The sequence below is a fragment of the Coregonus clupeaformis genome, chromosome 39 (assembly GCF_020615455.1).
Source record: "Coregonus clupeaformis isolate EN_2021a chromosome 39, ASM2061545v1, whole genome shotgun sequence".
In the NCBI taxonomy this organism is placed as follows: domain Eukaryota; kingdom Metazoa; phylum Chordata; class Actinopteri; order Salmoniformes; family Salmonidae; genus Coregonus; species Coregonus clupeaformis.
Genome location: NC_059230.1, coordinates 9,562,509 through 9,634,597, shown reverse-complemented (window position 1 = coordinate 9,634,597; position 72,089 = coordinate 9,562,509). Strand labels below are relative to the sequence as shown.

At 47.1% G+C, this 72,089-nt stretch overlaps 1 protein-coding gene across 1 annotated transcript; it reads right to left on the bottom strand.

The window, feature by feature from the left end:
• Positions 1-14,831: 14,831 nt before the first annotated feature.
• Positions 14,832-60,258, bottom strand: LOC123482856 (low affinity immunoglobulin gamma Fc region receptor II-b-like). Its single transcript, XM_045211806.1, has 4 exons — positions 60,147-60,258; positions 23,157-23,432; positions 14,913-15,155; positions 14,832-14,854 (listed from the first exon to the last, which is right to left on the bottom strand). The coding sequence occupies exons 1-4, from the start codon at positions 60,256-60,258 to the stop codon at positions 14,832-14,834; spliced, it is 654 nt and encodes a 217-aa protein (XP_045067741.1).
• Between the last annotated feature and the right edge of the window lie 11,831 nt (positions 60,259-72,089).

The window sequence follows — 72,089 nt, the reverse complement described above, 5'->3', positions numbered from 1 at the left end:
GAGAGGCTGTGTCCTGGAGGGACGTTACATCCCCCTGAGGTGGCTGCAAACCCAGACAGCTATGGCTCCATCTGCTGGTATGGTCGGGAACTCCAACCCTCTATGGCCAATCTTCCCACGCAGCTGAAACCAATCAGGAGCTGATGAGCTGAAGGTTTGTTGAAGGGAAGAGACACGGTCTCCAAGCTGGGCTCTCTGGAGGACAAGAGTGCTGCACGTCCACTTCCATGAGGAATATAAGGATTTGGAGATACTTACCTTTGGGAATACTCACCTTTGGATATATGCACCTGTGGAAATACGTGGGGGACATTTGGAAGGACGTTTTGCTGGGTTGGCCACTAGCTGCAACGTGGAAGACAGTAAGACTGGGGAAAAGTTATTTGAGCGAGGGAGAGTTATGATTTTGGATGTGGAAGAGACATCCCTGAACTGTTAACCCTTAAGAGCCACCAGAGAACAGTATTGTGTTATACTTTCGTTAGTTTCCCAAGCCCTTTAATAAAATCCTTGTTTTGGTTGAACCTGGTCTCCTTGCACTACTTGAGCAATCCCGCTGAAAGCTGTGTAGCCTCTCGTGACGTCACAGGTGGTGGAGAATACGGGCACGCTCAAGCGTTAATAGTGCATGTCAGAGGAGGATACCGAAGGTTTGATCACCCAGTTTTCCAAGTTGGCCGTAGGCCAACATATTGAGGACATATTGAAAGCCCTTGTTGCTGGCCAGCAAGCCCAGATGCAAGCAAACGTGGCTCTCTTGGAGGAGCAAAAGAAAGCCAACCTTCTGAAGGCAGAGGAATTGCAGTTGCAGAGACAGAGGGTGGTCCAAAATACCCGCCCAATAAAGGCAAGTGACTTTATATCTAAGATGGGAGCTACCGATGACATTGAGGCATACCTGCATGCATTTGAGGCCACGGCCACTAGGGGAAGCCTGGCCCAAGCAACAGTGGGTTGGTCTGTTAGCCCCCTTTCTAACCGGGGAATCGCTGAATGCTGTCCGGGACCTGGGCCCTGACCAGGTTACTGACTATGATGCCCTGAAGTCTGAGATCCTCAGCAGATATGGACTCACAAAGTTTGGTATGGCCCAGCGCTTTCACAGCTGGACCTTCCAACCAGACCAACCTCCTCGGGCGCAGATGCATGAACTTGTCCGAATTGCAAGGAAATGGCTGGATCCGCAGAGGAATACAGCAGCGGCGGTGGTGGAGGCCGTTGTGGTGGATCGTTACCTACGCGCCCTGCCTTATGAGGCAAAACGGTTCATCAGTCAACAGGCCTTGACCACGGCTGATCTGACCGTGGAAGCTGTGGAAAAGTACCAGGCCACAGCGGAGATGCTGAATGCTTCCCGAAAAGACCCCAGGAGGGCGGCCCCACCACAAATGGGAAGAACCCGTCCAAAGGACCCCAAGGTCTCGAACCCAGCCACGTCAGGACTTATCCCGGCTCCAGGGGGAGCCAGAAACCAGGCGGGTCCAAGAAGAGTACACCAGGAGGGGGAAACTCGACAGTGTTACCGGTGTGGGGAGATGGGACATATCTCCTGGCAGTGTGGGAAACCAGCCGATGAACCTATGCCCACTGCGGAGTCCTCCAGCTCAGCACCCACACACCGTTTTGCCTCGCTCTTGGGAGTCGTAGATGGCGGCCCAGATCGACCCCCCACCTGCCCGGTAACTGTGAATCACCATGATGGGGAGGCCTTACTGGATTCTGGTAGCCGGGCCACCCTGGTGCGTAGGGATTTGGTGGGCCCAACGTGTCTGACCCCGGGAAAGTCCTCCCAGTTTCCTGTGTCCATGGGGACACCAGAGAATACCCCATTACTGAACTTACAATGACCAGCACACGGGGAACCATACACACGACGGCGGGGGTGGTTGATTCCCTCCCCGTCCCTGTCCTCATTGGACGAGACTGCCCAGCCTTTTACCCACTCTGGAGAGAGTCTCAGGAGAGGATAACCCGAGTACCTCGGAAACGGAGAGGCAAGACTCATCCTGGGAAGGCTCCGGTGCAATCCTCCGAGTTACTCACTCCCGCCCGGGCTCTGATAGGGATGGCAGGTGCCCAGACCGACACCGAGACTGGTCCGGATACGGGAGAAGAGAACGCAGCCCAGGAAAGTGCTCCGTTCTCCAGTGAAGAAGACGTCCCAGGCACCCAAGAGCTTCCCCCTCTCACAGGCCAGTATGGTACGGCTCAATTACAAGATCCTACTCTTGCAAATGCCTTAAGAAATGTGCAGGTATTAGAAGGTGTAGTGTTAGGTGATAAGACAACCCCTACTTACCCCCATTTCGCAGTAAACCGGGGTTAGTATATCAGATAGTCAAGAAAAATGAGGAAGTGCATGAACAGCTCCTCGTGCCACAGCCCTATCGGGCCACAGTACTCAACCTAGCCCACACACACCCGCTAGGGGCCCACTTGGGGGTAGAGAAGACTAAGGAAAGAATCATGCAACGTTTCTTTTGGCCAGGAGTACACAAAGAGATAGAGAACTACTGCCGTAGTTGCCCTGAGTGTCAGCAGGTTGCGCCAAAGCCCACATATAGAAACCCGCTCATTCCCTTGCCCATTATCGAAACTCCTTTTGAGAGGATTGGATTAGACATAGTCGGGCCCTTACCGAAAAGTGCCAGGGGACATCAATACATTCTGGTCATTCTGGACTATGCGTCCCGGTACCCGGAGGCCATTCCGCTGAGGAAGGCTACATCCAGACAAATCGCCAAGGAGCTGTTCCGTCTCTCAACTAGTCTGGGAATCCCAAAAGAGATATTGACGGACCAAGGGACTCCATTCATGTCCAGGGTGATGAAAGAACTCTGTGCTTTACTGAAAATCAAACAGCTGAGAACCTCGGTCTACCACCCCCAGACAGATGGCCTAGTCGAACGTTTTAACAAAACACTAAAATCCATGCTGCGGAAAGCGGTAGGGGAAGATGGGCGCAACTGGGACCAGCTGTTACCATACATATTATTTGCGGTGAGAGAGGTACCTCAGTCTTCTACTGGTTTTTCACCCTTTGAGCTCTTGCTTTCCTACAGACCCAGAGGACTGCTCGACATCGCCAAGGAGGCCTGGGAGGAGCAGCCATGCCAACAGCGGACACTGATCGACCATGTAGGGGGCTATGAGGGAGAGAATGAAGGCCATCTATCCCATGATGCGGGAACACCTGGAGGCCAGTCAGCGGCAACAGCAAGCCTCCTACAACAGATCTGCTCAACCCAGGGAGTTTAAGCCGGGGGACAGAGTGCTGGTCCTGGTGCCAACCGTTGAGTGCAAATTCCTGGCAACCTGGCAAGGACCATATGAGGTCATTGAACGCATGGGAGAAGTAAACTACAAGGTGAGGCAACCAGATAAAAGGAAAACTGAGCAGATTTATCATGTTAACCTTTTAAAGAAGTGGCACGCCAGAGAGGCGCTGTTCAGCTCTCTACCCCCCACAGAGACCCAGGAACCGGCGCGAGAAGAGGTTCAGCTGGGTCCAAATCTGTCCCCACATCAACGACAGATGGCCCTGGAACTCGTGGAGCAGAACCAGGATGTCTTCTCCTCCCTTCCCGGTCACACAGAGGTGGTCCAACATGAGATCCGCACCATGCCTGGCCGAACGGTAAACCAGCGCCCGTACCGCGTGCCAGAGGCTCGTAAAGTGGTTATACAGAAGGAGGTAAGGAAGATGCGGGAGTTGGGAGTAATCGAAGAGTCCCACAGTGCCTGGGCAAGTCCCATCGTACTAGTTCCCAAGCCAGACGGTTCAGTACGATTTTGTAATGACTATCGAAAGTTGAATGAAGTGTCTGAATTTGATGCATACCCAATGCCTCGTGTCGATGATTTAATAGACTCCTTGGGGCATGCTCGTTTCCTAACCACTCTTGATCTCACAAAAGGCTACTGGCAGGTGCCCCTTGACCCCGGCGTCTAAGGAGAAGACAGCCTTTGCCACCCCGGGAGGGGCTCTACCAGTATACCCGACTTCCGTTTGGTCTCCACGGGGCACCTGCCACGTTCCAACGCCTGATGGATCGAGTCCTTGCGCCCCACAAGAGGTACGCAGCGGCTTATTTGGATGATGTTGTTATACAAAGTCAGGATTGGGCCAGCCACCTACCCCGGGTACAAGCGGTGCTGGATTCGCTCAGGGAAGCAGGGCTCACGGCAAACCCGAAGAAGTGCAAGGTGGCCTTCAGTGAGACAAACTACCTGGGGTACACCATTGGGCGGGGGTTGGTCAAACCACAGGAAGCCAAACTGCGGGCCATACAGGACTGGCCGCAGCCCATCAACAAGAAGCAAGTAAGGTCATTTTTGGGCCTCGCTGGCTACTATAGACGCTTTATTGCAGATTTTGCTACCATAGCTGCACCGTTGACGGAGCTGACGACCAAACGCCACTCACGAATGGTGAAGTGGAACCCTGCGGCGGAGGCGGCTTTCCTCAACCTGAAGCGAGCACTCTGCTCCAGTCCGATCCTGGTGGCACCAGACTTCAAGAAGGAATTCATTGTCCAAGCGGATGCTTCGGAGGTGGGTCTGGGTGCTGTCCTCACCCAGGCACATGACGGTGAAGAACATCCCATTCTCTACCTAAGCAGAAAGTTACTTCCAAGAGAGAAGAACTATTCAACGGTGGAGAAAGAATGTCTGGCTGTAGTCTGGGCCCTGGAGTCCCTTCGGTTCTATCTCCTGGGCCGACGTTTCATGGTGGTATCTGATCACGCCCCTCTGCAGTGGATGGCCAAGAACAAGGAATCAAACAGTAGAGTAACCAGATGGTTTTTGAGCTTGCAACCGTTTAACTTTTCTGTTGTCCACAGGGCTGGCAAGCACCACGGCAATGCGGACGCCCTCTCCCGGCGTGATGCCTTCTTCGCTGCCTTTACCCCGACGAGGACGTCGGTCCCGAGGAGGGGGATGTGTGATGTCACGAGAGGCTGTGTCCTGGAGGGACGTTACATCCCCCTGAGGTGGCTGCAAACCCAGACAGCTATGGCTCCATCTGCTGGTATGGTCGGGAACTCCAACCCTCTATGGCCAATCTTCCCACGCAGCTGAAACCAATCAGGAGCTGATGAGCTGAAGGTTTGTTGAAGGGAAGAGACACGGTCTCCAAGCTGGGCTCTCTGGAGGACAAGAGTGCTGCACGTCCACTTCCATGAGGAATATAAGGATTTGGAGATACTTACCTTTGGGAATACTCACCTTTGGATATATGCACCTGTGGAAATACGTGGGGGACATTTGGAAGGACGTTTTGCTGGGTTGGCCACTAGCTGCAACGTGGAAGACAGTAAGACTGGGGAAAAGTTATTTGAGCGAGGGAGAGTTATGATTTTGGATGTGGAAGAGACATCCCTGAACTGTTAACCCTTAAGAGCCACCAGAGAACAGTATTGTGTTATACTTTCGTTAGTTTCCCAAGCCCTTTAATAAAATCCTTGTTTTGGTTGAACCTGGTCTCCTTGCACTACTTGAGCAATCCCGCTGAAAGCTGTGTAGCCTCTCGTGACGTCACAGCTTTCATAGCATGTAATGTGTCTTCTCAGTCATGTTGAGATTGGTCGACTACTATTGCTTTAATGTATTGTTATTCTCATTAATATTGTTGTTGTAGTTGCTGTTAATGGTAATCCCATTTACACTACTACTATTATTATTATTGCTGTTGGTCCCACCATTTTTGTTATATGTATACTTTGACAATGTTAGTAATTTAACTTGCCATGTCAATAAAGTCTATTGAATTGAATTGAATTGAGAGAGAGAGAGAGAGAGACTTTTGACTTTTTGTCTTTCTTTAATGGTACATCCTCATTTCATTAAAACCTCACCCCACCCCCCACCCCCTAAAATAAAATAAACAAATTACCAATATGCCCTGTACTCGCTCACCTTTTCCTCTACCCCACGACACAAAAACACCACCACACATCACAATGACCCAAACCTCACCACTTCTACAACCGTATATCCAGACCATCTTCCCCAGCTATACAGACAGCCCATATGTCTTGAAACATCTCCACACTTTTTATTATTTTATAAAACTCAAATTCCACCCTAAGGCGTGCAGAGACCCTCCCATTAAATAATAGTAAAGGGTCTGTTATCCCCCCACCTTTGACACTGTTCCTCCTTGTTATCCAAATAGCCAACTTTGACTGAGCAAACAGAAAATTCAACAACACACTTTTTTCCTTTTCCTTATTTGAATACCTGTACCCCATTATAAACATCCCCACAGTAAAACAGTAAAACCCACCCCTAACCTCTCACACAGACATTCCAACTGAGACATTAAAGGCATTAACCTGGCGCACACAGAAAACACATGAATCACAGTTTCACTCATGACACAGAACGGACACCCCTGTCTGACTCCCGGTTCAACCCGTGCCAACCAGGTGTTAGTGGCCAGGGCTCCATGTAGAACCCTCCACTGGAGGTCCCCTGACCTCTTTGGTACTGGGAGTTTGTAGAGCCCCCTCCATCTGAAACCCACCATACTCTCCGCCCCACATGCCCCCTGCCACTGATGTGCCTTCACTCCTGTTAGGATCCTAAAGTTCCTTACCTTAATGCAGAGGTTGTAGAGGGCTTTACCTCCCACCCCCTCAAACTCCCCCAGGCTCGGAGTGTTAAAATGTAACAAGTCCTCCAGACCCCCTTGCCAGTCCCCAGTCTCTGCCGTCACGTGCAGTGGCGGAAACATTGCTGGCCCCTCCCCCTTTGGCTGCTCAAACACCCCCCTTACCAGCTCAGACAGTGCCTCCTGGACTTCCCCCAAGAATCTCCCCAGCAGCCTAAGAGATGTTAGTCCTGTTTGTTTTGCTAGGACTTCTGGGGTTTTCCATCCATCCTCTCCCAGCAGTCACAGGTCACCCAGACTTAGTAATCCCGCTGCCATCAGTCGCCTCTTCAGGGTGGCTGACTGAACCGATCTCTGTGCCGCCTTTAGTCGGAATGCAGCCACCCTGCTCTCCAGTTCCACCAGGCCCTGTCCTCCTTCATTTACGGACATATACAACACTGCCGCCCTCAGCCAGTGATGGCCCGACCAGAAAAAATCCACCAGCTTGCGTTGCAGGTCTGCAAGCAGCCCGGCGGGGGGGTTGAGGACAGCCAGTTTATGCCACAGGGAAGATGCCACCAGGTTGTTGATTATCAGCACCCTTCCTCTATATGACACCTGGGACAGGATCCACCTCCACCTGGCCAGTCTTGACACCATTGCCTGTGACAAACCCTCACAGTTCTTCCTGACCCACCTCTCCGAGCCCAGGTACAACCTAATATTTTAAGCCCTTCACAACCCCACTGCAACCCCCTGGAAGCAGAGGAGGGGCCCTATCCCCCAATGCCCCACATAACAGAGCTTTGCTCTTTCCCCAGTTTACCTTAGCTGACGAAGCTCCCTCAGACACCTTCAGACTATTCTCTAGTGCCTGCATATCCTGACCATCACAGAAACGTCATCTGCATACGCTGACACTGCTATGCCTGTCCAGCACACTCCCTGCAGTCTCCTGCATAGCAGGCCCAAAAAAGGCTCAATGGCTAGTGTATATAACTGCCCTGATAGAGGGCATCCTTGTCTAATGCCCCGCCTCACCCAGACTGGCCTACTGAGCCCCCCTCCCACCTTGACCATACATGATGCCCCAGCATACAACATCTTCACATAGGCCAAAAACCTTTCCCCAAACCCAAACACAGACATCACATTAAACCGATACTCATGGTCCACTCTATCAAAAGCCTTCTCTTGATCTAAAGAGACCAGTCCAAAGTTCACATTAGAACTTCTCGACAAGTCCAACATGTCCATGATTAAGAACAAGTTGTCCATGATTAAGCGTCCTGGTACGCAATATGTCTGGTCCTTGTGTACTATAGAGTCCAGATGGGACTTTAGTCTGTTAGCGAGGACCTTGGCAAATATCTTGTAGTCCGCACAGAGCAATGCCACAGGCCTCCAGTTCCCTTTTTTGGGCAGGAGAGTCAGAGCCGACCGCCGGCAACTCATCGGCAACTCTCCTACCCCGACGCATTCACACAACACGCAAAAGAAGTCCAGTCCAATTATTTCCCAGAATTTTTTATAAAACTCCACTGGGAGTCCATCGACCCCCGGTGCACGGCCGGGGGACATCTGGGTTACGGCCTCTGCCAGTTCATGGGACAACAGGGCAATGTCCATTTCATCCCTTTGTACCAGAGAGAGCTTAGGGAGTTCGGCAAAAAAATAACTGAGCACACATAGGATCACACAGTTCTGCCTTATACAATTCAGTATAAAACTCCACATTCCGCTCCCGCATCTCCCCCACCACAGAGGTCACCTGCCCATCCGAAAGCCGAAGACAATGAATACCCTTGGCTTCACCGCTCTGTCTTTCCAAACCAGAGAAGAAGGAGCTGGGAGCATCCATCTCCTTGAGCATGGAGAACCTAGCTCTTACAAGTGCTCCCTTTGCTTTAACCTGTAAAAAACTGCCCTGGTCCCTACGTAGTTCAGCTAGATTAGCCTGGAGGCCTACATTGCCTTGCCCCACCAGCTCCACCTCCATCTCACTAATACTACGTTCGAGTTCCCTCAATACTCTCTTCGCTGCCCCCACCTTTCCCAAAAAGTCTGGAAACCTGAGCAAAAAGTGGCATCTTGTAAGAGCTTTACATTAAACTTCCAATAGGATGCCTGCCGAGGCCCTGGTGAAATAGACAGCCGAGCCATGGTTATGTGATGATCCGAAAAACCCACCGGGAGAATGGTAGCGCCCAACAGCCTATTGCTCTGATTCCTGGACATGTACAATCGATCAAGACGGGCTGCACTCACCCTAGCCCCAAAGACCTTCACCCATGTATACTGTCTTGTGTTGGGATGTCTAGTTCTCCAAACATCAACTAGGTCAAACTGATTAATAATGTCCCTTAACACCCCCACTGAGCCTGAATGAGGCTCCTCCCCATTTCTGTCTTTCTTAAAATCCATCGTACAGTTCCAGTCCCCGCCGACCACCAGCGTCTCCTCAGGCGCTACCTGTGAGAATTCCTGTCTAAGACACCCAAATAGATGACCCTCTCTCCCTGTGTTAGGCGCATACACATTTATAAAGACAAAACCCCTGTTGTTAATTTCTGCCTTTACTACAAGCAGTCTACCCGTACACAGCTCTTTTGAGGAGCAAATTTTTACAGACAGACCGGTACAAAAAGGACTGCCACCCCTGCACTAACATTTGTCCCATGGCTCAGCACACTTGCCCCTTTCCACCAGAGCCCCCAATCAACATCATTCACCACATCACTATGCGTCTCCTGCAGAAACAACACTTGTACTTTTTTTTGTTTTACATATTCACCCAACACACTCCTCTTTCCCGCATCTCTGGTGCCATTAATATTAAGCGAGCCTAACCAGAGAGTCTCCATAAGAAGTGGGAGAAAAGCCAGCAAAGAAAGAGACCAATAGCAAAGCTCAAAAAGCTCCAGTGCCAGAAAGAAACCTTTCATCTAAACAGAGCCTGAAGGTAGACACTTACGCACGGTAGTGACCCAGGTGGTAAGGGTAGGTAACAACACATCTGTCACACTGATCCTCAACACGGGGGCCTCTCAGGGGTGCGTGCTCAGTCCCCTCCTGTACTCTCTGATCACCCATGACTGCATGGCCAGGCACGACTCCAACACCATCATTAAGTTTGCCGACGACACAACAGTGGTAGGCCTGATCACCGACAACGATGAGACAGCCTATAGGGAGGAGGTCAGAGACCTGGCCGTGTGGTGCCAGGACAACAACCTCTCCCTCAACGTGACCAAGACAAAGGAGATGATTGTAGACTACAGGAAAAAAAAGAGGACTGAGCACGCCCCCATTCTTACTCGACGGGGCTGTAGTGGAACAGGTTGAGAGCTTCAAGTTCCTTGGTGTCCACATCACCAACGAACTATCATGGTCCAAACACACCAAGACAGTCGTGAAGAGGGCACGACAAAGCCTATTCCCCCCTCAGGAGACTGAAAAGATTTGGCATGGGTCCTCAGATCCTCAAAAAATTCTACAGCTGCACCATCGAGAGCATCTTGACTGGTTGCATCACCGCCTGGTATGGCAACTGCTTGGCCTCCGACCGCAAGGCACTACAGAGGGTAGTGCGTGCGGCCCAGTACATCACTGGGGCCAAGCTTCCTGCCATCCAGGAACTCTATACCAGGCGGTGTCAGAGGAAGGCCCTCAAAATTGTCAAAGACTCCAGCCACCCTAGTCATAGACTGTTCTCCCTGCTACCGCACGGCAAGCGGTACCGGATTGCCAAGTCTAGGTCCAAAAGACTTCTCAACAGCTTCTACCCCCAAGCCATAAGACTCCTGAACAGCTAATCATGGCTACCCGGACTATTTGCACTGCCCCCCCACCCCATCCTTTTACGCTGCTGCTACTCTGTTAATATTTATGCATAGTCACTTTAACTCTACCCACATGTACATATTACTTCAACTACCTCAACTAGCCGGTGCCCCCGCACATTGACTCTGCACCGGTACCCCCCTGTATATATAGCCTCCCTACTGTTATTATATTTTACTTCTGCTCTTTTTTTTCTCAACAATTTTTTTTGTTGTTGTTTTATTTTTACTTTTTTTGTTATAAATAAATGCACTGTTGGTTAAGGGCTGTAAGTAAGCATTTCACTGTAATGTCTGCACCTGTTGTATTCGGCGCATGTGGCCAATACAATTTGATTTGATTTGATTTGACCCACTTCCTCAACCTAAACCATTTCCTGGGTGAGACGACAGCATGCCCCTCATTTTTCATTGCATGTTGCACTGATCTTATAAACTTTCCCGGATCGCAAAGAAAAGCCTCAAAATTAACTTTTTTCCCCTTAGTCTCCTTCAGGAACCTTGACAGTTCCGTCACCGTGTACTTTGACCCCTCTGACTGACTGGCTGTCAGCTCTGGACCCATGGAGGAGGAGTCTGAAAAGAAATATTCATCGGCTTCTTCCTCAGACTCACCTTCCTCCTCCTCATCTCCATCTCCCAACCTGACCACCTGTCCTTCCTCTCTAGTCAGCCCCCCAACACCAGCCTCTGCCCTCCCACCTCCTTTCTTCTCCCCCTTTTTCCTCTTCCGCTTGACACCCTCCTCCACCCCTCCTAGTCGCTTACCCTTCCCCACTACTCTCCTCATCCACTAACATAACCTGACTAGACCCAGCCTCATCTACACCACCATCTATAGCATGACTAGACCCAGCCTCATCTACACCACCATCTATAGCATGACTAGACCCAGCCTCATCTACACCACCATCTATAGCATGACTAGACCCAGCCTCATCTACACCACCATCTATAGCATGACTAGACCCAGCCTCATCTACACCACCATCCATAACATGACTAGACCCAGCCTCATCTACACCACCATCTATAGCATGACTAGACCCAGCCTCTGCTGCCTGTGTCTCATGGCCTCCTGCACGTTGACCTCTATTTCCCCCACTGGTGCTTGTACCCTCACCTTGTCTACGGCCTTTATGTGGGCACTCAAAGCTCTTATGCCCCAAATCCCCACACTCAAAACACTGTAGACTATCTGTGCTGGCAAAACCTGCGTAGAGCCCCTCCCCATGCCTCACTTTAAAATACACATTTAACTGTTGCTCATTGTTATTCAGAAACATGAACACTTGCCTCCGGAATGAAAGAACGTGCTTGACGACATCTGCCTGAAAACATGCCAACAGTACACGAAAACCACCAGCAAACTTACCAAAACGACTCAACTCCTTCCTGAGGCAAATTTGCAACTACCACCCTGGTCAAAGGAGTAGAAAGAGGAGAAATTGGCACCAACACATCCCTTACAAATATTCCACTTGAAATGAGCCTACCCACCAAATTTGCTCTTTTCATGAACACAACCACAGCTTTGTTCATTCTGGACGCGGAATGTATATATTCAGCTCCTACCTGTTCGCCGACCGCGAGCAGAACCTCCTCCACCTTAATTCCATTATCGGGAACACACCTGAATCCACGCCGTAACGACAGCGTCTCCTCCGCGCTAGGCTGCGAAGCCATCGCTCACCTGAATCCACGCCGTAACGACAGCGTCTCCTCCGCGCTAGGCTGCTAGGCTGCTAGGCTGCTAGGCTGCTAGGCTGCTAGGCTGCTAGGCTGCTAGGCCGCTAGGCTGCTAGGCCGCTAGGCTGCTAGGCTGCTAGGCTGCTAGGCTGCTAGGCTGCTAGGCTGCTAGGCTGCTAGGCTGCTAGGCCGCTAGGCTGCTAGGCCGCTAGGCTGCTAGGCCGCTAGGCTGCTAGGCCGCTAGGCTGCTAGGCTGCTAGGCTGCTAGGCTGCTAGGCTGCTAGGCTGTGAAGCCATCGCTCACACCTCACCGTTCAAAACCCCAGGAAACTAAACCTCTGGCCTCTTCCTCTCTAACTTGGAAAATAAAAAACAGTACCTCAACTACCTCAACGAGCCGGTGCCCCCGCACATTGACTCTGCAACGGTACCCCCCTGTATATATAGCCTCCCTACTGTCACTTTATTTTACTGTATATATAGCCTCCCTACTGTCACTTTATTTTACTTCTGCTCTTTTTTTCTCAACACTTTTTTTGTTGTTGTTTTATTCTTACTTTTTTTATTTAAAATAAATGCACTGTTGGTTAAGGGCTGTAAGTAAGCATTTCACTGCAATGTCTGCACCTGTTGTATTCGGCGCATGTGACCAATAAAATTTGATTTGATTTGATTTGATTTGAAAATTGGCAAAAAACACAAACATTTCTTTCCACAGGGCCGTGGGGTGAGACAGGGATGCAGTTTAAGCCCCACCCTCTCCAACATATATATCAACGAATTGGCGAGGGCACTAGAACAGTCTGCAGCAACCGGCCTCACCCTACTAGAATCTGAAGTCAAATGTCTTCTGTTTGCTGATGATCTGGTGCTTCTGTCACCAACCAAGGAGGGCCTACAGCAGCACCTAGATCTTCTGCACGGATTCTGTCAGACCTGGGCCCTGACAGTAAATCTCAGTAAGACAAAAATAATAGTGTTCCAAAAAAGGTCCAGTTGCCAGAACCACAAATACAAATTCCATCTAGACACCGTTGCCCTAGAGCACACAAAAAACTATACATACCTCGGCCTAAACATCAGCGCCACAGGTAACTTCCACAAAGCTGTGAACGATCTGAGAGACAAGGCAAGAAGGGCCTTCTATGCCATCAAAAGGAACATAAAATTTGACATACCAATTAGGATCTGGCTAAAAATACTTGAATCAGTTATAGAACCCATTGCCCTTTATGGTTCTGAGGTCTGGGGTCCACTCATCAACCAAGAATTCACAAAATGGGACAAACACCAAATTGAGACTCTGCATGCAGAATTCTGCAAAAACATCCTCCGTGTACAACGTAAAACACCAAATAATGCATGCAGAGCAGAATTAGGCCAATACCCGCTAATTATCAAAATCCAGAAAAGAGCCGTTAAATTCTATAACCACTTAAAAGGAAGCGATTCCCAAACCTTCCATAACAAAGCCATCACCTACAGAGAGATGAACTTGGAGAAGAGTCCCCTAAGTAAGCTTGTCCTGGGCCTCTGTTCACAAACACAAACAGACCCCACACAGCCCCAGGACAACAACAACAACAACACAATTAGACCCAACCAAATCATGAGAAAACAACAAGAGAATTACTTGACACATTGGAAAGAACAAACAAAAAAACAGAGCAAACTAGAATGCTATTTGGCCCTAAACAGAGAGTACACAGTGGCAGAATACCTGACCACTGTGACTGACCCAAATTTAAGGAAAGCTTTGACTATGTACAGACTCAGTGAGCATAGCCTTGCTATTGAGAAAGGCCGCCGTAGGTAGACCTGGCTCCCAAGAGAAGACAGGCTATGTGCACACTGCCCACAAAATGAGGTGGAAACTGAGCTGCGCTTCCTAACCTCCTGCCAAATGTATGACCATATTAGAGACACACATTTCCCTCAGATTACAGCGATCCACAAAGAATTCGAAAACAAACCCAATTTTGATAAACTCCCTTATCTACTGGGTGAAAAACCACAGTGTGCCATCACAGCTGCAAGATTTGTGACCTGTTGCCACAAGAAAAGGGCAACCAGTGAAGAACAAACACCATTGTAAATACAACCCATATTTATGTTTATTTATTTTCCCATTTGTACTTTAACTATTTGCACATTGTTACAACACTTTATATATACATAATATGACATTTGAAATGTCTTTATTCTTTTGAAACTTCTGAGTGTAATGTTTACTGTTAATATTTATTGTTTATTTCACATTTGTTTACTATCTACTTCACTTGCTTTGGCAATGTTAACACACATTTCCCATGCCAATAAAGCCCTTAAATTGAAATTGAATTGAGAGAGAGAGAGAGAGAGAGAAAGAGAGAAAGAGAGACAGAGACAGAGAGAGACAGAGAGAGACAGAGAGAGACAGAGAGAGAGAGAGAGAGACAGAGAGAGAGAGAGAGACAGAGAGAGAGAGAGAGAGAGAGAGAGAGAGAGAGAGAGAGAGAGAGAGAGAGAGAGAGAGAGATAGATAGGGACAGAGAGGAGAGAGAGAATGTCTTGAGAAGAAGAGCTCCTGAATCTTTCAGCATAAAAATAAATGTTTTGTCACCAGAGAGAGAGAGAGAGAGAGAGAGAGGGAGAGAGAGTGGTAAGTTTCTCATATACCATGGCTGCCAGCCAATCAGCATTCAGGTCTCGAACCACCCAGTTTACAATGCAGGTTTTAGCACAACTTAACAGTGTTAAGAAGGACCAAATAATCTGAATGTCAAGGTTTGTCATATTCTCACCTGTCACAGTCATCCAGCTCTCTGGTGATTCTCCTTCAGAGTTGGTACACTTGTAGAGTCCTTCATCTGACTTGGATACTGCAGGGATGGTCATCTCTCCTGTAGTCTCAGTCCTGATGAGGGATCCATCTTTGTAGAAATCAGCTTTGAGGTTAGAGGGAGTTCTCTGATATCTGCAGCGCAGAGTCACAGAATCTCCCTCAGTCACAGGAAGGGCAGGGATCTCCAGGATCACAGCACCAGCTGTATATAATATATAAACATATATAAACAGGTCTCTCCAGGATCACAGCACCAGCTGTATATAATATATAAACATCATATATAAACAGGTCTCTCCAGGATCACAGCACCAGCTGTATATAATATATAAACATCATATATAAACAGGTCTCTCCAGGATCACAGCACCAGCTGTATATAATATATAAACATCATATATAAACAGGTCTCTCCAGGATCACAGCACCAGCTGTATATAATATATAAACATCATATATAAACAGGTCTCTCCAGGATCACAGCACCAGCTGTATATAATATATAAACATCATATATAAACAGGTCTCTCCAGGATCACAGCACCAGCTGTATATAATATATAAACATACATAAACAGGTCTCTCCAGGATCACAGCACCAGCTGTATATAATATATAAACATCATATATAAACAGGTCTCTCCAGGATCACAGCACCAGCTGTATATAATATATAAACAGGTCTCTCCATGTCACGATAGTCTAAGGAGGAGGACCAAGGCGCAGCGTTGAAGGTGAACATATTTTATTTAATAGAGTAATCACCCGAACAAAACAATAAACGATACATGCAGTCCTACGGTACAAACCAAAAGGAACAAGATCCCACAACCACTGTGGGAAAACTGCCTGTCTAAATGTGGTTCCCAATCAGAGACAACCAGCAACAGCTGACACTCGTTGCCTCTGATTGAGAACCACTCTGGCCAACATAGAAATTCAGCAACTAGAATACCCAAAGGAAACTCACACCCTGGCTCAACATACAAGTGTCCCCAGAGCCAGGGCGTGACAATACCCCCCCCCTAAAGGCGCGGACTCCGGCCGCGCCAACCAAACACCACAGGGGAGGGACCGGGTGGGCACTCCGCCTTGGCGGCGGATCCGGCTCCGGGCCTGATCCCCACTCCCTCTCCAACCCCCCAAAGGACCCCTGGTCCGGTCTGGCCCCGCTGGCCGGAGCTGGACTGCACACTGGTGGAGCGGATTGCTCTAGCTCCGGCGTGAAGCAGCTGACCGGTGCCGGACCAGGCACCGGTGGAACAGGCACGGGCCGTGCCGGACTGACGACGCACACCACTGGCTTGGTGTGGGGAGCAGGAGCGGACCGGGCTGGCGACGCGCACCATTGGCTTGGTGCGGGGAGCAGGAGCGGGCCGGACCGGGCTGGCGACGCGCACCATTGGCCTGGTGCGGGAGCAGGAACAGGCCGGGCCGGGCTGGCGACGCGCACAATAGGCTTGGTGCGGGAGCAGGAACAGGACGGGCCGGGCTGGCGACGCGCACCATTGGCTTGGTGCGGGGAGCAGGAGCAGGCCGGGCCGGGCTGGCGACGCGCACCATAGGCTTGGTGCGGGGAGCAGGAGCGGGCCGGACCGGGCTGGCGACGCGCACCATTGGCCTGGTGCGGGGAGCAGGAACAGGACGGGCCGGACTGGCGACGCGCACCATTGGCTTGGTGCGGGGAGCAGGAACAGACCGGACCGTACTGGGGACACACACCATTGGCTTGGTGCGGGGAGCAGTGTCACGGTTTCGGCCGAGGCTGCCTCTCTCCCTTGTTCGGGCAGGCTTTGGCGTTCGTTGTCTCCGGAATACTAGCTGCCACCGTTGTATGTTTCATGTTCGTTTGCTTTTGTCTGATTGTTGTCACACCTGTTTTCATTTAGTGTCATTAGTGTCCTATTTAGTTCTCGTTGTGTTTGTCAGGTGTTGTGTGTTATTGATTGTTGTCTGTCGTGTGTAGGGCTGATGTTCGCTATTTCGCTCGGTTGAGCTTCCCTCCACTGCGTGGAGTGTTTACGCACCTGTGTAGTGCGCATTTGTTTTGTTCGCCTTCGTGCGTTATTTCGCCTACGGGCAAGTGTTCTCGTATTTCCTTGTTGGAGAGTTACTAAAGTCTTTTGGACTATACTTCGGTGTCCTGCGTTTGATTCCACCACTACACCCACCTACAGCACGCGTGACAGAATAACACACCTTAAAATGGAATCAGCAGGAGCCGCAGCAGCCCAGACGACGCTGGAGGACCAGGTTCGGGAACAACGGGACCAGATCCTGCAGATGGGGACCGCACTGCAGGAGGTGATCACCACCATTCGAGGCTGGGGAACGCTTCCACCGCCACCCTCCCTGCCAGCACCATCGGCCAGTCCGCCCATTCCAGCACCGGAACCCCGAGGAGTCCGACTCTCGCTCCCGAGGTCCTACGATGGAACCGCGGCCGGGTGTCAGGGATTCCTTCTCCAGGTGGAGCTGTACCTGGCCACCGTGCACCCGGCGCCCTCGGACATGAGAGCGTTTCCGCCCTGATCTCCTGCCTTTCCGGGAAGGCATTGGAATGGGCCAACGCGGAGTGGAGGAGGATCGACGCGACACCATCACGTACGACGAGTTCTCCCGCCGCTTCAGGGCGGTGTTTGACCATCCCCCGAGGGGAAAGCGGCGGGGAGCATCTGGTCTTCCTCCGACAGGGGAGGAGGAGTGCGCAAGAGTTCGCCCTCGAATTCCGTACTCTAGCGGCAGATGCAGGGTGGAATGATCGGCTCTGTCGATCACTACAGGTGTAGTCTACGAGAGGACGTCCGTCGGGAGCTGGCTTGTAGGGACACCAGCCTCTCGTTCGACCAGTTGGTCGACATGTCCATCAGGCTGGATAACCTACTAGCTACCCGCGGGACGTTCCGAGGGGGTCCGTCCCATTTCACCCTCCAGCGCCTCCGAGCCGTGTCCCATGGAGCTCGGGGTGCTGGGCGCTAGAGAGAGGAGGGGTCGGCTTACTAGGGGGTCCATCCCCTGCACCAACTGTGGTCGGGGGAGGACACACCGCGGCTAGGTGCTGGGGATGGCCTCCTAGGGGAGAGGACGACAGGTCCCGCACTGGGGATTCCTTCCAGGTGAGTAGGCGCCCCACTCACCCAGAGCTCTCTATTGCACATTTCTGTTTGCCTGTGAGTTTTCCACAGGTAGCACCTCATTCCCAGCATAAGGCGCTGGTAGATTCAGGCGCGGCTGGGAATTTTATTGATAAGAAATTTTGTTTAGCTTTAGGGATTCCCCTTCTTCCTGTTGATGTCCCTTTCCCCGTTCATGCCCTAGATAGCCGTCCGTTGGGTGCGGGCTTGATCAGGGAGGTCACTGCGCCACTTAGGATGTGTGCGCAGGGGGGTCATCAGGAGATGATTCAGCTATTTCTGATTGACTCTCCTGCGTATCCGGTGGTGCTGGGCATGCCCTGGTTGAGTACCCATAACCCATCTATTTCGTGGCAGGAGAGGGCTCTGATGGAGTGGTCTGCCCAGTGTGTGGGTAGATGTTTAGGCGTTTCCGTGAGGGGCTACCTCGGTGGAGAGTCCAAACCAGGTGCCCGCATTGCACGTTCCCCCTGAGTATGGGGATTTGGCTATTGCGTTTAGTAAGTCGAGGGCAACGCAGTTGCCAGCCCCATAGGCAGGGAGATTGTGCGATAGACCTCCAGGCAGGAGCTGCGCTCCCACGGAGCCATGTGTATCCTCTGTCTCAGGAGGAGAAGAAAGCTATGGAGACTTACATAGACGAATCTCTGAGACAAGGATACATACGGCCTTCCACTTCCCCTGCATCCTCGAGTTTCTTTTTTTGTGAAGAAGAAGGATGGTGGTTTGCGCCATGCATCGATTACCGTGGTCTCAATCAGATCACGGTGAAGTACAGTTATCCACTCCCGCTGATTACGACCATGACTGAGTCCTTGCATGGGGCGCGTTTCTTCACTAAATTAGATCTCAGGAGCGCGTACAACTTGGTGCGCATCAGGGAGGGCGATGAATGGAAGACAGCCTTTAGTACCACCTCGGGCCATTACGAGTATCTTGTCATGCCATACGGGTTGATGAACGCTCCGTCAGTTTTCCAATCATTCGTGGATGAGATCTTCAGGGACATGCAGGGGCAGGGGGTCGTGGTGTACATAGATGACATTCTCGTGTACTCGCCTACCCGTGTCGAGCATGTGGCCCTGGTGCGCAGAGTGTTGCGGAGGCTGGTGGAGCACGACCTGTATGTTAAGGCAGAGAAGTGTCTGTTTTTCCAGGAGTCGGTCTCCTTTTTGGGGTATCAGTTGTCTGCGTCAGGGGTGAAGATGGAGGTAGACCGGGTGTCAGCCGTGCGTAATTGGCAAACACCAACCACTGTGAAGGAGGTGCAGCAGTTTTTGGGGTTTGCGAATTACTACCGGAGGTTTATCCGGGGTTTTGGACAGGTGGCAGCTCCCATCACATCTCTCTTGAAGGGGGCCCGGTGCGTCTGCAGTGGTCTGCCGAGGCGGACAGGGCATTTGGGAGGCTGAAGGACCTGTTTACCTCGGCTCCAGTGCTGGCGCATCCGGATCCCTCTTTACCATTTCAGGTAGAGGTGGACGCGTCTGAGGCCGGTATAGGAGCCGTGCTTTCACAAAGATCAGGCGCGCCACCTAAACTCCGCCCCTGTGCTTTTTTATTCCAAGAAGCTCAGTCCGGCGGAGCGAAACTATGACGTAGGGGACAGGGAGCTGTTAGCCGTGGTACAGGCCCTAAAGGTGTGGAGGCACTGGCTTGAGGGGGCTCAACACCCTTTCCTCATTTTGACGGACCACCGTAACCTGGAGTACATCCGGGCAGGGAGGAGGCTAAACCCTCGGCAGGCTAGATGGAATACGTTTTTGACCCGGTTTACGTTTAAGATCACGTACATCCCTGGGTCCCAGAACGGTAAGGCAGATGCGCTGTCTCGGCGGTATGACACGGAGGAGAGGTCCGTGGAGCCCACTCCCATACTGCCGGAGTCGTGTCTGGTGGCACCGGTAGTGTGGGAGGTCGATGCTGAGCTCGAGTGGGCGTTACGCACCGACCCTAGTCCACCACAGTGCCCGGAGGGTCGGAAGTACGTTCCGCTCGAGGTTCGGGATCGATTGATCTATTGGGCTCACACGTCACCCTCCTCTGGACATCCGGGTATCGGCCGGACAGTGCACTGTCTTAGTGCCAAGTACTGGTGGCCCACGTTGGCAAGGGATGTGAGGGTTTATGTTTCCTCCTGCTCGGTGTGCGCCCAGTGTAAGGCGCCTAGACATCTGCCTAGGGGTAAGTTACTACCCCTGCCCGTGCCACAACGACCATGGTCCCACCTCTCGGTGGATTTCCTTACTGACCTTCCTCCTTCACAGGGGAATACCGCTATACTGGTCGTTGTGGACCGGTTTTCTAAGGCCTGTCGTTTGCTCCCCATGCCGGGCCTTCCTACCGCCCTGCAAACTGCCGAAGCCCTATTCACCCATGTGTTCCGGCACTACGGGGTACCCGAGGATATTGTGTCTGATCGAGTTCCCCAATTTACCTCCAGAGTCTGGAGGGCCTTTATGGAGCGGTTGGGGGTCTCGGTGAGCCTCACCTCGGGTTACCACCCGGAGAGTAATGGGCAGGTGGAACGTGTAAACCAGGATGTGGGCAGGTTTCTTAGAACATACTGCCAGGACCGGCTGGAGGAGTGGGCAAGGTACGTTCCCTGGGCCGAAATGGCCCAGAGTTCCCTACGCCATTCCTCCACTAACCTAACCCCTTTCCAATGTGTGTTAGGTTACCAGCCGGTTCTGGCACCCTGGCAGCAGAGCCAGATCGAGGCTCCTGCGGTGGATGAGTGGGCGAGGCGCTCGGAGGAGACATGGAACGCTGCACACGTCCACCTGCAGCGGGCCCTCCGACGTCATAAGGCGAGCGCCGATCTCCACCGCAGTGAGGGACCGGTGTACGCACCTGGTGATCGAGTCTGGCTCTCTACCAGGAACCTGCCCCTCCGCCTGCCCTGTCGGAAACTGGGTCGGCGGTTTGTAGGGCCATTTAAAGTCCTGGGAAGGTTGAACGAGGTGTGTTATAAATTACAGCTACCTGTTGAATATAAAAGTATTAACCCCCTCGTTCCATGTGTCCCTTCTCAGGCCGGTGGTAGCTGGCCCACTCCAAGAAAGTGAGATCAGGGAGACTCCTCCGCCCCCATTGGACATCGAGGGGGCACCGGCGTACTCCGTGAGGTCCATCTTGGATTCGAGACGTCGGATGGGGGTCTCCAGTATCTAGTGGAGTGGGAGGGGTACGGTCCGGAGGAGCGGTGCTGGGTGCCGAGGAAAGACATTTTGGACCCGTCTCTCCTGACGGAATTCCATCGTGGGCACCCGACACACCCTGCTCCGCGTCCTCCGGGTCGTCCCCGAGGCCGAGTCGGTGCACGTCTGGGCCGCGTCAAGGGGGGGTACTGTCACGGTTTCGGCCGAGGCTGCCTCTCTCCCTTGTTCGGGCAGGCTTCGGCGTTCGTTGTCTCCGGAATACTAGCTGCCACCGTTGTATGTTTCATGTTCGTTTGCTTTTGTCTGATTGTTGTCACACCTGTTTTCATTTAGTGTCATTAGTGTCCTATTTAGTTCTCGTTGTGTTTGTCAGGTGTTGTGTGCTATTGATTGTTGTCTGTCGTGTGTAGGGCTGATGTTCGCTATTTCGCTCGGTTGAGCTTCCCTCGACTGCGTGGAGTGTTTACGCACCTGTGTAGTGCGCATTTGTTTTGTTCGCCTTCGTGCGTTATTTCGCCTACGGGCAAGTGTTCTCGTATTTCCTTGTTGGAGAGTTACTAAAGTCTGTTGGACTATACTTCGGTGTCCTGCGTTTGATTCCACCACTACACCCACCTACAGCACGCGTGACAAGCAGGAACAGACCGGACCGTACTGGGGACACACACCACTGGCCCTACGCAGGGATCTGGAACGGGCCGGACCGGACTGGTAACACACCCCAGTACCTCTCGCCGTGCCTCTACACCTTCCTTCCCCTCTTTCACCAGTGGTCCCCGTAACCTGGCGGCCTCCTCTGCCAACCCGCTGGGCCGCTCTGTCGCGGTCTCCTGCTGCCCCGTCGTCCACGGCGTTAGCCCCCCCCTAAAAAATGTATGGGCTTCACTCCTACCCGTGGACCAGGTCTCCATACTTTTCGCCAGCCTTTCGCCCTTCTGCTTCCACGTCAAGCCCCTCTCTTCCTCACAAGGCTTGACCCAGTCGAGGAGGCGAAGGAGATCCGCTAGAGATCTCCCTGGCGATGGCTCCTGGACTTGCTGCTTGGTCCAGTCTTGGTGGGATCTTCTGTCACGATCGTCGAAGGAGGAGGACCAAGGCGCAGCGTTGAAGGTGAACATATTTTATTTAATAGAGTAATCACCCGAACAAAACAACAAACGATACGTGCAGTCCTACGGTACAAACCAAAAGGAACAAGATCCCACAACCACTGTGGGAAAACAGCCTGTCTAAATGTGGTTCCCAATCAGAGACAACCAGCAACAGCTGACACTCGTTGCCTCTGATTGGGAACCACTCTGGCCAACATAGACATACAACTACTAGAAAAACAAATGGAAACTCACACCCTGGCTCAACATACAAGTTTCCCCAGAGCCAGGGCGTGACACTCCAGGATCACAGCACCAGCTGTATATAATATATAAACATCATATATAAACAGGTCTCTCCAGGATCACAGTACCAGCTGTATATAATATATAAACAGGTCTCTCCAGGATCACAGCACCAGCTGTATATAATATATAAACATCATATATAAACAGGTCTCTCCAGGATCACAGCACCAGCTGTATATAATATATAAACATCATATATAAACAGGTCTCTCCAGGATCACAGCACCAGCTGTATATAATATATAAACATCATATATAAACAGGTCTCTCCAGGATCACAGCACCAGCTGTATATAATATATAAACATCATATATAAACAGGTCTCTCCAGGATCACAGCTCCAGCTGTATATAATATATAAACATCATATATAAACAGGTCTCTCCAGGATCACAGCACCAGCTGTATATAATATATAAACATCATATATAAACATAACATCAGCTATCTGAAACCAGATGAAACATTAAACACTATAATGTTAGTAGATGGTGTTTGTGGACATACCATGTACTGTGATGTTGACAGCATTGCTGTGTTCTCCAGACCCAGACTCACACCAGTACACTCCACTGTCTGATGATATTAGTGACACGTTGCATGAAGACCCTTGTTGTTTTCCCCAGTCAGTATTACACTCTGAAAGGATTCCTTTGTCTGGGTTCCTCACCACTCTCCATCCAGAAGAGTTCCCCTGAACCTCACAGCTCAGAGAGACAGACTCATATTCAAAGAACTGAGATCTGTCAGGACTGACAACCAGAGAGGCTGGAAGAGAGAGATCTGAGAGTAAGAGAGAGAGAAAGAGAGAGAGAGAGATAAAGAGAGCGTTATTAACAGAGCGAGAAGGTCATGAGAAGATGAGCTCCTTAATCTTTCAGCATTTTTTTGTTTTTTTTTTGTTGTAAAAACAAAATACAAGGACATATACAACTATACATGTATTCATATATATGTATATTATGTATATTATATTCAACTCTACAGGATACTACCCTCCACAACATAACCTTCACTCCAAATCAAAACTTGAAACCAACTAACAAGATTTTGGACAAAATTACCTGGAAGGGTTAGAGACTAAGCAAATACGTTTGGTGTTCACCAAAAGGCATGTGGGAGACTCCCCAAACATATGGAAGAAGGTACTCTGGTCAGATGAGACTACAACTGAGCTTTTTGGCCATCGAGGAAAATGCTATGTCTGGCTCAAACCCAACACCTCTCATCACCCCGAGAACACCATCCCCACAGTGAAGCATGGTTGTGGCAGCATCATGCTGTGGGGATGTTTTTCATCGGCAGGGACTGGGAAACTGGTCAGAATTGAAGGAATGATGGATGGTGCTAAATACAGGGAAATTCAACATTCACAAGGCCACAGGGCCAGACAGATTACCAGGATGTATACTCAGAGCGTGAGTGGACCAACTGGTAAGTGTATTCAATAAAATTTTCAACCTCTCCCTGACCAAGTGTAATACCTACATGACTACCGCGTCGGTAGCCATGAATTGCTTTGAAAGGCTGGTCATGGCTCACATCAACACCATCATCCCGGAAAACCTAGACCCACTCCAATTCGCATACCGCCCCAACAGATCCAAAGATTACGCAATTTCAAATGCACTCCACACTGCCCTTTGCCGCCTGGACAAAAGGAACACCTATGTGAGAATGCTGTTAATTGACTACAGCTCAGCGTTCAACACCATAGTGCCCACAAAGCTCATCACTAAGCTAAAGACCCTGGGACTAAACACATCCCTCTGCAGCTGGATCCTGGACTTCCTGACAGGCCACCCCCAGGTGGTAAGGGTAGGCAACAACACAACTGCCACGCTGATCCTCAACATGGGGGCACCTCAAGGGTACGTGCTTAGTCCCCTCCTGTACTCCCTGTTCACCCATGACTGCTTGGCCAAGCATGACTCCAACACCATAATTAAGTTTGCTGACGACACAACAGTGTTAGGCCTGATCACCGACAATGATGAGACAGCCTATAGGGAGGAGGTCAGAGACCTGGCCGTGTGGTGCCAGGATAACAACCTCTCCCTCAACGTGACCAAGACAAAGGAGATGATTGGTGTCTGGAGAGAAACAACTAGCTTGTGTTTGTTACATGGTGTCTAGAGAGAAACAACTAGCTTGTGTCTGTTACATGGTGTCTGGAGAGAAACAACTAGCTTGTGTCTGTTACATGGTGTCTAGAGAGAAACAACTAGCTTGTGTCTGTTACATGTCTAGAGAGAAACAACTTGCTTGTGTCTGTTACATGGTATCTGGAGAGAAACAAATAGCTTGTGTCTGTTACATGGTGTCTAGAGAGAAACAACTAGCTTGTGTCTGTTACATGGTGTCTGGAGAGAAACAACTAGCTTGTGTCTGTTACTGTCATGAGCCCTCTCACTCCACTGGGTTACCACCTTAAGTTGTTTCCACTCTGCTCACCACTCTCTCTCTACTCAGCCTAACTAGCTCCACCTGTCCCTGCTCTGCTCGGCTCTAATTACTCTGCCAGCTGCGCTGCATTACCCACTAACCTCTCCCAGTATTTATAGCCCTGTCTTTCAGCTCTCCTTTGTCAGATCGTCTGCAAAGCTCACACCCGGAACCTGTTTGCTCGCGCTTCTGGCTCACCCTGGTTTTGTGACCCCCGGACCTGCCTGGTTTTGGATCCTCTTCTGCCTCAGGAGATCCAGACCTGCTTCTGCCATTACGACTCCTGACTACTCTTCAATCCCGGTAACTCTGACCAGCCTTCTGCCTTGCTACTACGTATTTTGGATTTCCCTTGAACTGTACTGCTGCCTGGTTTCATTCCGCCCCGTTGTGTCTGTGTTTCCTCCCCCCCCCAGGACTTCTGGACCACCAACCACCGGCGTCATCGGACGATCGCTGCCACTGGGGGAGGCACAGACCCAGCACATCGGACGGGATAACCCCTGGAGCCTTCACTCACTCCCTACATCCCTTTCCCCTTAAGTTTAAATAAACTTTCTGGTGTGACGCAATTGTGGTCCTCTTGTCGTCTGTCTGAACCGTGACAGTACGATCTGACCATTATGGACTCAGCGCACACTTCCCCCGACATGGAAACCGAAGAACCTGAGCAACCCACCGCCATGCTACGCCTGGAACACACTGAGAGAGAGCTAGGCCGCATGAGCGGCGACATCACCTCTCTGCTTCAGGCCGGCTACCAACAGCATCAGCAGTTCCAGCAGCACCAGCAGCAGTCCCAGCAGCAGCAACAACAACTCGCCATGATCATTCAACTCCTCACCAACCTGACCCCAGCCAGTCTGCCCACCAGCCCTGCCCCCCGAGTTACCTGCCCCGGTCATTGCAGCCGCTGCTCCGAACCCAAGATTGGAAACCCCGAGCGGTTCAACGGCGATTCTACCCAGGTCCGGCCATTCCTGACTAGCTGCCGACTTCAGTTCTCCTTGCAGCCAAGGACCTTCGCCACGGAGGGGGCTAAGGTTGGGTATGCCATCACTCACCTGACGGGCCGAGCTCGACTCTGGGGAACAGCAGAGTTCGAACGTCAAACCCCCGCATGTGCAACCTTCGACCGGTTTGCCGAGGAGATGCTGAAGGTGTTTGACCTGGATTCACCAACCGCAGAGGCGTCTCGTGAACTGTTCAGTATTCGACAAGGCAGACGTACAGTCGCAGACCATTCCATCGACTTCCGAACCCTGGCTAGACGAAGTTCTTGGAACACACCATCGTTGGTGGACGCGTTCTTCCATAGTTTGGCTGACTATATCAAGGACGAGTTGGTCTCCCATGAACTGCCTTCCACTCTTGATGAAGCCATCGCACTGACTGTCAGGATCGACAGAGGGATACAGACCCGTCGTCGTGAGAGGGGGCGCCAAGGTCCACCTACTACCGGCATTCGGAGAGATCCGACTGGGCTCCTGTCATCTACTGCCACTCACCCAGTTCAGCTTGATCAGTCTGAGCCTATGGAGATTGGGCGAGCCTCTCTCACTCCTGCAGAGCGCCAGCGACGCTTCACCTCAAACCTCTGCCTCTATTGTGGAGGTGATGGACATCGTGTGGTAACCTGCCCTTTAAAGGGCCGAAGCTCACCGGGCATAGGGGGAGTCCGGTTGAGTTCAATGACCATCCAGTCCTCCGACCGCAAACCCCTGCTGCAAGTTCACCTCCGCCTCCCTGACTCAACTCACACCCTGGCTGCTCTGGTGGATTCTGGCGCCGAAGCCAACATAATGGACATCAAGCTGGCACGCCAACTGGGACTGGAGAACCTCCGTTTGACACCTCCTATTCCTGCCCGGGCACTGGACGGACACTTACTCGGATCGGTCACTCATGTCACGGCCCCGGTCTCGATGGGTCTGTCCGGAAACCATCAAGAAACTATCCAGTTTCACCTGCTCCCCTCTCCAGGCCAACCCCTCATCCTGGGTTACCCATGGCTCCGCCGGCACAACCCTCAGCTCGACTGGGTGACCGGGGTGATCAGGGAGTGGGGAGAGGACTGCCACCGAACCTGCCTGCTTGCCGCCGCACTACCCCCTCGGCCAGTACCTACTAACTCCGCTCCTGACCCTCCAAGGACCCTGTGTCGATTCTGCCAAGTCCCTGCATCGTTGCAGCTCTGACCTGGGCTGTTGAGGAACAGGTGCTGGAGGCTCTCCGTAACCAGCCAGGTCCCAGCACTTGCCCAGCTGACCGCCTTTTTGTCCCCGAAGACCTGAGGTCCCAGGTCGTTCAGTGGGGACATGACTCCCGCCTAGCTTGTCACCCTGGCTCCACCCGCACTTACAACCTGCTCGCCCAGAGGTTCTGGTGGCCCTCTCTGAGGAAGGATGTACGGGAATTCGTCCAAGCCTGCCCCATCTGCAACCAACACAAGTCGTCCTGCCAGCCCCCCAGCCGGATTGCTGCAGCCCCTGCCTGTGCCCAGGAGTCCGCTGGTCCCTGCTGCGCCTTGTCCTCCTCCTCCACGGCTCGTCGATGGTGGTCTGGTTTACACCGTCCGCCGCCTGCTTCGGTCCAGACGGAGGGGTAGGGGTCTCCAGTACCTCATTGACTGGGAGGGCTATGGACCTGAGGAAAGGACCTGGGTGCCAGCTAGTCGGATTGTGGATAGGACTCTCATCACCGCTTTCCACCAACGGCATCCTGATCAACCTGCAATCCGTAGGGGCCGCCCCAGAGGGGTCTCTAACCGTCCTGCCCGCTCGGCTTCCTGTCCTGTGCCTGATCCGGTCTCGGGACCTGTCCCATCTCCCGACCACGGCCCTCCGGCTTCCTCCGAGGATGAGGACGTTCACTCGGACCATTCGGAGGAGTTCTAGCCCTCCTCCGGCTCCCCTCCTCCCGCCCGGCGTGGTGTTGCTCTTGGGACTTCTGGGGCCGTCCCTTGGGGGGGGGGTTCTGTCATGAGCCCTCTCACTCCACTGGGTTACCACCTTAAGTTGTTTCCACTCTGCTCACCACTCTCTCTCTACTCAGCCTAACTAGCTCCACCTGTCCCTGCTCTGCTCGGCTCTAATTACTCTGCCAGCTGCGCTGCATTACCCACTAACCTCTCCCAGTATTTATAGCCCTGTCTTTCAGCTCTCCTTTGTCAGATCGTCTGCAAAGCTCACACCCGGAACCTGTTTGCTCGCGCTTCTGGCTCACCCTGGTTTTGTGACCCCGGACCTGCCTGGTTTTTGGATCCTCTTCTGCCTCAGGAGATCCAGACCTGCTTCTGCCATTACGACTCCTGACTACTCTTCAATCCCGGTAACTCTGACCAGCCTTCTGCCTTGCTACTACGTATTTTGGATTTCCCTTGAACTGTACTGCTGCCTGGTTTCATTCCGCCCCGTTGTGTCTGTGTTTCCTCCCCCCCCCAGGACTTCTGGACCACCAACCACCGGCGTCATCGGACGCATCGCTGCCACTGGGGGGAGGCACAGACCCAGCACATCGGACGGGATAACCCCTGGAGCCTTCACTCACTCCCTACATCCCTTTCCCCTTAAGTTTAAATAAACTTTCTGGTGTGACGCAATTGTGGTCCTCTTGTCGTCTGTCTGAACCGTGACAGTTACATGGTGTCTGGGGAGAAACAACTAGCTTGTGTCTGTTTCATGGTGTCTAGAGAAACAACTAGCTTGTGTCTGTTACATGGTGTCTGGAGAGAAACAACTAGCTTGTGTCTGTTACATGGTGTCTAGAGAAACAACTAGCTTGTGTCTGTTACATGGTGTCTAGAGAGAAACAACTAGCTTGTGTCTGTTACATGGTGTCTGGAGAGAAACAACTAGCTTGTGTCTGTTACATGGTGTCTAGAGAGACACAACTAGCTTGTGCCTGTTACATGGTGTCTATAGAAACAACTAGCTTGTGTCTGTTACATGGTGTCTATAGAAACAACTAGCATGTGTCTGTTACATGGTGTCTAGAGAGAAACAACTAGCTTGTGTCTGTTACATGGTGTCTAGAGAAACAACTAGCTTGTGTCTGTTACATGGTGTCTAGAGAAACAACTAGCTTGTGTCTGTTACATGGTGTCTGGAGAGAAACAACTAGCTTGTGTCTGTTACATGGTGTCTAGAGAAACAACTAGCTTGTGTCTGTTACATGGTGTCTAGAGAAACAACTAGCTTGTGTCTGTTACATGGTGTCTAGAGAGAAACAACTAGCTATAAATGCTTCACAGAGTTCAAGTAACAGACACATCTCAACATCAACTGTTCAGAGGAGACTGTGTGAATCAGGCCTTCATGGTCGAATTGCTGCAAAGAAACCACTACTAAAGGACACCAATAAGAAGAAGAAACTTGCTTGGGCCAAGAAACATGAGCAATGGACAATAGACCAGTGGATATCTGTCCAAATTTGAGATTTCTTGTTCCAACCGCCGTGTCTTTGTGAGACGCAGAGTAGGTGAACGGATGATCTCCACATGTGTGGTTCCCACCGTGAAGCATGGAGGAGGAGGTGTTATGGTGTGGGGGTGCTTTGCTGGTGACACTGTAGGTGATTTATTTAGAATTCAAGGCACACTTAACCAGCATGGATAACACAGCATTCTGCAGTGATACGCCATCCCATCTGGTTTGCGTCTAGTTGGACTATTATTTGTTTTTCAACAGGACAATGACCCAACACACATACAGGCTGTGTAAGGGCTATTTGACCAAGAAGGATAATGATGGAGTGCTGCATCAGATGACCTGGCCTCCACAATCACTCAACCTCAACCCAATTGAGATGGTTTGGGATGAGTTGGAACGCAGAGTGAAGGAAAAGCAGCCAACAAGTGCTCAGCATATGTGGGAACTCCTTCAAGACTGTTGGAAAAGCATTCCAGGTGAAGCTGGTTGAGAGAATGCCAAGAGTGTGCAAAGCTGTCATCAAGGCAAAGGGTGGCGACTTTGAAGAATCTAAAATCTAAAGTATATTTTCATTTGTTTAACACTTTTTTGGTTACTACTTGATTCCATATGTGTTATTTTCATAGTTTTGATGTCTTCACTATTATTCTACAATGTAGAAAAACCCTTGAATGAATAGGTGTGTCCAAACTTTGCTACTGTTATTGAGCAGGTGATGAATAAAGAGAAATGTTACTATTATAGAGCAGGTGATGAATAAAGAGAAATTTACTCACCTCCTCCTTGTACGAGGCTAGAGTATACCAGTGTCCTCAACAGCACTGAAACACACAGAGAGAACTATCATTATGTTACTGATATTACGTATTTTATACAGGATTAGTTAATGTTTGATATTGTGAGCTGCATAAGATTTGGAGGATGAGGACATTCCATGTATTTATTTCTGTCAAGGTGGGTGTCAGAAGGTCTGCGTGCCAAGATAGCTGGGGGGCCACTGGTGCTAATCTTAGAAGGAGTATGTGATGGAATATTCTGGCTAGGGTGCAACATAATACCATATAGGGTGATGCTATTGTGGTGAGGAGTGACACTCAATAATGGTTGGCACCTGTTTGATAGAATTAGCTTGGAAATAAGTATATAAGCTAAGAGATTTCCTTTGTTCAGTTAGTTCAGATAGCAATGGGCCACCCACGTGCCATTTGCTATGTGAACCCGGTACCGCAATATTAAATACTTTGAATCAACTCTCCATGTAGGTGTTTAAGTATCTTCTTGCATACTGAATTACTTGATGCCAGAGAACTCATCATAACAGATTGGCGTCCAAACGAACAGGATGCAGTTTACAGCCGAACTAACAGGAAGCAGACTTTCATTTTATTGATTATGTCAAATTCTGCTCATCTGTGGTAAAGCTGAGCTGTAACGAACGTTTGAAATTCAATATTCTTTTGAGGGGAATAGATGAGTGGTATTCAAGTACGTAAGCAGATGTAAGGAGAAATATCAAATTAGACAATAGCATGGTGCTATGATTCTAAACAGGGTTTGTTCAGAATATTTAGTAAAAACATTAACAGAGGAGAAGGAGATTGGAGTCTTTTAATGTGTATGACATTATTAAGATAGAGGGTATTGAGGTTTGAGTCCTTTGGTGTTGAATCATCATTAAGTGTGATAAAGTTAGGTTTGAGTCCTGTGGTGTTGAATCATCATAAAGTGTAGCTTTGTAAAGGTTAGAGTCCTTTGGGAAGAGGTTCAAGTCCTCAACAAGATTTGGGAAGAGGTTCAAGTCCTCAACAAGATTTATTAAAGGTTAGAGTCCTTTGTAAAAGCCCTATGAGAGAATTTGTGCTTTGTGAATTACTCAAAATGGTCAGGAGAGAGAGAGAACAATACTCATACGGCATAAAGAATCGAGCAGATACAATTAAGCCTGTTGAATCATGGCACCAATGACAAAATAGGCAAACAAAATTTTATAAAGATCAAGTTGGGGATTTGATTCAAGTATTTGATTACTAATATTGCATGAACTAATAAAAATAATGGATAGCCAACTTAGTAGACCGATATCTGGCAAGACAGTCACCATTAAGAATAAATCAGAGTTTCATTTACCTCGAAGAGAGAGAAAGGAAATGACTAAATTATTACAGACAAATCCGCAACTAAAACAAGTCGCTTTTAAAAGTATTGAAAATCAGACAATGCACGAATGGATGTTAAGTACATTAGGGTTTTTCTATGTGGAACCATATATCAGTGATTTATCAGCATGGACAGATAATGAGTATCCTCAAGAAGGTATTTTTATAAATGATAAGTTACAGATAGCTCGAAAATATATAATTTACAATATCCCCGTAAGCAACACGAAATGGGATTTAAAGAGCGCACGATGGCCTGGAAATATAATTAATAAGGAGCAAAAGTCAGCTAACGAAGTTAAGTAATTTAATGGAACAACATGGGCTATATTATGAACAAAAAGCAGAAAGTAATTTGAATCTGAGGATGCATAATAAGTTATATAAATTGGTATAATAATGTGATATAAGTTTGGATAAGAAGTTTCGATATATAACAGAATTATGTCATAGAATATCAAGGAGTGGTATGGAGAATGTGAGATTATTTTAGAGAGTAGTGGAAAAGTCTATATTTCTGGGAGGCTTGACTTTGACAGGGTTTCCGGAAGGTTAGAGAACCGTTGAGGATCCCATGACAGGAAGGTCAGTGTCCGGGAAAATAAAGTTGTTGTTTCTTGGTTCCGCTGGGAGTATGTTTGAAGAAGCTGATGTCGATTGAGAATTGTTAAAAAAACACGAAGGGATTGTTTGATGTGCGTACCTAAGGATTTCTAACGTTCTATATGGATTATGTGAAGATGTGAAAATATGATGAATTTTATGTGTGTAATTGATTACTAGGGATTTTATAATGTAATAATTACAATAATATGTATACAGTGGGGAGAACAAGTATTTGATACACTGCCGATTTTGCAGGTTTTCCTACTTACAAAGCATGTAGAGGTCTGTAATTTTTATCATAGGTACACTTCAACTGTGAGAGACGGAATCTAAAACAAAAATCCAGAAAATCACATTGTATGATTTTTAAGTAATTCATTTGCATTTTATTGCATGGCATAAGTATTGCAATAAAATGCAAATTAATTACTTAAAAATCATACAATGTGATTTTCTGGATTTTTGTTTTAGATTCCGTCTCTCACAGTTGTAGTGTACCTATGATAAAAATTACAGACCTCTACATGCTTTGTAAGTAGGAAAACCTGCAAAATCGACAGTGTATCAAATACTTGTTCTCCCCACTGTATATTAACTTACTCACCCAAAGATAGACTTAAGGGACGGGAAACAATACATTAACGTTTTCTGAGTTGGTGCCGTTGATGGATCATTTGATAGAGATGAAGGTTTAAGAAATAAACTGCCCCAAAAGGACTGGAAATTATAGACGTAACTTAAAACATACTACAAAGCCTATTTAGGGTTTCCATTAAACTAATTATCATTGCGGAGCTAAGGTGATGTAGTAAAGGAATTTCATTATGGATCAGATGTTAAGACAACAAACCATTGTAATTGGGCTATTTGTGGGATCTCTTTGTCAATAGCATTGGGTCTATGGCAAAAACTAAACTCTGGGTTTCTGAGTGTATAGCAACTGTTTTGCTGAGACAGATACTGCAGACAATGTTGGTTTTGTGATGTAGACTGGACGATTTGGCAGCTTGTTTGGTTCAAATTGAAAGACTCAGTTATTTAATAGGAATAGCGTGACGATTTCGAGGTAGTCATTTTTTGAGTTGCCTAATGGTTTGCTAGCTTAAACGACTGAGAATGGTGTCGTAATGTCAATCAATAGATTGAATATTAATAATATGAATATAAATTGAATGTATGATCATACAAAAACAGTAGATGTTTGTTTTACTACCTGTAGCCTAATTAGATAGGACCTAAATCTACTGACTTCTATTAATAGCGGACTGGCAAGAGCTGTGGCCGTGATAACATTATCGGAAAGGGGTACAATCTAAAGCAGTAGTGTTGAGAGTTTCGGTTATTCCCGTAATGGGTAGGCAAGTAGGCACAGGAGAAGACCGCATGCCTGGAGTTGTGGCAAGGGTCCAGGAGCATTCCTCGATGCTGGCCAGCTTGGGGGAAATTATGGATCAGGTTCTTCAGGTAGTAGAACCGATCTATCGAGACCAGCTGGTCAACCGGATCCAGCCACCTACACCCCAGCCCCTGGAGGGATCCAGATATCCCGGCCACCGGCGTTTGATGGGATGGCAGCGCAATGTAAGGGATTTATGCTCCAACTCAAGCTGTATTTCTCCAGCATCAGGCCGGCGCCACTGGAGCGGGAGAAGGTATCCGTCCTCGTTTCCTGCCTTTGTGGGAGAGCCCTGGAGTGGGCCAACATGGTGTGGAACGAGAGAGGTGCCGCATTGGAGGACTACGGGGAGTTTGCTCGCCTCTTTCGGGCCGTTTTTGATCACCCGCCTGAGGGCGAATGACTGGTCCATCTGAGGCAGGGGACGAGGACTGCACAGGACTAAGCGCTGGAGTTCCGGATGCTGGCAGCGGGGTCCGGGTGGAACGAGCGGGCCCTGATTGACCATTTCCGGTGCCACCTAAGGGAGGACGTCCGACGGGAGCTAGCCTGCCGTGATGCCATGCTATCGTTCTCCCAACTGGTGGACATGGCCATCCGGCTGGACAATCTGCTAGCAGCCAGAGGACGTCCTGGTAGGGGTCTGCCCGTTCCCACTCCGGACGACTCTGACCCGAGCAGATGGAGCTGGGGGGAGCCACCGGTCGAGAGAGCGCAGGAGGACAGCAACAGTGCCACATTGGTGGCATGAAGGGATAATCCACCTCACGTCGCAGTCAACATTCTTTTGGGTCTGTAGGCGGTAGGCAGGGTACTCACGCATCACCCCAGGTAACGAACACCCAAACTTGTTCAGAGCCCTTTGCGGCGCACTGTACCCTATCTAACACCTGGTAGTTTCCCAGTGTAAGGCGCTAGTCGATTCAGGCGCAGCTGGGAAATTTATGGACAGGGCATTTGCACGCCATCAAGGCATTTCATTGGTTCCCCTATCCATTCCACTCCCCGTCTGAGCACTTGATAATTGACCATTAGGGTCCGGGTTGGTTAAGGAGGTTACTGTACCAGTCACCATGATTACACAGGAGACGCATGTTGAGCAGATAACTTTTTTGATTATTGAGTCTCCTGCTTACCCTGTAGTCTTAGGTATTCCGTGGTTAGCCCTTCACAACCCCAATTTTTCATGGCCGCAGAGGGTTCTTACGGGGTGGTCGCGTGAGTGTCCGGGTAGGTGTCTAGGTGTTTCCGTTGGTGCAACCACGGTGGAAAGTCCAGACGGTACTCCCACCGTGCGCATTCCCCCCGAATACCATGATCTGGCGCTCACGTTTTACCACCTCATCGGGAGGGGGATTGCGCGATAAACCTTCGGGTAGACGCTGTACCTCCCAGGAGTCATGTGTATCCCCTGTCGCAGGCTGAAACGGAAACTATGGAAACTACGTCACCGAGTCCCTGCGCCAGAGGTATATACAGTGGGGAAAAAACGTATTTAGTTCAGTTTAGTTTAGTGCAAGTTCTCCCACTTAAAAAGATGAGAGAGGCCTGTAATTTTCATCATAGGTACACGTCAACTATGACAGACAAATGAGAGAAAAAAAATCTAGAAAATCACATTGTAGGATTCTTTATGAATTTATTTGCAAATTATGGTGGAAAATAAGTATTAAGTCCCTCCACTTCACCTGCTTCCTCAAGTTTCTTCTTTGTGAAGAAGAAAGATTGCGGTTTACGCCCGTGCATTGATTATCGACCACTGAATAATGTACAATTTAGTTATCCTCTTCCCCTCATTCCTTCAGTGATTGAGTCAATGCATGGGGCCCGTTTTTTCACCAAATTAGACCTCAGGAGTGCCTACAACCTGGTGCGTATTCGGGAAGGAGATGAGTGGAAAACAGCATTCAGCACAACCTCAGGGCATTATGAATACCTGGTGATGCCCTACGGTTTAATGAATGCTCCATCCGTTTTCCAGTCCTTTGTGAACGAGGTGTTTCGGGACATGCTTGGTCGCGGTGTGGTGGTCTACATCGATGACATCCTGGTGTATTCCTCTACGCGCGCCCGAGCATGTGTCCCTGGTTCGCAAGGTACTGGTCCGACTGCTGGAAATTGATCTTTATGCCAAGGCATAGAAGTGTGAGTTTTTCCAGCAGTCAATCTCCTTCCTCGGATACCGCATTACTACCAGAGGTGTGGAGATGGAGGGAGATCGCATTTCAGCCGTGCGTAATTGGCCGACTCCAACCACGGTGAAGGAGGTCCAGCGCTTCCTTGGCTTTGCCAACTTCTATCAGAGTTTTTTTCGGGGCTTTGGTAAGGTCGCAGCTCCCATTATCTCCTTGTTGAAGGGTGGGCCGTCCCGGCTCCGCTGGTCTGCTGAGGCTGATTTGGCCTTCAGTAGATTGCGGGATCTGTTCACCTCTGTCCCGGTACTGGCTCACCCCGATTCATCACTACCGTTCGTAGTGGAGGTGGATGCATCCGAGGTAGGGATAGGCGCTGTCTTATCCCAACGCTTGGGCACGCAACCCAAGCTCCGCCCCTGTGCCTTCTTTTCGAAGAAGCTCAGCTCGGCGGAGCAGAACTACGGCGTTGGTGATCGGGAGCTCCTGGCTGTTGTCCGAGCTTTGACGGTGTGGAGGCATTGGCTCGAAGGGGCGAAACACCCTTTCCTCGTCTGGACAGACCACCGTAACCTGGAGTACATTCGGGCAGCGAGGAGGCTGAATCCTCACAAGGCCAGGTGGACCCTCTTCTTCACCCGGTTTGATTTCACACTCCCATACCTTCCGGGTACGAAGAACGTGAAGGCAGATGTATTGTCTTGGCTGAATGACACAGAGGAGAGGCCCAGAGACAACACCCCCATACTCCCGGCCTCCTGCATTGTGGCGCCGGTAGTATGGGCGATGGACGCGGATATAGAGCAGGCATTACGCACAGAGCCATCTCCACCGCAGTGTCCAGCTGGGCTGCAGTACGTGCCTGCTCTTATCGGTGATCGTCTGATCTACTGGGCACACACGACACCCTCCTCTGGTCATCCAGGTATCGGTCGTACAGTGCGCTGCCTGACCGAGAAGTACTGGTGGCCTACCTTGGCTAAGGACGTGAGGGTGTATGTTTCCTCCTGCTCGGTGTGCGCCCAGAGTAAGGCACCTAGGCACCTCCTAGTGGGTAAGCTACAACCTTTACCAGTTCCACAACGACCTTGGTCTCACCTTAGCATTGATTTTCTTACTGATCTTCCCCTCTCCCAAGGTAACACCACTATCCTGGTCGTTGTGGATCGCTTTTCAAAGTCCTGCCGCCTCCTTCCTCTGCCCGGTCTCCCCACGGCCCTACAAACTGCGGAGGCTCTGTTTACTCACGTCTACCGGCACTACGGGGTACCAGAGGATATAGTGTCCGACCGAGGTCCCCAGTTCACGTCTAGAGTCTGGAAGGCGTTCATGGAATGGGTCTCGGTCAGCCTGACCTCTGGATTTCACACCGAGAGTAATGGGCAGGTGGAAAGGGTGAATCAAGATGTGGGTAGGTTCCTGCGGACCTACTGTCAGGACCTGCTGGGGGAGTGGTCGGTTCAGAACTCTCTCCGCCACTCCTCCACTAACCTAACACCCTTCCAATGTGTTTTGGGTTACCAACCGGTCCTGGCACCGTGGCACCAGAGTCAGACCGAGGCTCCTGCGGTGGACGACTGGTTTCGGTGCGCGGAGGTGACTTGGGACGCTGCCCACGTCCACATCCAGCGCGCCGTGCATCGTCAGAAGGAGAACACTGACCGCCACCGCAGGGAGGCCCCTGTTTTCGTACCGGGGGATCGGGTCTGGCTCTCGACCCGGAATCTTCCCCTCCGCCTGCCCTGCCGGAAGCTGAGCCCGCGGTTTGTGGGGCCGTCTAAAGTCCTGAGGAGGATAAACGAGGTTACTTACAGGTTGTTACTCCCCCCTGATTACCGTATTAACCCCTCGTTTCATGTGTCTCTCCTCAGGCCGGTGGTAGCTGGTCCACTCCAGGAGTCTGAGGTGCGGGAGGTTCCTCCACCTCCTCTGGACATCAAGGGGGCCCCGGCTTACTCGGTCCGTTCCATACTGGATTCGAGGCGTCAGGTGGGGGGCCACTCATGGAGTGGGAGGGATACAGTCCGGAGGAACGGTGCTGGGTCCCAAGGAGGGACATCCTCGATCCCTCCCTGTTGAGGGATTTCCACCATCGCCATCCGACTCGCCCTGCTCTGCGTCCTCCCGAGGCCGGGGTCGGCACACTGCTGGAGCCGCGCGTCAACGGGGGGTACTGTCACGACTTCCGCCGAGGCTGCCTCCCCTCCTTGTTCGGGCAGGTTTCGGTGTTCGTCGTCACCGGCCTACTAGCCACTGCCAATCCCATTCTCATCACTCCACTTGTCTTGTCTTGTCAATCACACTCATCTGGTGCTCATTCCCCTAATTAGTATGTGTATAAGTGTTCCCTCTGTTCCCCTTCTCTTTGTGAGTGATTGTTTATTGTGAGAGCGAGTAGCTCTACTCTTCTATTTGTATTTGCCAAGGTGGAATGTTTTCCCTTGTTATAGTTTCGTTTTCACGCTGGGAGCGTTGGATTTATTTAAACGGAATAAACTCTGGACTTTGGTGCCTGACTCCTTTATTCACAGAGAGTTTGTCATCTTCTTCTGGAGTAGTCACAAATAATTAATTTGAAACAAACGATTAATAAGTTAAGGGAAGACAGTGGAATTATTGTCGTCATACTTGTTGACGATTAAGAGTAAATGTTAACAATTTGTAAACTTAATTTTCCAGGAGAAAGGGCTTTCATTATCTTTTACAGATGTTCCTGTGTATGTGGTCTTGGGAAAATATGTTAGTTACATTTGGCAGTTTGATAAGTATGAAAATATCTGCATTTTATGTGCAAGTATATTTGTGGTAGGAGGTAGGATGTAGAGGTGGCCTGTCTATGAAACTAGTGGACTGCAACAAGCTGCAAGGATGTGCACTTCCTAATCTCAAGGCGTCTCCTGACTGATGAGAAGACAGGGTATAGTAGCATACGGTGTCTCACCTAACAATGTTATTAAGACTCTCTTCCAATGGGTGAAGGCTTCTCTGCCCAACCTAGCAGGAGAATCTGAGCACTGTCTGCGCCCTGGAGACTGTCGGTAAAAGACTACAGAAGTAAGAGCTGGACAGACCCTAGGTGGATAGGTCGGTACTAGGTGAAAATGGTACTAAGAATATTGGTAAAACATAATAATTTGTCATATAGTCAATGCTTATATGGATTTCTTGGATTAGAAATGAACTAAACTGTTATGTTCTGTCTTCTCTTGAGATAAATAGAGATGGTGTCTTGATGCATAGCAGGGATAATTCGGCCTAGAATGGTGTGAACCTCAACAACAACAAAAAACTCTAAACTGGCTGAAGAGGCGTTGAAGACGTTCCTGTACAGCACCACTTCTACCTACAACAGCCAATCGAAGTTATTAACTGCTTTTCTCTCATGCCTTTTTTCTCGCGAGTGGGGACAGGAGTCCACGACGAGGGAGAATGGAGAGAGATCTGTTCAAATACAACATTTCTCATGTTGTAGGTATACTGATTTGCAAATGGACAAGACAGAATGGGGGTAGCGATTGTGGTAACTCGGATGAGACATTGAAGTTGGGACATTGTCATGGGCAATCCATTTTGAACTATGAAGCTGTCTGAAGAACATAATGAAGACACGCCAGAAGATTGAGTGCCGGGGAAGGAAGGCGTTGGTTAGCTGTGTCGATAATATCTAAATTTGGTCACTTGGGTTTGGAGGTATTGATATGGGACTATTTATTCCCAAAGAGGGGAGATTGATGTGGATTTTTAGAGTGGTACAGTGAGGGAAAAAAGTATTTGATCCCCTGCTGATTTTGTATGTTTGCCCACTGACAAAGACATGATCAGCCTATAATTTTAATGGTAGGTTTATTTGAACAGTGAGAGACAGAATAACAACAAAAAAATCAAGAAAAACGCATGTCAAAAATGTTATGAATTGATTTGCATTTTAATGAGGGAAATAAGTATTTGACCCCTCTGCAAAACATGACTTAGTACTTGGTGGCAAAACCCTTGTTGGCAATCACAGAGGTCAGACGTTTCTTGTAGTTGGCCACCAGGTTTTCACACATCTCAGGAGGGATTTTGTCCCACTCCTCTTTGCAGATCTTCTCCAAGTCATTAAGGTTTCGAGGCTGACGTTTGGCAACTCGAACCTTCAGCTCCCTCCACAGATTTTCTATGGGATTAAGGTCCTCCCGAGTGGCGCAGTGGTCTAAGGCACTGCATCGCAGTGCTAGCTGTGCCACTAGAGATCCTGGTTCGAATCCAGGCTCTGTCGTAGCCGGCCGCGACCGGGAGACCCATGGGGCGGTGCACAATTGGCCCAGCGTTGTCCAGGGTAGGGGAGGGAATGGCCGGCAGGGATGTAGCTCAGTTGGTAGAGCATGGTGTTTGCAACGCCAGGGTTGTGGGTTCGATTCCAGTATAAAAAATAAAAATGTATGCACTAACTGTAAGTCGCTCTGGATAAGAGTGTCTGCTAAATGACTAAAATGACAGTTATTTTGTGTTTCTTCCATTTGCGAATAATCGCACCAACGGTTGTCACCTTCTCACCAAGCTGCTTGGCGATGGTCTTGTAGCCCATTCCAGCCTTGTGTAGGTCTACAATGTTGTCCCTGACATCCTTGGAGAGCTCTTTGGTCTTGGCCATGGTGGAGAGTTTGGAATCTGATTGATTGATTGATTGCTTCTGTGGACAGGTGTCTTTTATACAGGTAACAAACTGAGATTAGGAGCACTCCCTTTAAGAGTGTGCTCCTAATCTCAGTTTGTTACCTGTATAACAGACCCCTGGGAGCCAGAAATCTTTCTGATTGAGAGGGGGTCAAATACTTATTTCCCTCATTAAAATGCAAATCAATTTATAACATTTTTGACATGCGTTTTTCTGGATTCTTTTGTTGTTATTCTGTCTCTCACTGTTCAAATAAACCTACCATTAAAATTATAGACTGATCATTTATTTGTCAGTGGGAAAACGTACAAAATCAGCAGTGGATCAAATACTTTTTTCCCTCACTGTACATATCTCTGTTGCTAGGCAAGAACTTAATTGGTTCCTATCATGGGGTTTGGTGTGTAATAGAAATGTTTATGCTATTTTCTTCTGATCTGACTAATCTAAGGCTGTACTGATTTATCAGTGAATGAAACCAGAGTGTTATCCTTTGTATCTCCTCAGGCATATTGTGGGAACGGATTTAGGGTTGAACAGAGTTCGGACTAAAACCTGGTACCTATTAACAGTCTTGGGTTTGCAAGAAATTGGGTCTGAAATGTCACTCATTGGACAATATCCAATTGATAATATCCATTGGATGCTATTAGAGAAGATAAAGGGGGAATGTATGTGATTATATGGGGAGATGCATGTTGTACATACTTGCCATCAGAATAGGACGGTTTTGGGAATTTAACTAAAGCTTAAATTATTAGAGAAATACAGGATGGGATTTGTGATTACAGCAAGAGATGTAATTTAGAAATTGTCATGAATCAATGTATTTTCTGGAATGATGTCATGAGGTTAGGAATTCATTTGTATGTTTGGTTTGTTTGGTTTAAGTAATGTTATATCTGTGGAATTTTACTTACAATAGAAAAAGAATGAAAATGAAGGATTGATATTACGTCTTTTATACAGGATTAGTTAATGTTTGATATTGTGAGCTGCATAGGATTTGGAGGATGAGGACATTCCATGTATTTATTTCTGTCACTGGTGGGTGTCAGAAGGTATGCGGGCCAAGATAGCTGGGGGGCCACTGGTGCTAATCTTAGAAGGAGTACGTGATGGAATATCCTGGCTAGGGTGCAACACGATACCATATAGGTTGATCCTATTCTGGTGAGGAGTGACACTCAATAATGGTTGGCAACTGTTGGATGGAATTAGCTTGCAAAGAAGTATATAAACTAAGAGATTTCCTTTGTTCAGTGAGTTCAGATAGCAATGGGCCACCCACGTGCCGTTTGCTATGTGAACCCGGTACCGCAATATTAAATACTTTGAATCAACTCTCCATGTAAGTGGTTAAGTATCTTCTTGCATACTGAATTACTTGATGCCAGAGAAACTCATCATAACAGATGCATATTGTAAACAGTGAGCAGTAACACAGATAATATTTTCCTTATGAGTCTATTGACACAGTCGTGCGTCAATCTAATTAACATAAATACAAAAATCCCCAACAAAATCCGTCGGTTTAGGAGATATCTGTTTTTTTGCTGCGTCACAATTCACTGCATTTCGGCATTCCGTATCTACAGTGGAAAGTGTGTTTTGCTCCAGAAGTGCAACTGAAGGACAAATGAATGGAAGTATGGAGGTAGTTTTGAGCCAATATTTTTTTTGTTTGTTAAATATGTGTCCAAAAAACTAAAAAGTTTCCTGAGCTTTCTATATATCCTAGATATAGGATAGACATTTCAAAACCATATTACTTATGATTTATTTGTTGACTCTTTTTTGACATTTATGAATATGTTATGTAATAGGGGTTATAGTACTATGCCAAAGTAAATAACATCAATTAACTTTTTATTTTTTATTACACAGACAGGGGTCCTAAAATTCCAAATCAAATAGCTTGATGATCCATGGAATGTCTAAAACTAAAACAATTCCATTTGAATAGAACCCCCCTTCACTTTAAGAGGATTTCTTAAACTATACTGATATTAAACCATATAGATAATAAACCATATAGATATTCAACTATACAGATGTTAAACCATATAGATATTAAACCCTACAGATATTAAACCATGTAGATATTAAACTATATAGATATGAAACAAACAGATATTAAACCATAAAGATATTAAACCATATAGATATTAAACCATATAGATATTAAACTATATAGATATTAAACCACACAGATATTAAACAATAAAGATATTAAACCACACATATACTAAACCATATAGAAATTAAACCAAATAGATATTAAACCACAGATATTAAACCATATCAATATTAAAACATACAAATATTAAACTATATAGATATTGAAACATAAAGACATTTGACTATATAGATATTAAACCACATGGATATTAAACCATACAGATATTAAACCATACAGATATTAAACCATAGAGATATTAAACCATACATATATTAAACCATACAGATATTAAACCGTACAGATATTAAACCATGTAGATATTAAACTAAATAGATAGTAAACCATACAGATATCAAACTATATAGATATTAAACCATACAGATATTAATCTATATAGATATTAAACCATACAGATATCAAACTATATAGATATTAAACCATACAGATATTAAACCATACAGATTTTAAAATATATAGTTTTTAAACCTTACAGAAATTAAACCATAAAGATATTAAATTATATTGATACTAAAACATACAGATATTAAACAATACAGATATTAATCTATACATATATTTAACAATGTAGATATTAAACCATATATATATTAAACCATATTGATATTAAACCACACAGATATTAAACCATATAAAAATGTAACCACATGGATATTAAACCATACATATATTAAACTATAGAGATATTAAACCATAGAGATATTAAACCATAGAGATATTAAACCATACAGATTTGAAATGATATAGATATTATACCATACAGATATTAAACTATATAGATATTAAACCATATATATATTAAACTAAATGGATAGTAAACCATTTAGATATTAAACTATACGGATATTAAACCAGACAGTATATTAAGCCATAAAGATAATAAACTACATGTTTTTATTAAACAGATATTAAACTATATATATATATATAAATATATATATATATATATATATATATATATATATATTAAACCATACAGTTATTAAACCGTACAGATTTGAAACAATACAGATATTAAACTATATATATACAGTGGGGAATAAAGTATTTAGTCAGCCACCAATTGTGCAAGTTCTCCCACTTAAAAAGATGATAGAGGCCTGTAATTTTCATCATAGGTACACGTCAACTATGACAGGCAAATTGAGAAAAAAAATCCTGAAAATGACATTGTAGGATTTTTTATGAATTTATTTGCAAATTATGGATGAAAATAAGTATTTGGTCACCTACAAACAAGCAAGATTTCTGGCTCTCACAGACCTGTAACTTCTTCTTTAAGAGGCTCCTCTGTCCTCCACTCGTTACCTGTATTAATGGCACCTGTTTGAACTTGTTATCAGTATAAAAGACACCTGTCCACAACCTCAAACAGTTACACTCCAAACTCCACTATGGCCAAGACCAAAAAGCTGTCAAAGGACACCAGAAACAAAATTGTAGACCTGCACCAGGCTGGGAAGACTGAATCTGCAATAGGTAAGCAGCTTGGTTTGAAGAAATCAACTGTGGGAGCAATTCTTAGGAAATGGAAGACATACAAGACCACTGATAATCTCCCTCAATCTGGGCCTCCACGCAAGATATCACCCAGTGGGGTCAAAATGATCACAAGAACGGTGAGCAAAAATCCCAGAACCACACGGGGGGACCTAGTGAATGACCTGCAGAGAGCTGGGACCAAAGTAACAAAGCCTACCATCAGTAACACACTACGCCGCCAGGGACTCAAATCCTGCAGTGCCAGTCGTGTCCCCCTGCTTAAGCCAGTACATGTCCAGGCCCGTCTGAAGTTTGCTAGAGTGCATTTGGATGATCCAGAAGAGGATTGGGAGAATGTCATATGGTCAGATGAAACCAAAATATAACTTTTTGGTAAAAACTCAACTCGTCGTGTTTGGAGGACAAAGAATGCTGAGTTGCATCCAAAGAACACCATACCTACTGTGAAGCATGGGGGTGGAAACATCATGCTTTGGGGCTGCTTTTCTGCAAAGGGACCAGGACGACTGATCCGTGTAAAGGAAAGAATGAATGGGGCCATGTGTATCGTGAGATTTTGAGTGAAAACCTCCTTCCATCAGCAAGGGCATTGAAGATGAAACGTGGCTGGGTCTTTCAGCATGACAATGATCCCAAACACACCGCCCGGGCAACGAAGGAGTGGCTTCGTAAGAAGCATTTCAAGGTCCTGGAGTGGCCTAGCCAGTCTCCAGATCTCAACCCCATAGAAAATCTTTGGAGAGAGTTGAAAGTCTGTGTTGCCCAGCGACAGCCCCAAAACATCACTGCTCTAGAGGAGATCTGCATGGAGGAATGGGCCAAAATACCAGCAACAGTGTGTGAAAACCTTGTGAAGACTTACAGAAAACGTTTGACCTGTGTCATTGCCAACAAAGGGAATATAACAAAGTATTGAGAAACTTTTGTTATTGACCAAATACTTATTTTCCACCATAATTTGCAAATAAATTCATTAAAAATCCTACAATTTGATTTTCTGGAATTTTTTTACTCATTTTGTCTGTCATAGTTGACGTGTACCTATGATGAAAATTACAGGCCTCTCTCATATTTTTAAGTGGGAGAACTTGCACAATTGGTGGCTGACTAAATACTTTTTTTCCCCACTGTATATGAATCTAAACAGATATTAAATCATATAGATATTAAACCATTCAGATGTTAAACCGGGTAGATATTAAACTATATAGATATTAAACTGTACAGATATTAAACTATATGGATATTAAAACATACAGCTATTAAACTGTACAGATATTAAACCATACAGATATTAAACTATATGGATATTAAAACATACAGGTATAAAACCATAGAGATTTTAAACTATATAGATATCAAACAATGTATATATTAAACGATATAGATATTAAACCAAACATATATTAGACCATATAGATATTAAACCCTACAGATATTAAATTATATAGATACTAAACCATACAGATATTAAACCATACAGATTTTAAACCGTCCATATATTAAACTATATACATTTTAAACCATACAGAAATTAAACCATAAAGATATTAAAAGATATAGATATGAAGCCATACAGATACTAAACAATACAGATATTAATCCATATAGATATTTAACAATGTAGATATTAATCCATATATATATTAAACCATATAGATATTAAATCATTTATTTATTAAAGAACATAGATGTTAAACTATATAGATATTAAACCATACAGAAATTAAACCATACAGATAAACTATATTAATATTAAACATATAGATATTAAACCATTTAGATATTAAACTATACAGATATTAAACTATACAGATATTAAACTAAACAGATATTAACCTACACAGATTTTAAATTTTACAGATATTAAACCATACAGATATTAAACCATACAGACATTAAATTATATAGATATTAAACTATACAGATATTAAACCATACAGATATTAAACCCCACAGATATTAAATTATATAGTTATCAAACTATATAGATATCAAACCAAACATATGTTAAACCATACAGATAATAAACCCAACAGATATTAAATTATATAAATATTAAACCATACAAATATCAAACCATACAATTATTAAACCATATAGATATTACACCATGTAGATATTAAACTATATAGATATTAAACCATATAGATATTAAACCATATAGATAATATTAAACTCACAGATTAGAAGACATGTGCGTTCCATCTCAACGTGTTGATCACTAACTCTCTCTAAACTCTAGTGACTTGTAGCCTGTCCATCCCCCCACCCCACCCCCACCCCCACCTCTCCTCTCTACCCATTTACACTTCCTCTCTGCTGAGAAGGACTGAGAGGTGTGAAAGATGTGTGTGACAGAAGCAGGGGGCCTAGAGAGAAGAGAGAAACAGAAAGAAGTGAGACAAAAAGAGAGAGACAGGGAGGTTCAGAGATAGAGAACGAGAGCAAGAGAGAGAAAGAGAGAAAAATACTCTTCAAAGTAGCCACCCTTTGCCTTGATGACAGCTTTGCACACTCTTGGCATTCTCTCAACCAGTTTCACCTGGAAAGCTTTTCCAACAGTCTTGAAGGAGTTCCCACATATGCTGAGCACTGGTTGGCTGCTTTTCCTTCACTCTGCGGTCCGACTCATCCCAAACCATCTCAATTGGGTTGAAGAGAGAGAGAAGAGGAGGAGAAAGGGGTGATGAGAAATGTTACTATTATAGAACAGGTGATGAATAAAGATAAATGTTACTATTATAGAGCAGGTGATGAATATAGAGAAATGTTACTATTATTTACATTTACATTTTAGTCATTTAGCAGACGCTCTTAACCAGAGCGACTTACAGGAGCAATTAGGGTTAAGTGCCTTGCTCAAGGGCACATTTACGTCATTTAGCAGACGCTCTTATCCAGAACGACTCACCAATTGGTGCGTTCACCCTATAGCCAGTGGGATAACCACTTTACAATTTTTTTTGGGGGGGGGTAGAAGGATTACTTTATCCTATCCCAGGTAATCCTTAAAGAGGTGGGGTTTCAAATGTCTCCGGAAGGTGGTGAGTGACTCCGCTGTCCTGGCGTCGTGAGGGAGCTTGTTCCACCATTGGGGTGCCAGAGCAGCGAACAGTTTTGACTGGGCTGAGCGGGAGCTGTGCTTCCGCAGAGGAAGGGGAGCCAGCAGGCCGGAGGTGGATGAACGCAATGCCCTCGTTTGGGTGTAGGGACTGATCAGAGCCCGAAGGTACAGAGGTGCCGTTCCCCTCACTGCTCCATAGGCAAGCACCATGGTCTTGTAGCGGATGCGAGCTTCAACTGGAAGCCAGTGGAGTGTGCGGAGGAGGGGGGTGACGTGAGAGAACTTGGGAAGGTTGAACACCAGACGGGCTGCGGCATTCTGGATGAGTTGTAGGGGTTTAATGGCACAGGCAGGGGAGGCCAGCCAACAGCGAGTTGCAGTAGTCCAGACGGGGAGATGACAAGTGCCTGGATTAGGACCTGTGCCGCTTCCTGTGTAAGGCAGGGTCGTACTCTCCGAATGTTGTAGAGCATGAACCTGCAGGAGCGGGTCACCGCCTTGATGTTGGCGGAGAACGACAGGGTGTTGTCCAGGGTCACGCCTAGGCTCTTCGCACTCTGGGAGGAGGACACAGCGGAGTTGTCAACCGTGATGGCGAGATCATGGAACGGGCAGTCCTTCCCCGGGAGGAAGAGCAGCTCCGTCTTGCCAGGGGTTCAGCTTGAGGTGGTGATCCGTCATCCATACTGATATGTCTGCCAGACATGCAGAGATGCGATTCGCCACCTGGTTATCAGAAGGGGGAAAGGAGAAGATTAGTTGTGTATCGTCAGCGTAGCAATGATGGGAGAGGCCATGTGAGGATATGACAGAGCCAAGTGACTTGGTGTATAGGGAGAAAAGGAGAGGGCCTAGAACTGAGCCCTGGGGGACACCAGTGGTGAGAGCACGTGGTGCGGAGACAGCTTCTCGCCACGCCACTTGGTAGGAGCGACCGGTCAGGTAGGACGCAATCCAGGAGTGAGCCGCGCCGGAGATGCCCAGCTCAGAGAGGGTGTAGAGGAGGATCTGATGGTTCACAGTATCAAAGGCAGCAGACAGGTCTAGAAGGACAAGAGCAGAGGAGAGAGAGTTAGCTTTACCAGTGCGGAGAGTCTCCGTGACACAGAGAAGAGCAGTCTCAGTTGAATGACCAGTCCTGAAACCTGACTGGTTTGGATCAAGAAGGTCATTCTGAGAGAGATAGCAAGAGAGTTGGCTAAAGACGGCACGCTCAATAGTTTTGGAAAGAAAAGAAAGAAGGGATACTGGTCTGTAGTTGTTGACATCAGTGGGATCGAGTGTTGGTTTTTTGAGAAGGGGAGCAACTCTCGCTCTCTTGAAGACGGAAGGGACATGGCCAGCGGTCAGGGATGAGTTGATCAGCGAGGTGAGGTAGGGGAGAAGGTCACCGGAGATGGTCTGGAGAAGAGAGGAGGGGATGGGGTCAAGCGGGCAGGTTGTTGGGCGGCCTGCAGTCACAAGTCGCAGGATTTTATCTGGAGAGAGAGGGGAGAAAGAAGTCAAAGCATAGGGAAGGGCAGTGTGAGTAGGACCAGCAGTGTCATTAGACTTAGCAAACGAGGATCGAATGTCGTCAACCTTCTTTTCAAAGTGGTTTACGAAGTCATCCACAGAGAGAGAGGAGGGGGGGCAGGTGATGAATATAGAGTAGTATTATAGAGCAGGTGATGAATATAGAGAAATGTTACTATTATAGAGCAGGTGATGAATAAAGAGAAATGTTACTATTATAGAGCAGGTGATGAATATAGAGAAATGTTACTATTATAGAGCAGGTGATGAATAAAGAGAAATGTTACTATTATAGAGCAGGTGATGAATAAAGAGAAATGTTACTATTATAGAGCAGGTGATGAATAAAGAGAAATGTTACTATTATAGAGCAGGTGATGAATATAGAGAAATGTTACTATTATAGAACAGGTGATGAATATAGAGAAATGTTACTATTATAGAGCAGGTGATGAATAAAGAGAAATGTTACTATTATAGAGCAGGTGATGAATAAAGAGAAATGTTACTATTATAGAGCAGGTGATGAATAAAGTGCTCAGCATATGTGTGAACTCCTTCAAGACTGTTGGAAAAGCTTTCCAGTTGAAGCCGGTTGGTTGAGAGAATGCCAAGAGTGTGCAAAGCTGTCATCAAGGCAAAGGGTGGCTACTTTGAAGAGTCTAAAATATAACATATATTTTGATTTGTTTAACACTTTTTTGGTTACTACATGATTCCATATGTGTTGTTTCACAGTTTTTAGGTCTTCACTAGTATTCTACAATGTTGAATATATGGGTGGTCCTCTGTAGCTCAGCTGGTAGAGCACGGCGCTTGTAACGCCAAGGTAGTGGGTTCGATCCCTGGGACCTCCCATACACAAAAATGTATGCACGCATGACTGTAAGTCGCTTTGGATAAAAGCGTCTGCTAAATGGCATATTATTATTATATTATTGAGAATTTCAAAAAAGAAAAACTCTTGAATGTGTTGGCGTGTCCAAACTTTTGACTGGTACTGTATATATCAACAAATTGGTGAGGGCACTAGAAGAGTTTGCAGCACCTGGCCTCACCCTACTAGAATCTGAAGTAAAATATCTACTGTTTGCTGATGATCTGGTGCTTCTGTCCCCAACCAAGGAGGGCCTACAGCAGCACCTAGATCTTCTGCACAGATTCTGTCAGACTTGGGCCCTGACAATAAATCTCAGCCAGACAAAAATAATGGTGTTCCAAAAAAGGTCTAGTTGCCAGGACCACAATTTTTATATATTTTTTAAAAATCTTTATTTTAACAGGGAAAAAACAGACTGAGACCTGGATCTCTTTTACGGCTGTGCCCTGTGTAAACATGTTGACATGTACAGTTTTAGACATACAGACAAGAACATTTCAAACATACAAAACAAAAACACAATCACAGACAACTGTTGCTAGGCTCAGTGTAGTTGTCTGCATTTGGGTTCATATTCAGTTTAAATCGTGACAGTATGATCTGACCAAACATGAACCCAGCAGACAGTAGCTCAGATACCACCCCAGAGTTCACTCAAATTCGGACTGCCATAGCCAATCAGGGCATTTTACTTGGCCAACATGATACCCTGTTTAAGACGATTGCTGAGGACAGTCAGGTGCTGCTTAATCAGGTTCAATTACTCACCAATCAAGTGTCTGCCCTTACTACCGAAGTTAATAATGCACCCCTCGTTCATGGCATACAAACTGCTCCTTCTCCTGCTCCGCCTGTTTTTCCTGCTCCTCCAGCCCAGATCAGAGAGCCTTTTGTTCCTGCTCCAGAGCGCTATGACGGGAACATGGGAACCTGTGGCGATTTTTTGACTCAATGCTCGTTAGTGTTTGAACAACAGCCCCTCACCTACGCCTCAGAAAGAGCCCGTATTGCCTACCTTATCAACTCTACTAGCGGTTCCGCTCGTTCTTGGGGATCAGCGGTCTGGGAGAGTCAGTCGGACGTTTGCAACTCTTACGTTGCCTTCACCACTGAGATGAGGAAGGTTTTCGACCACCCCGTACGGGGCAAGGAGGCTGCTAAACGGTTGTTTTCTCTTCGGCAGGGGTCTCGCAGTGTGGCGGAGATGGCAGTGGAGTTTCGGACTTTAGCGGCAGTGAGTGGTTGGAATGACGAGGCATTACAAGGAATGTTCATTAATGCTTTGTCTGAGACTTTGAAAGATTAATTGGTGTCATATGATGAATCGCCTACGCTGGATAATCTTATTTCACTCACCATCAGGTTGGATAATCGGATTCGGGAGCGCCGCCGTGAGAGGAGTGTTAGTTCCAAGCAACCTGTCTGTCGTCAACCAACTCCTCCCCGCCTCTTCCCTACGGAGAAGGCCGAGTCTTCCCGAGTCAATACTAGGAGCACTGAACCCGAAGCCATGGAGGTGGGTCGTGCACGGTTGTGCTCAGAGGAGCGTGCACGTCGAATTCAGGCTCGTGTCTGCCTGTATTGTGGAGAAGCTGGTCATTTCGTTCCTTCCTGCCCAGTTCGTCCGGGAAAAGGGCCGGCTCATCATTAATGGGAGAAGTTTTGGTGAGCCGAGCAGCGGATTCTTCCTCTTCTCCCCGCATTCTGCTCCAGGCATCCCTCCAGTGCAGTCCCATAATTTCCCTGTTAGTGCGCTGGTTGACTCTGGTGCCGATGAAAGCTTTTTAGATCGAGAGTTGGCTCAACAAATGGATTTAGAGACTGTACCTATGGACCGTCCGCTGCAGGCTAAGGGTCTAAATGGACAATTGTTGACCCGTATTACTCATCAGACTGTCCCTGTTTGTCTCAGAGTGTCGGGTAATCATCAGGAGAACATTCAATTTCACATAATTGACTGCCCACAGACCCCCCTGGTCCTTGGTATCCCCTGGCTCATAAGACACAATCCACACATTGATTGGGTGACAGGTAGAATTGTTTCATGGATCACATTTTGTCATGTTAACTGTTTGTGTTCTGCTCAGACCCCTGCCAGCACTGTTCCTCAACTTCCACTGGAGTCCATGGATCTCTCTGCTGTCCCTGACGTGTATCATGACCTGGCATCCGTTTTCTGCAAACACAGAGCTACTTCTCTTCCTCCTCACCGGCCATACGACTGCGCCATTGACCTCCAGCCAGGAGCCCCTCTCCCTAACAGTCGCCTGTACAATCTCTACCGCCCGGAGACGGAGGCTATGGAGAACTACATTCGGGACTCCTTGGCGGCAGGTATTATTCGTCCTTCCTCGTCACCTGTAGGAGCGGGATTCTTTTTTGTTGGGAAAAAGGATAAGACCCTCAGACCCTATATTGATTTCCGTGGACTTAACAACATCACCATTAAGAACAAATATTCTCTGCCTTTAATTAATTCTGCTTTTCCCCTCCTTCATGGTGCAACTATCTTTACGAAACTGGATCTACGAAATGCGTATCACCTGGTGCGCATTCGTAAAGGCGATGAATGGAAGACTGCCTTCAACACACCCTTGGGACATTTTGAGTATCTGGTTATGCCTTTTGGTTTGTCTAATGCCCCTGCTGTTTTTCAGGCACTAGTGAATGATGTCCTTCGGGACATGTTGAATCGTTTTGTTTTTGTCTATCTGGATGATATCCTGATTTACTCAAAGTCCTCCCAGGAAGATGAACTGCATGTGCGCCAGGTGTTGCAAAGATTGTTGGAAAACAAACTATTTGTGAAGATGGAGAAATGTGAATTTCATGTGTCTGAAACCAATTTTTTTGGGTTACATAATAGCTCAGGGGGAGTTGCGGATGGACCCAGCTAAGATCTCTGCTGTCACGGACTGGCCAGCCCCCTCCACCCGCAAACAACTTCAACGATTCCTGGGGTTTGCGAACTTCTACAGGAGGTTCATCAAAGACTACAGTCGCATTGCTGCGCCACTCACCGCTCTCACCTCCATCTCACTACCGTTCGCTTGGAATGAAGGGGCCGAATCAGCGTTCAAAGAGCTGAAACATCGCTTTGCCTCGGCTCCCATTCTGATGCAGCCTGACCCCGACCGCCAGTTTGTCGTGGAGGTGGACGCATCCGACACTGGGGTAGGTGCGGTGTTGTCACAACGTTCACCTGAAGATAACAAACTGCATCCCTGTGCTTTTCTTTCATGAAAACTTTCTCAGGTAGAGAGGAATTATGATGTTGGCAATCGTGAACTGCTCGCCGTTAAGCTGGCTCTCGAGGAGTGGCGGCATTGGTTGGAGGGGGCGGAACAACCCTTCATCGTTTGGACGGATCATAAAAATCTTGCATACATCCAGTCAGCGAAGCAGCTCAATCCCCGTCAAGCCAGGTGGGCACTATTTTTTGGTAGATTCAATTTTTCCCTGTCTTACCGTCCTGGGTCACGCAACGTCAAGCCTGACGCCCTGTCTCGTGTTCATTCTGCTGTTGATACTGGTAGTAACCCTGAAACCATCTTGCCTCCTACCTGCAGTATTGCGGCCATTACATGTGACATCGAAGGGATTGTTAGACAGGCTCAACATCTACAAGCTGACCCTGGGAGCGGTCCTCCTAACCGGTTGTTTGTCCCTGAGTCTGTTCGCTCCCAGGTACTTCAGTGGGCTCACTCGTCTCCCCTTACCTGTCACCCTGGAGTTACTCGGACCCTTGACTTTTTGCGACGGAAGTTCTGGTGGCCCAGGATGGAGGCGGACACCCGAGCCTTCATTGCTGCTTGTACGGTATGTGCACGAAGTAAGAACTCCACCCAGGCCAGCGCTGGTCATCTACGACCTCTGCCAATACCCAGCCGTCCCTGGTCCCACATTGCATTGGATTTTGCCACTGGACTTCCCCCCTCGTCTGGAAAGACTGTCATTCTTACTGTAATTGATCGTTTTTCTAAGTTTGCTCATTTTTTGGCCCTACCTAAACTGCCCACTGCCAGAGAAACTGCTGATATTTTGGTTGAATATGTGTTCCGCTCTCATGGTCTACCCACTGATATTGTCTCTGACAGGGGTCCCCAGTTTGTCTCCCAGGTATGGAAAGCTTTCTGTAAAGCTTTGGGCATCACATCCAGCCTGTCCTCTGGATATCACCCCCAGACCAACGGGCAAGCCGAGAGAGTGAACCAGGAGATGGAGACCGCTCTCCGCTGTGTCACAGGGTCTAACCCTGGGTCATGGAGCTCCATGCTCCCCTGGGTGGAATATGCTCATAACACCTTGACTACCGCTTCCTCTGGTTTGTCTCCCTTTCTGTGTGCTCTGGGTTATCAACCTCCCCTGTTCCCTTCTCAAGAGAGGGAACTGGCGGTACCCTCGGTGCAGTCCCACATGCGCCGCTGCTTCAAGGTCTGGAGGAAGGCCAGGGTAGCTCTGTCCCGAGCTTCGTCGTACATGCAGAGGCAAGCCAACCGTCACCGGTCCCAGGCTCCCGGTTACTCTCCTGGTCAAGAGGTATGGCTTAAGTCACGTGATCTTCCATTGAAAGTGGAGTCTAAGAAGATGGCGCCGCGTTTTATAGGACCGTTCAAGATACTGTCTATTGTTAACCCCTGCGCGGTTAAGCTACAGCTTCCTGCCTCCCTACGGGTTCATTCCACCTTTCATGTTTCCCAGATTAAGCCTGTGTCTGTTAGCCCTCTGTGCCCGCCCTCTCGTCCCCCTCCTCCGCCCAGGGTCGTGGGTGGGGGTCCTGTCTACACTGTCCGGCGACTTCTGGATGTTCGCCACCGGGGTCGTGGTTTCCAGTACCTGGTGGATTGGGAGGGTTATGGTCCTGAGGAACGTTCCTGGGTGACCAGGAGCTTCATTGTGGATCCTGCTCTGGTCTGTGATTTTCATCGGTTACATCCTGATAAACCCTGTCGGCCGCCGGGTGGCATCCGTAGAGGGGGGGGTACTGTTAGGCCTACTGCTGCTAGGTAGCTCTCTCTCTGCTCTCCTCCTCCCCTCTGTCTGTTCTTAATTGCAGGAGTGAAGTCTGGTGTGCGGTTGTCAGGGTTCCAGCTGCAGCTCATTCACCATAATCACCTGAGCCTTAAAGACCCGGTCAAACTTGCCACTCATCGTCAGATCATAGTCAAGACGACCATGTTAGTCTCGCTGCTGACTCAACCTGCTTGTTTTCGCTCTTGGTGTTTTTGGCCGGTTCTATTTATATTTCTCCTGTGCCACAGATTATTGGAACCTGACTCCTGCCTCCGCTTCACTCCTGCCACCACCATCCTGCTTTCCACTACTGGACCTCACATTTGGACTCACCACGGACACTAGGACGTTACGGTACCACTCCTGCTCAGAACCCTGGATCTGTTACCCTCCCTGTAGACCTGGACTTACTCTTCCCCTATTTTTGGAAACCTGGACAATTTAACTTTGAAATAAACCTGTTAAACCTTCTCTGGCTCGGTGTAGTTGTCTGCATTTGGGTTCATATTCAGTTTAAATCGTGACAACAACATCATATTGATCCTCCATAACATTTTTTAAATGGGCAAGGGACACCAGAGCAACTGGATCCTGGACTTCCTGACGGGCTGCCCCCAGGTGGTAAGGGTAGGTAACAACACATCTGCCACACTGATCCTCAACACGGGGGCCCCTCAGGGGTGCACGCTCAGTCCCCTCCTGTACTCTCTGTTCACCCATGACTGCATGGCCAGGCACGACTCCAACACCATCATTAAGTTTGCCGACGACACAACAGTGGTAGGCCTGATCACCGACAACGATGAGACAGCCTATAGGGAGGAGGTCAGAGACCTGGCCGTGTGGTGCCAGGACAACAACCTCTCCCTCAACGTGACCAAGACAAAGGAGATGATTGTGGACTACAGGAAAAAAAAGAGGACTGAGCACGCCCCCATTCTCATCGACGGGCTGTAGTGGAACAGGTTGAGAGCTTCAAGTTCCTTGGTGTCCACATCACCAACAAACTATCATGGTCCAAACACACCAAGACAGTCGTGAAGAGGGCACGACAAAGCCTATTCCCCTCAGGAGACTGAAAAGATTTGGCATGGGTCCTCAGATCCTCAAAAAATTCTACAGCTGCACCATCGAGAGCTTCCTGACTGGTTGCATCACCGCCTGGTATGGCAACTGCTTGGCCTCCGACCGCAAGGCACTACAGAGGGTAGTGCGTATGGCCCAGTACATTACTGGGGCCAAGCTTCCTGCCATCCAGGACTTCTATACCAGGCGGTGTCAGAGGAAGGCCCTCAAAATTGTCAAAGACTCCAGCCACCCTAGTCATAGACTGTTCTCTCTGCTACCGCACGGCAAGCGGTACCGGAGTGCCAAGTCTAGGTCCAAAAGACTTCTCAACAGCTTCTACCCCCAAGCCATAAGACTCCTGAACAGCTAATCATGGCTACCCGGACTATTTGCACTGCCCCCCCCACCCCATCCTTTTTACGCTGCTGTTACTCTGTTAATTATTTATGCATAGTCACTTTAACTCTACCCACATGTACATATTACCTCAACTACCTCAACTAGCCGGTGCCCCTGCACATTGACTATGCAACGGTACCCCCCTGTATATGTAGCCTCCCTACTGTCACTTTATTTTACTTCTGCTCTTTTTTTTCTCAACACTTTTTTTTGTTGTTGTTTTATTTTTACTTTTTTTGTTAAAAATAAATGCACTGTTGGTTAAGGGCTGTAAGTAAGCATTTCACTGTAATGTCTGCACCTGTTGTATTTGGCGCATGTGACCAATAAAATTTGATTTGATTTGAGAGTGTCTAACTTAAGTTGGATCTGCAGTTTGTTCCATAAATAAGGTGCAAAGGAAGACACCGTTGCCCTAGAGAACACAAAAAACTATAAGTACCTTGGCCGAAATATCAGCGCCACAGGTAACTTCCACAAAGATGTGAACTATCTGAGAGACAAGGCAAGAAGGGCCTTCTATGCAATCAAAAGGAACATACAATTCAGCATACCAATTAGGATCTGGCTAAAAATATTTTAATCAGATAAAGAACCCATTGCCCTTTATAGTTGTGAGGTCTGGGGTCCGCTCACCAACCAAGAATTTACTAAATGGGACAAACTGTCACATCTACTCGTGCTCCTCCCCTCCGGCGTGCGACGTCACCGGAATACTAACTACCGGTCCTGGGATTCATCATTACGCTGAATCACACCTGGACTCCATTACCTTCCTCATGACTCACCCTGCAGATCAATCAATCAATCAATCAATTTTATTTTATATAGCCCTTCATACATCAGCTGATATATCAAAGTGCTGTACAGAAACCCAGCCTAAAACCCCAAACAGCTAGTAATGCAGGTGTAGAAGCACGGTGGCTAGGAAAAACTCCCTAGAAAGGCCAAAACCTAGGAAGAAACCTAGAGAGGAACCAGGCTATGAGGGGTGGCCAGTCCTCTTCTGGCTGTGCCGGGTGGAGATTATAACAGAACCATGCCAAGATGTTCAAAAATGTTCATAAGTGACAAGCATGGTCAAATAATAATCAGGAATAAATCTCAGTTGGCTTTTCATAGCCGATCATTAAGAGTTGAAAACAGCAGGTCTGGGACAGGTAGGGGTTCCATAACCGCAGGCAGAACAGTTGAAACTGGAATAGCAGCAAGGCCAGGCGGACTGGGGACAGCAAGGAGTCACCACGGCCGGTAGTCCCGACGTATGGTCCTAGGGCTCAGGTCTCTCAGTTGGCAATTCATATCCGATCATTAAGAGTTGAAAACAGCAGGTCTGGGACAGGTAGGGGTTTCGTAACCGCAGGCAGAACAGTTGAAACTGGAATAGCAGCAAGGCCAGGCGGACTGGGGACAGCAAGGTGTCAGCATGCCCGGTAGTCCTGACGTATGGTCCTAGGGCTCAGGTTCTCAGAGAGAAAGAGAGAACGAGAGAATTAGAGAGAGCATACTTAAATTCACACAGGACACTGGATAAGACAGGAGAAGTACTCCAGGTATAACCAACTGACCCCAGCCCCCCGACACATAAACTACTGCAGCATAAATACTGGAGGCTGAGACAGGAGCGGTCCGGAGACACTGTGGCCCCATCCGAAGAAACCCCCGGACATGGCCAAACAGGAAGGATATAAGGATATATAGATCATTATGATTCACACCTGGACTCCATTACCTTCCTCATGACTCACCTGCAGATCATTATGATTCACACCTGGACTCCATTACCTTCCTCATGACTCACTTGCAGATCATTATGATTCACACCTGGACCTCATTACCTTCCTCATGACTCATCCTGCAGATCATTATGATTCACACCTGGACTCCATTACCTTCCTCATGACTCACCTGCAGATCATTATGATTCACACCTGGACTCCATTACATTCCTCATGACTCACCTGCAGAACATTATGATTCACACCTGGACTCCATTACCTTCCTCATGACTCACCTGCAGATCATTATGATTCACACCTGGACTCCATTACCTTCCTCATGACTCACCCTGTAGATCATTATGATTCACACCTGGACTCCATTACCTTCCTCATGACTCACCTGCAGATCGTTATGATTCACACCTGGACTCCATTACCTTCCTCATGACTCACCTGCAGATCATTATGATTCACACCTGGACTCCATTACCTTCCTCATGACTCACCCTGCAGATCATTATGATTCACACCTGGACTCCATTACCTTCCTCATGACTCACCTGCAGATCATTATGATTCACACCTGGACTCCATTACCTTCCTCATGACTCACCCTGCAGATCATTATGATTCACACCTGGACTCCATTACCTTCCTCATGACTCACCTGCAGATCATTATGATTCACACCTGGACTCCATTACCTTCCTCATGACTCACCTGCAGATCATTATGATTCACACCTGGACTCCATTACCTTCCTCATGACTCACCTGCAGATCATTATGATTCACACCTGGACTCCATTACCTTCCTCATGACTCACCCTGCAGATCATTATGATTCACACCTGGACTCCATTACCTTCCTCATGACTCACCTACAGATCATTATGATTCACACCTGGACTCCATTACCTTCCTCATTACCTCCCCTTTATATGTCCCTCCCTAACGTTTAGTCCTCAGTCAGTATTGTTCCTGTGATCATGCTATATCGCCACTGTTACGCTGTCTCCTTTCATGTTTGTTGTTCTATTAAACATTTCACCTGCACCTGCTTCTCGACTCACAGCATCATTGTTACAAAATACTGACTCTAACCATGGAAGCAGCAGGAAATTCGAATGTCTCTCAGACGGTCGATGAACAGTGTTATCTTCTACGTCAACACCATGACCAGCTGGCACAACTGGGATCGGTTATGGAGGAGGTTCTTCGCAGTGTGCAACGTCTCGAACAAACACCCAGGAGGTGTTGTCTTCATCCAGCGGAGGATACTCTACAACCAGTTGACCCAACGAGCCAGCACATCGGCCGATTTAAGCAACCCGCTCAGGTCAGCAATGCCCATTTATCCCTCCTGGAAATATATGACGGTACACCATCAAAATACTGTGGCTTCCTACTTCAGTGCTCTCTCTATTTTACGCGTCAGAGGGGAGCTCCCACCACCAAGAGGTCCAAGGTTGCCACAGTGATTTCTCTGCTGACTGGGCGGGCATTGGAGTGGGCTACGGCCGTCTGGGAGAGAGGAGAGGAGGAGCTTGATTCTTATGAGGGGTTCATGGCTCTGTTTAAATGTATTTTTGATCATCCCCCGGAGGGCAGAGAGGGAGGTGAGCGGCTACTGCAATTACGGCAGGGTAACCAGGCGGCTGCTGAGTACGGGCTCACCTTTCGGACAGTAGCAGCATCCAGTGGATGGAATGAGCCGGTGCTTCGAACGCCAGTACTCTCATCGCTCCTCTCCCTCCCTCAGTGAACACTCGGAATCAGAGCGCCGCAGACGGATACAGCTGGGGCTCTGTCTGTACTGTGGAGAGGGAGGGCACAAGCTCTAGAGGTATCCGGCATGTCCGAATCCGGGATCCACAAGAGCAGAGGGATGGTCACGTGATCTTCCACCCCGTAGGGCAGGAGTGAGAATTCCATCTTCATCATTGTCTACTAGGCTCTTTTTGGTGTCCATTACACTATCTGACTGTCCCTCATGTACTGTGTCTACAGCGTTAGTGGATTCCGGTGCCGCGGGGAACTTTATGGACCAGACCCTTGCCTCCTCTCTCAACATCAAACTCATACCCGCTCTCCTCTGCTTTTCCAGTTCAAGCCCTGGATAGTCGGCCTTTAGGATCCGAAACCGTCACCCACATCACTCAACCATTCACCCTCACCGTGGAGTCCATTCATCAGGAGAACATTCCCTTCTTCATTACCAGTGCACCAGTCCACAGGATCATCCTCGGCCTCCCTTGGCTTCAACGCCACAACCCTACCATCTCATGGTCAAGAATAAGAATTACAGACCGGTCACTCGAATGCCGGAGGACCTGCTTCCCTGTCCGTGTATGACATCCTGATCTACTCGGCTACTTTGGAGGATCACATCATTCACATTCGAGCAGTCCTGGAACGCCATCTCGACAACCACCTGTTCGTCAAGGCTGAGAAGTGCCAATTTCACCAGAGGACGGTGTCCTTCTTAGGCTACCAAATCAGTCCGCAGGGAGTGAAGATGGACGACAAGAAGGTAGATGCAGTCAGGTCATGGCCAGTTCCAACCACCATAAAGGGGTTACCAACTTCTACCGCCGCTTCATCGGGAACTTCAGCTCTGTCGCCGCTCCTCTCACCTCTCTCCTTAAAGGAGGGCCCCGTAGGTTGGTGTGGAGCCCAGCAGCCGATGAGGCCTTCTGTCTACTCAAAGGATGTTTCACCTCCGCCCCAGTGATCAAACACCCAGATCCCACGACATCAAGGCTTGTATAATATGTGGCTAGTGTGTAAGATAATACATAATTCTGCTGGTACTATAACAAGAAAAAAAATAAAGTCTATGTTTTGGCACCTGTCTCCTTCTTGATTTGTATTTTTTGAGTGCGAATACCAGTTGAAATGAATCATCACTTAGGGGTATTTTCACTGCTGAGAAGGATAATCTGTTCTTACATTATATTTGATGGATTGACCCCAGAGGTTAGTCAGTACATTATATTGATGGATTGACCCCAGAGGTTAGTCAGTACATAATATATTGATGGATTGACCCCAGAGGTTAGTCAGTATATTATATTGATGGATTGACCCCAGAGGTTAGTCAGTACATAAACCTTCCATAAAAAAGCACCTACAGAGAGATTAACCTGGAAAAGAGTCCCCTAAGCAAGCTGGTCCTAGGGCTCTGTTCACAAACACAAACACAAACAGACCCCACAGAGCCCCAGGACAGCAACACAATTAGACCCAACCAAACCATGAGAAAACAAAAATATATTTACTTGACACATTGGAAAGAATTAACAAAAAAACAGTGCAAACTAGAATGCTATTTGGCCCTAAACAGAGAGTACATAGTGGCAGAATACCTGACCACTGTGACTGACCCAAACTTAAGGAATGCTTTGACTATGTACAGACTCAGTGAGCATAGCCTTGCTATTGAGAAAGGCCGCCGTAGGCAGAACTGTCTCTCAAGAGAAGACAGGCTATGTGCACACTGCCCATAAAATGAGGTGGAAACTGAGCTGCACTTCCTAACCTCCTGCCAAATCTTTGACCATATTAAAGACACATATTTCCCTCAGATTACACAGACACACAAAGAATTTGAAAACAAATGATTTGTGTGAGTGGAGGGGGATAATAAATAAATGACCCTGTATCAGTGGTCAGGTCAACTACCTGGAGCTGGTGAGGAGAACCCTATTGTGGTTCTCTGTGGTATAACAGCTACAAAGGACAGGAACAAGGTAGTCTAGTGAACAACATTGTATTGGTGCCTCTCTGGTTATCTGTGGTATAATAGCTACAGAGGACAGGAACAAGGTAGTCTAGTGAATGAGGTGGATTTTTACATTAATGTGGATTTTTAGATTGGGACATCTCTGCTGATAGGCAAGAACTTAATTAGTTCCTCTCACTGGGTGTGTTTGTGTATAAAATGGCATCTGACATGTCTTTGGGTCAAGTTCTACAGTTGTCTTAACTTGTCAGTGACTGAAACCAGACCGTGAGCCTGTGGCTCTCCTTAGGCATATCCCTGGAGCGAGCCGGGGTTGAACAGAGTTCAGGCTAAACCCTTTGTCTCTCCTTGGCTATCTTCTTGATTGATTACAGCTTGATGGGGTGGGTTTGGGTACGTTTGAGAGATTGATTGTGGACCTGCCATGACCACAATCAATCTCCAGGTCAAGCCAGGGTCAGCCGGGGTTGAACAGAGTTCAAACTGAACATGATTATTTTTGCTTGACAAGGCTTGGTTGGTCGCACCACCATTGTTACCAAACTGAATACATAGAAGGAGGAGAAGTCAGATTTCGCCACTATCATAAACTAAGGAAGTGGGTGGAGAGAGGGAGGGGTTAAGCTAAATGTATGTAAAATGACTATATAAACTGAGAGCTGGGAGGTGGAAAATCAGATGCTCTGCAGACCACCTTGGCTTTGTCTAAATTGCAATAAAGTCTGTCTTAATTCTACAAAATCTCTGAAATACTTTGTGTTTGACTGAGGACAAAGACCATTTTCTACAACATAATTGGCGACCACGACAGGACTGGAAAAAGAGACCATAGGGGTGCTCCACCATCTGGAGGAGGCTGGACGAATCACACAAATACAGAGGTAAGCAAAGTTCTTACTTTTAGCATAGAAATTGTGTGATTTGCTCAGCTGATTCTGGAATGTCAGGTACCTGGGTCTCTCCAGTATTAAGGGCTACATTTAGGAAAAGCACAGAGTTTATGTTGGAATAAGAAATAAGCATGCATGCAATGTTATTGATTGTTGAATATTGTTGACGGTTGTACATAAGTTTAAATCCTGTGGCTACCACTTTGGAGAGCTAACGTTAGCACTCCAGAGGACTGAATTGGCAGGTGGCTAGCTTACGTCATAAGGTGTATATAAGTTCAACATCCTGTGAATCCTGTTCTAGGTATATTAAGAAAATATTACACTAGAGGACTGCATAGACAGGTGCCTGTGAATACAGCTTTTGGAGGTTAGAACTCCAGAGGGACTGTGTGAGTGAATAGGTTGCCTATGGTTACCGCTCTAACGTGAAGTGCATCGTTAGAGGCTGCTCGGATAGGCTGTACGTAAGTTTAAAAGAGTTCCGCTCATCCTGTGGAGGTGATGCAATAATTAGAAAAAAAGTAGTTTTGATCATCCTGAGTAGGTGATGTAATAATTGGAAGTAGCGCTGGTCATCCGGAGTAGGTGAAGAGTTGTGAAATAGCCACAAGGACTGCAATATATAGAGAAAGCGTTAGATAGAGTAGGTCTGATCAGCCTGTGAGGGTGAATGGTTTGCTTGAGCGGCTGTGATTCATTCAGTTTTGGTTACGTTGGAGGTTTCATCTGTCTCATTCAGGTTGTTCATTTGATCAGTTTGGTCAATCTGTTTGATTCAATTGTTTTTGTCTGACTCGTTTTGTACAAGACTGGTTTTATTCAACCCACTCGAGTTTGCAAAAGCAATTCGTTCATCTTGGTCAACTGGTCTGACTCAATTCGGGCATTCAATTCATTGAGGTCACTTGGTTGTTCATTTGGTGCATTTGTTCAATTCGTCTGATTCATTTGTTCGTCCTGCTGGCCATTCTGTTAGATTCATGTCGGCACGAGTGGCTGCTCATCTTTACCGGTGTGGTTATATGACGTCTAGACATTGTATTTCGGCCAATCTTTTAGGGTGTGCTTCGGCCATTATATTTGGAAACCTTAGAGGAGATGTAGGATTATGGTAAAATTGGTTATAGTAAACTGTTAATGTGATAGATTTGTCTTTCCAAGTTTGTGCCGTTTATAGAATAAAATATTCCTGCAGGTTATACAAATATTGATTAAGTGTGTTTGGAAAAAGCATTGTGTGAATGTGATATGAGAGTTGTGTGAATATGGGAGTGAGTTTTAATCGAAAGTTTGGATAATAACATATATGTATAATAAAATGATTGAGATTTGGATAATAAGCTTTTGATAATGTTATCTTGGGGTTCCGTACATCACTGACCATCATAGAATATCACAGGGTGGTATTGAGAGTGGGATGTTATTTTAGAGCCTCAGGATATATGGTTTCCAGTTTGCATAAAGTCCAGTGAAGTTCTTTGAGGGCCGTCGTGGTATCGGCTTGAGGGGGGATATACACGGCTATTATCTTGGGAGATAATACGGTCGGCATTTGATTGTGAGGTATTCTAGGTCGGGTGAACAAAAGGACTTGAGTTCCTGTATCTTTTAGACTTTTCCGCAAGACTTTTCCGCAAGACGAAGATTAGAATGAGAACCAGCCGCATTTAAGTATATGATATACAATAGTGGAGTACACAGTGACAGCAAACATAAAAATAATAACGTATGATGTAGACATACTGAAAGACAGGAAAAGAAGGTATAGGACTTTACATACGAAAAACCTAGATTTAGAAAATAGAACGTAGGAGTATTTGATAAAATAGGGTGTGGTCTAGTGACCCGAGGCTAAATAAACCATTGGGAAAATACCTCAGAAGAATGAAAGTGGTTTTATAGGTTTGAGATAAGATAAGGGAACAAAGAAAAATAAGAATATAATACCAAAGCACAGGGAAGCGAGTGTGTTATCTTAATGAGAAGTGAAGCCAAAGAGAATACAAATAATATTAAAAGAAACACAAGGGATAAAAACGCATGTTTGGAAAGAAGCAGAGTATGAAGATATATTAGGGAGAAAGATACCATTAACTGAGGAATATAAAAACATTTAGCTGAGATCGCTAACAGAAATAATTGACCTTGCATCCTAACATAGGCACTGAAATAAAACATAAGGGGTAGAGATGGCAGGAACACCAGTAGAGATCATGAAGAGAAGGTTCCCAGTTAGTAAAGAAGAGATTGGAAAAATCTCTGATAAATGGGAAAAAAGAACCAGAAAAATAGCAACAAGATGGCCAATAGCAGACCTAGAAAATTATGAGATGAGTGAACAAAGGGATGATAGGAGTGAGTGGGACGATAGTGAAGAATTTCTGGATAAGCTCTGGATAAGAGCGTCTGCTAAATGACTCAATGTAAATGTAAATGTAAGAACTAAGACTGGGTGACTCTGACCAAGAGTCACAGCAACGGGCAAATCAAAAAGACAATTGAGAAAGAAAGACAATAAAAAAAAAGCCAGATAAATACAAATCTCAGGTTGTCTACACTGGCTTACAACATTTCCTGCAGTGCAGCATAATATCCTGTTTATCTTGTGCAGCTAGCCCAGTATTAGACCTTTTTGCTTAATATAAGTGTTGGAGTTGCTTGTGAGATGAGGTCCAGTGATTGTACCTACTGGCAGAATGTGTCTTACATCTATAATCTGGTTGGTCGCCATTTGCACCGCGGAGCAGTGAACAAGAGTGATAACTTTGTGTGCACACCTGTCTAGCGAATCTGCCTCCCAAAATGGGCTCCGTACTGCCCCAGACTGGAAGTGGAGGAAACATGTATGAAGCCAGAGGTTGTGGCTGAACTAGATTTAATGATTTATTGATCACCTGGTTAGATCAGTTTGCGTCGCTATCAGAACCATCTAGCGGATTATGGATGTAGCTTCAGAGGTGGGACATATGCTGCTAGCAGGTACCTCATTGAACCATTCGTCATCTCGCAAACAGTTGCTATGAAATGCCCCTAAACCATGCTTCATTAGTTAATAAAAAGGTATAATGTTGGGCTGGCGTAGCCTACTTGAGATACTGCTGTTATTAGTTATGGCACTGGTCAATCATGTATGTTAATGTGGTGTATTCCCTCCAGGAACACAACAGCTATCAAGGCCTTACCTGCCGGCAGTTTGTACTGTGCCTTTATTTTTAGTTGGATAATTAAAAAACAAAACAGTATTGAAGTTTGTCTTCAACCATAATTCCTGCATTCTGACAGATGCGCCGTAGTGACAACATAGCTGCAGGAAATTCCTCAATTTGTGAACTAGGCTGAGTGGCGCAGTGGTCGCTGTGCCACTAGAGATCCTGGTTCGAATCCAGGCAACCGGGAGACCCATGGGGCGGCGCGCAATTGGCCCAGCGTCGTCCAGGGTAGGGGAGGGAATGGCCGGCAAGGATGTAGCTCAGTTGATAGAGCATGGCGTTTGCAACGCCAGGGTTGTGGGTTCGATTCCCACAGGGGGTATGAAAAAAAATACAATAATGTATGCACTCACTAACTGTAAGTTGCTCTGGATAAGAGTGTTTGCTAAATGACTAAAATGTAAATGTAATTACTTCTGTATGAGCGGAGAGAAATACCCCCCCGGCATAGAGAATAGGGTGCCACTTTGGAAAGCAGACATATGCCTGTGGTGATCTACTGTATGGGGACTAAGATACCTGGTATTCCTTAGCCCTTCATTAGTTGAATCTGCTCTGATTAGGTAGTACTGGATTACATCTGATAAGTGGAATGGCTGGGGTACTTGGTGAGGTTAGGGGAACACTGCACTCCCCTACACTCTGAAGGACTCACTGAATTTGTCTTGATGGCTTCTCTCTCAGGAGACTCACCATGGCCATGTTGACCGTTCTTCTGCTTCTCAGTGCTTCCTTTGCTCTGGGAGACGCAAGTAAGAATCCACTTTACATGATTCACTCTGTATTTGTTTTGTTGTAGCAGAGGTAGCAGAGGTGACTGATCTACAAATCACAACTACAATATTATTTGTAGATTTGTCTCGACTAGAATTTTAAAAAGCCAGCTGCAACTTCTCATTACAGTTCCATTGGTAGACGACTTGTGTCCCTCCGGTTGGACCGATTATGGATCACGCTGGTTCATGTTTGTCAAGACTGCAAGGAACTGGCCTGAAGCAGAGGTATCATGCTTACCATCTACTGTGAATTAAAAAATAACATTAAATTAAAATCAACTATTTTCTTTGACATTACCTTGAAAGTTATATTTTATAAACTAGCAACACATGCCTTATGTAAAATACTGAACTTCCCTTTTAAGCATTATGAAATGCATTTGTCTCTGTCCACTGTTTCCTCTAGGAGCGTCTGTGCTTTCTACAGAGGGTGGTGTTTTCTATTACTGGCAGTTTTCACTGCTACCTGGATTGGAGGACTTGATACTGTTCCGGTGGGAAAGGAACCTAATTATCATACTTAAGTCAGAGCGAAGATGCCTTAATAGAAAAGGACGCAAAAAAAGTGAAAGTCAAGTGAAAGTCACCCAGTAAAATTCTACTTGAAGGGCCACTTTCCAACCTCATGTTCCTTATCTCAGCACCATACCAGTGTCAACATATGTGACCGACCGCCTTGATTCAGCCTTATTTAGCAACATTTTGAAATTGTTTTTTACATTGGCTAAAAGCAGAGCCACAGAGCTACAAAATTGTATATCATACACTGCATTTAAGGAACAATGGGAAAGTAATTCTGCTTTGAAAGTTGATAAACTTGTAACCCCACTTTGGAGAAAATGGCCTCTGAATGTTTTGGTACATCCTCTTAAAAGCTTTAGCCCCACCCATCTCTTTAAGGGTTGATCCGCGTGTTCTGTCCTAACAGCAGTCAAGCTGGCTTGCTAGCTACTTCCAGACACAAATGAGAGAACAGCTCACTGACCATTTTACTCGCCCTAGCAGAGCTGGCTAGACTGTTTTTAAATTACTCAAGTGCAGTAAGTTTGGTTGGGAGTTATTGATTGATGCCACTGCAATGTCCATTAACACAAGCTGGGTTATAGTGGGCTAGTATAGTGTCTAGAACCAAAAGAGGTTATTCGGCTGTCCCCACAGGAGAACCCTTTGAATAACACTTTTCCACACAGAGGAAGTGTTCCATGTAGAACCATTTCCAAAAGGGTTCTACCTGGATCCAAAAAGGGTTCTCCTATGTGGACAGCCAGAGAACACTTTGCACTGTTAGATAGTGGATACTGATCTAACACCGTGGGATTTGTTTCATTCTGTGACTTCACTTCTTCCCCACAGGACAGGCTATGGTTCTGGAGTGATGGCTCCAACTTTGATTACCAGAACTGGAGTCAAGCAGAGCCCAACAACGATGGTGGCAGAGAGCTTGAGATGAACTTTGGAGGTACAGTAAGCCCACTATCATTCTCTATCCAGTCATCAAGTTCAACTTTATTCATTGTCCATTTAACAAATCTCACACTATATTCTGTTGTGTTTACATCGGTGTTAATTTCTGTCCCGTGTTTCCTGTGAAGGTGAACACGGCTGGAACGATCTAGAATGTGGAAACGAGTTAAATCAGCAAAACCAAAAATGATACTCTGAACTTTTTTATGGTGAAGTCTTTGGAGATTATTTGTTGGTCATAAATGTTGAGTAATGATTTTGTGGTTTGTCAATAAAACTGGTGAACACGTTACTTTGTCTCATGGGTTATTAAACATGAATGATACCGCCATAATTGTCCAATCCTTTGAGTGTCTTGAAGATTATATTTTATTACCCAAAAGGTTTTATTACTCCACAAACAACATGAATGTTAACAAAGAGGCTGAATAGATAAGCTTCCTGTCACGCTCTGGCTCCGGGACTCTGTATATTGAGCCAGGGTGTGTTCATTCATTGGGTGTATTTCTATGTTGGTATTTCTGTTGGGTTCATTTCTATGTTTGAGATAATGACTCCCAATCAGGGGGAACGAGTGTCAGCTGTGGGCTGGTTGTCTCTGATTGGGAGCCATATTTAATCTGTATGTTTTCCTTTGGGTGTTGTGGGTTTTTGTTCCTTTACGGTCAGTGTTAACCGTTGGACTTCACGAGTCGTGTTTTGTTTGGTTTGTTAGTACTTTAATATAATAAAGTCATGTTTCTTTCACACGCTGAGCCTTGGTCTGCTTCGCTACTAGACGATCGTGACTCGGTTGGGGGCAGATTACCGAGGAGGAGGCCGTCCGGTACCGGAGGGCTATGAAGGGGGAGAACCAGGCAGGAGAGGAGCAGCGGCATCAGCAGTGCCATCGTCGGAAGGACGAGAGGCACCCCCAAGAATTTTTTAGGGGGGGGCACACGGCATGGGCGACTGGGCAGCAGGAGGCTGCCACAGGGCGAAATAGGAGAAGAGGAGAGAAGGCCACCGGGTTTTGGGGGCCAGAAGGCAGGTTGGCGGAGCCTGGATGGAGAGCAGAGCCAACTCCCCGTACTCAGGCATGGCAGCATGAGACTGGGCAGGTTCCGCGGAGTGCGGAGCTGCGCACTGTGCCACGAGTGGTCCGGCATAGTCCGGTATGTCCTGTGCGAGCACCCCACACGTGTTGTGCGAAGGTGGGCATGCAGCCAGGACGGAGTGTGCCGGCTCAGCGCTCGGGGCCTCTAGTGCCTCTCCTCGGTCCCGGATATCCTGCGCCGGTGTCACGTGCTGTTATGCCAGTACGGGTACACAGCCCTGTACGTCCTGTGCTGATGCCTCACACAGAGTGTGTGAGGGTAGGCATTCAGCCAGGACGGGTTGTGGCAGCTCTTCACTCCAGGTCTCCTATCCGTCTCCATAGCCCGGTCCGGCCTGTCCCTGCTCCACGCACCAAGTCTACGGTGTGCGTCGCCAGCCCGGCCCGGCCTGTTCCTGCTCTACGCACCAAGTCTACGGTGTGCGTCGACAGCCCTGCCCGGCCTGTTCCTGCTCTACGCACCAAGTCTACGGTGTGCGTCGACAGCCCTGCCCGGCCTGTTCCTGCTCCACGCACCAAGTCTACGGTGTGCGTCGACAGCCCTGCCCGGCCTGTCCCTGCTCCACGCACCAAGCCTACGGGGTGCGTCGTCAGCCCTGTCCGGCTCGTTCCTGCTCTCCGCACCAAGTCTGTGGTGCGCGTCGCCAGCCCATTCCGGTCCATTCCTGTTCCACGCAACAAGCCAGGGGCGCGTGTCGTCAGTCCGGCTCCGGCCAGCGGGGCTAGACAGGACCAGGGGTACTTTGGGGGGTTGGAGAGGAAGTGGGGATCAAGGCCGGAGCCAGAACCACCGCAGAGGAGGTATGCCCACCCAGCCCTCCCTTGTTTAGCCCTTATTGAGGCGCGGTCGCAGTCCGCGCCTTTAGGGGGGGGGTACTGTCACGCTCTGGCTCCGGGACTCTGTATATTGAGCCAGGGTGTGTTCATTCATTGGGTGTATTTCTATGTTGGTATTTCTGTTGGGTTCATTTCTATGTTTGAGATAATGACTCCCAATCAGGGGCAACGAGTGTCAGCTGTGGGCTGGTTGTCTCTGATTGGGAGCCATATTTAATCTGTATGTTTTCCTTTGGGTGTTGTGGGTTTTTGTTCCTTTACGGTCAGTGTTAACCGTTGGACTTCACGAGTCGTGTTTTGTTTGGTTTGTTAGTACTTTAATATAATAAAGTCATGTTTCTTTCACACGCTGCGCCTTGGTCTGCTTCGCTACTAGACGATCGTGACACTTCCCCTAAAGTGAATTGAACTTGACAAAACTATATAATTACTCCTGTCTCAGATTCATGACAGCTGGGACAATCCTTGTCCGTTAGGAACACTTCATTTTTGTAGTGTGGAAAAAAATAATGATTTTTGTTTCATTTTAGAAATTACAAATTATATGTAGGGAAAATATTTGCTTTTGGAATATTTTAGATATTATTCATTTCCATGTCTGCGCCATGCCACTGTCTGGAGCAAGGGATCCCAATTTCAAACTTTCCCAAAAAGTCTAACTGGGATATTTTAATTTTAACTGTAAGATCTTTAGTTTCATGCAATAGATTCTTTAAAGTCAGACAGCTATCTGAAACTGATTCCTAAAAAATATGTCCGGTGATTTGGTCAGAAAGTCTAAAATCAGGAATGAGCTACATAAAAGAGACCTTGGTCTTAGGACTTCCTGATAACATAAAGGTTCACTAAGACATGTAGTGAAACAAAGCCACTCATGGTCTGGAAAGTGTAATAATTTTGATAGATCTAAACAAATCATTTGGAAATCACCAAGGAAACTACATTTCCCTGAGATTAAGATTGGATTTGAATGTTTATTTTTTTTAGGTTTTAAAAAACTCCAGATTTCTGTCTAATGTCGACTCTGCCAGAAGTGTTATATTTAATCAATTTATGACATTTGTCAAACAGCTATTTTATACTAATACAGTGGGGTCAATTAGAGCTGTATTCGTATAAAATATTAAATGTATTAGTATAGAATTAAAGATGAATGAAAGATGAACAAAAAGATGACAATACAAAATACAAATGTTATTTTATACTACACAGAGAAAGAGATTTTATGTATTGACACCCCTGTTTTCAATACTCCAGCACCCTAGCCTTGCGAGTTTAAAGACACAATGTTTTTCTATAACCGCCTATTGTTTGAGAAATGGAACTTGGATTGGAACCGGTGATTCTTCCGCCTCAGATGAGTTTTTTCGAATAAAATGTCTGGGTACTTAGTTTATGATGCCGTTGACCTCAGGAAGCAAAATAGCTTCATAACGTTAAAGATGCACCACCATATTTTACTTTAGGTATGAGGTACTTCTCTGCACTACTGGTGTCCATGACCAAAGAGCTCTGTTTTCATGTCATCAGACCATAGCACCGCCTGGAGTTTGAGAAATGGCACTTGGATTGGAACCGGTGATACTTCCGTCTTAAAGGGATAGTGCAATATTTTGTCAATTAAACCCTTTTTCTACACAGAGTCAGATGAGAACATCGTTTCTTTTTTGTCTCAGCAATTTGAAGGATGTTGAAGTTGGTTTCGCGATAGCGCAATGATTGGAAGTCTCATATTTAGCAATTGTGCTAACACTAGTTAGAAACTTCCTTCAAACTATAGAAAGAGGGCTAAATTGCCAAAATCTCACTCTGTCCTTTTAAGACATTGACCCATCACCTTTCCACCTCTCTTCTCCTCTCCTAACCTCTCCTCTCTCCTTTCTCCCCTCCCGTCCTCCTCTCCTAACACCAACCCTGGTCCTACTTTCACTCTCTCTCCTCCAGACCTTCAGCTGTAATAAAGTAACTGTGTCCAGTAACTTGTCCAGTGATTTTTTTGTCGACTTTTAGAAAGTTGCCATAGAAAATAGATGTGACAATTTTCTGCTACAGTGACATTCTGTTGAACTGTCTTGTGTTGATAAAAACAGCAGCACGTAATGACATTTACATTACATTTACGTCATTTAGCAGATGCTCTTATCCAGAGCAACTTACAAATTGGTGCATTCACCTTATAGCCAGTGGGATAACCACTTTACAATATGTTTTTTTATTTTTTTTGGGGGGGTGG

Coding starts and splice junctions, on each gene's coding strand:
- LOC123482856 (XM_045211806.1), bottom strand. CDS start 60,258: ATGGCGTTCCAGGACTGCTCGAATGTGAATGATGTGATCCTCCAAAGT. Junction 23,433..60,146: donor CTCCGGCATTCGAGTGACCG/GTCTGTAATTCT, acceptor TCTTACTCTCAG/ATCTCTCTCTTCCAGCCTCT. Junction 14,855..14,912: donor GAGCTGGATGACTGTGACAG/GTGAGAATATGA, acceptor AACACTGTTAAG/TTGTGCTAAAACCTGCATTG.